This window comes from Mirounga leonina, unplaced genomic scaffold (genome assembly GCF_011800145.1).
Source record: "Mirounga leonina isolate KUSES-001 unplaced genomic scaffold, KU_Mleo_1.0 Mir_129, whole genome shotgun sequence".
Classification (NCBI taxonomy): domain Eukaryota; kingdom Metazoa; phylum Chordata; class Mammalia; order Carnivora; family Phocidae; genus Mirounga; species Mirounga leonina.
The window spans coordinates 46,851,568-46,914,170 of NW_023270323.1; the positions used below are offsets into that span (position 1 = coordinate 46,851,568).

The following is a 62,603-nucleotide window of genomic DNA, read 5'->3' on the forward strand; positions in this document are numbered from 1 at the left end:
TAATTTTTTAAAAATAATTAAAAAAAAAGGAAAGTTCTGACCAAGATGACATTTGAATAAAGATCTGAAGGATGTAAAGGAATGAGTTAAATGGATATCTAGGTAAACATTCTAAGTAGAAGGGAAACAAGGAGTACTTGAGTGCGTGAGAGTGTACTTGGCACATTCAAGGAAGAGCAAGGAAACCAGTGTGGCTGGAACAAGGTGAACAAGGGGAAAAGTAGTAGGTGATGAGGACCAAAAGGTGAGGGATCCATTAGGTGCTGGTAGGTTACTGCAGGGGCTTTGAGAGTGGAAACACTGAAGGGCTTTGAGCAGAGGAGACATGTATGATTTAAAAGGATCACTGTGATTGCTGCATTGAAAACAGACATAAGGAAAGGGGCTGGGCAAAAGCAGAAGAAAGAGAAAAGTGAAGAACTACTATAACAAACTAGGTGAGAAGTGAAGATGGTTTGGCCCATGGTGGTAATTAAGGCAGGTGAGGAGACATAGGCTGATTCTGGATATATTTTGAAGATATAACTGACACCCATTTATTGACAGGTTGGTTTGGGGACATTCTGATAATTTCATGCTTCTGACATACAGGATTAGCATATATGATGTAATGTGTTTTCTAAGAATCAAAAGGCAGAAATATATGTATTCTCAACATTGGTAATATAAACTCTCTTACACTAATAGAGAGCTTTAGCATTAACACTACCTGATACATATATTACCAATCATCCTTACTCTGCTGAAGTCATTTAAAAAATATTTTCAGTGGGGGTACCTGGCTGGCTCAGTCGGTAGAGCATGTGACTCTTGATTTCAGGGTTGTTAAGTTCAAGGCCTGCTTTGGGTGTAGAGATTACTTAAAAATAAGATCTTTAACAAAAAAAACTTCAGTGTTTATTATGCACAGGACATGGTAATTTGATATCACCAAAAACGTAAATAGCACTAGAGTTCACAAAGCACTTTAACACATTATTAAACTCACAACCACTTAAAGAGAAACAGGTATTACCTGTTTTACAGATATGGAAACTGAGCCCTAGAAACATAAATAACTTGCCTCAGGTCACCTCCTGGCAGAGCCAGCCTTGAACATGGCCACAGATCCTTTACTCACAGATTAAAGTGCTGTATCACAGATACACTCTAAAGTGGCATTCTACCATCTCAGGTTTCACTTTTCTTAGTTATAAAATACTTTCTACATATGTATCTTAAACACTAAGCCCATATATGGTGGACAGAATTTTGTTCCCTCCTCACCCCCTAAAAATTCTTATATTGCAGTCCTAACCTACCCAATGTGACTATATTAGAATATAGGGCTTTTAGGAGGTAATTAAGGTTAAATTATAAGGGCAAGCCTTAAGCCAATAGGAATGGTGGGCTTGTAAGAGAAAGAGATCTTTCTCCTCCAGGTATACATATCTGAACATACAGTGAGATGGTAGCTATTTACAAGCCAAGAGAAAAGGCCTCAGAATGAAATCTACCTTGCTAGCACCTTGACCTTGGACTTTCCAGCCTCCAGAACTCTTGAGAAAATAAATTTTGTTGTTTAAGTTACTCAGCCTATGGTATTTTGCTGTGGCAGCCCGAGTAGACTAATACACCATTATTATGGAAGAGAAAGGTGGATTAATCTCTTAACACTTAATGTGGCCAATTTAACATATACACGGAACCCCAAAGAAATATTCAATTCCAACTTCATTTTCAGGCCATGAATAATCCAAACCACACAAAGTCCACAAGCCGGTGGAGATTAGAGTCATTCTTTTATGCTCCATTCAGCTGGCCCCTAAGCACCATTCACAGCCATGGAGTCTTACTCGTAGCCTCTGGGGGAGCAACATGTGCTAAGGCCAAGTTCACCAGAGAATCTCTTACAATCTCCTTCATACCTTCAACACCTGTGTTGTCCAATAAATTAGCCACTAGTTATATGTGGAGAATAAGTATTTGATATATGGCTAGTGTGAATTGAGATGTGCTATAAGAATAAAGTATATACCGGATTTCAAAAACTTAGTATGAAAAAATATATATAAAATATATTAATAACTGTTGAATAGTATTTTGGATACAGTGGGTTAAATATTATAAAAATTAATTTCACATTTCTTTTTACTGTTTTTAATGTGCTCCTAGAAAATTTAAAATTACATATGTGGCTTGCATTTGTGCTTTGCATTCTATTTCTGTTGCTTCTCCATACACACACACACACACACACACACAGTTTATTAGTCCTTTTGATACACTTACACTTTCCTCAGAATCTCAGCTCCAGCTCTTCTTGGGTCTTGCCTCCAAAGGATGTTACCTGTCTTTCCTGCTCCAACTAGTTCTACTATTGTTGTGGGCAGATTTCAGAACTTGAATATGCATGAGGCAGAAGGGAGAAGACCTTATGGGAGTCTAAACCCCCCCATCCCTGGATAAAATATTGAATGCAATTAGATCTTTCCTCATTGCACTGATACTTTTTCTCCACTATTTTAGGTAACTTTTTTTTTTTAAGATTTTATTTATTTATTTGAGAGAGAGAGAGAGAGAGAGCGCAAGAGGGGGTAGGGTTAGAGGGAGAAGCAGACTCCCTGCCGAGCAGGGAGCCCGATGTGGGACTTGATCCCGGGACTCTGGGATCATGACCTGAGCCGAAGGCAGTCGCTTAACCAACTGAGCCACCCAGGCACCCTAGGTAACATTATTTTTAAAAGACCCTTCTAATAATGCAGCCTTTAGAATACAACATTCCAGGAAATGGAAGGGAGTGGCAGGGAAGATAACTCTATCCTATCATACATACATTAATGATTTTGATCCTATACTACTCCCTATTTTTCAAAAGAGAAAAGCTGTCAAGAGTGATTAAATGCATTACCCAAGGTCACAGATCTGCATAAAGTAGATTTCTACCGAAATTTGAGCTCTAACCAGATTCTGTGCTCTTACCATTATATCACAATATCATGTAATCTCCAAAATTCAAACTTTTGACAATTCAAAATTTTATAGAACTTGGGTTAGGGAGAAAATAAGAGGTGGCACTGATACAAACTAAACACTACCTGGAAAATAATTAGTTATTTTCTGTTTGGGATATAGATAAGTGGGAAATTATGTTAGCTACTCAAGCAATTCAATAAAGCACTCCACAGAATTGTTCTAAATTACAGATGATGATGATGATGACAGTCAAAATGTTGTACACCCTTAGATATGAAGCACTGTACTAAACACTCTGTGCTTGAGCTCATTTTATCATCTCACAGTGTATGGGGTCCTAGTAACCCCATTTTATAGGAGAAACTGATCACAGGGCTAAGAATTGACTGAAACCAAGCCTGTCAGATTTCAGACCCTAGAGCTGGGCCATGCTCTACTGCCTTCCAATAATAATGGTTTTATCTCCACTACTTCTAGGTGTCTCACTTGGGATAAAAGAATGAAGTCACTCCCAAATTCTGGCAAATTCCCTAAAGAGGAAAGAATTGTAATTCTGGGCCTCATTCTCTGCATATTACAGATAAATTTAGTTTTGAGCATTTCTTAGACTATTTTTGCATCCTTCTTATGCACTCATTTGGGATAGTTTAGAAATAGCATGTTTTAGAGAGGACTTTTAATCATTTACTGATTTTGAAGATGTACTTCTGAAGAGAGCTCTCACAATTCCAGAAGCCGATCTGATGTTTGCCAAGTAATAGCATTTTTGCTTTCTGTCCCTTGCATGAACCTTTATATCCCTGGAAATATCCAACTGCCAACATAAGGCTTTGTATTTTAAGGCAGGGGCAGGGAGTCTCTTAACATGTCCAGTTTCTTCTTTGCCCAGAAAGGTGTTGACTTAAAACATGATAACACAAGTTTTAACTAAACACTGACTCATCAAGCAGGATCTTCAAAGAAGTTCTTTAAATTCCAGGAGTCCCGGAATCCCCTAAGGTAAAATGAGAAACATAATATAAAACGTAGCTATTTGTTTGTACAAACCATTACAGTGTACGAATATGTTCACTTCAAACAATCCTCAAAATAACTGTCTATTGGCCGCATTCTACAAATGAGGAAACTGAGGCCCAAGGAAACCAAGAGAATGTCTAAAGATTATAACCACCATTTGTGGACTTTCTGACATTACACTTGATTGATGTTACACGTATTTGCAACTCCTTGATCATACTTTAACATACAGCTGGTATGCCAGTTTGAATCCATCAACCAAAAAGAAAACTGAGAGATCCTGAATAAAGAGCTCAGAGAATATGGCAAAACATTTATTTACTTTTCCCATGGAGTCTCTTATCAACCTGTATCAGAGTCTACTTCAGATAGACAGTAGTCCCTTTTCTAAGGCTCCTTGCCTCTCCACCATCACCTTCCCTTCTCCCCAGTCTTTTCCTGCCCCTTGCATCCCATTAGGTTCCCATGTCTATCTTGGACCAGCAATAAAGGATCATTTAAGTTCCACCTATCTTGAAGGGGAGGCTTTGGATCCTTCCGATTCTTCAGAATGAAACCCTACCAAAAGACCTTTCTTTTGTTGGTGCTGACCAGCTCTCAAATCTCAAAACCTAACTTTGGACTGATTTGTTTCTAGTAGTATGGCCAACACCCCAAATAATCTTTCCACTAAAATCAACCTAAAAAATCTGGTTAAATGGTAAAATAAATGCACCCCACCACACACACACACCTTAAAAAAAAAAAAAAAAAAAACCACAAGATGATAAAATGTAAAAAATTTTCAGAATAAGTGAATACACAGGTAATCTATCTAGTACCTCTCAAACATGGAGTAAGAGGTGGGAAGCCAGTACCAGACAAGAAGGCAGGGGATAAAGAAGGCCACCCAAGGAGGGGATTCTAACAAGAGACATCAGCATAACAAAAAATTGCATTTGAAGTTTAAAGAGGCAGCTAGGAAAGTTGCCTTTTTCTACCCTTGGAGCCAGGTAGAGGGAAGAAAACTCTGCATAACCACAAGCCAATATCTGTAACATTTGTGTCTCCAATTTATACTTTCTATATAGGAAAAAAAAAAATCTAGCTGAGAATTTAAGTGGTCCCAGCTTGGTAGTGCCCCGAAGCCCCTAGCAGAAACATACTAAAATTTTTAACACAAAACTTTAGGTATGGGGGCGCCTGGGTGGCTCAGTCGTTAAGCATCTGCCTTTGGCTCAGGTCATGATCCCAGGGTCCTGGGATCGAGCCCGGCATCGGGCTCCCTGCTCTGCGGGAAGCCTGCTTCTCCCTCTCCCACTCCCCCTGCTTGTGTTCCCTCTCTCGCTATCTCTCTGTCAGGTGAATGAATAAAATCTTAAAAAAAAAAAAAAAAAAAAAAATACTTTAGGTATGGATGTTCAAATTTCTAAAGTTTAATGGAAAAAAAGAAACAGTAGTAAGTGTATACAAATTCCAAAACGGGAGGTAGGTAAAATAGGATGAAAAAAAATCCAATTAAAGAAAAATCAAGAAAGGAGGAAAAAGAAACACAAAAGGCAGGACAAAGAGCACAATATACTGACAATAAGCCCAAATATATCAGTAATGACAGTAAGTTTAAGTGGACTAAACTATCCAGTTAAAAAACAAAGTTACCAAATTATTGTTTAAAAAAAATCTAGCTATGTGTTATTGTCAGAGTTAGGTTGCAGAAGCAGAGCTGCTGTTATGGGATAAGGGATTTATATTAAAAGTAGACAATACCAATGTGAGAGGAGATCTGGAACAGGGAGATGGAGAGTCAAAGATACTAACTAGTGCTCCTAAGCACTATTAGTGTTGGAAATTATCGGGGAAAACTGAGAAAGCACATGCCACCCAGCTGTGAAGTGGGAACGCAACAGGAATTTGTGGAAAGTTCTGTGAGAAGCCACCGCCCCTGTGCAGCTACCACCTCTGTGGGTCTGGAGCCAAGCACCAGGGGGCCAAGCTGGGGCAGCATTCAGAAGAAGAGCTGGATGAAGTACAAAGAGCAAGAACACGCCAGACCCTGCTGGGCACCTGTTGAGCTATTCATCACCCCGTCTACAGAATAAAGGCCACACCTTCATTTCAGCCTGTCAGTTCCCACACAAATTCATCTTTGGGCTCACTCTAACCCAGGAAAGGGAATTCTGGGAAAATGTAGTTCTCAGCTTGACCAAGCTGATCATAGAATAATCCAGAGCAGCTGTTCATAAAAGACACACGTAGGGGTGCCTGGGTGGCTCAATCTGGTTAAGCATCCGACTCTTAAATTTCAGCTCGGGTCTGGATCTCAGGGTTGTGAGATGGAGCACCGCGTCAGGCTCGGCGCTGGGCATGGAGCCTGCTTAAGATTCTCTTTCTCCCTCTCCCTCTGCCTCTTCTCCCCTTCTCTCCCTCTCTAAAAAAAAAAAAAAAAAAAAAAAGACACACCTGAAACATAAAGAATGGAAAGACACGTCAGGCAAAAAACTTAAGCAAATGAAACCTGTGTATACCTATATTAAAATCAACAGTAAAATTTAAAGCAAAAATTATTTTCAAGAGTTAGAGGGTCATTATAGAAAGTGTTCAACTAAAAAATAAACTTCTCAAAATTGCATACATCTAATAATATAGCCTTAATACATAAAGCAATTGAGATTACAAGAGAAACTGACAAATGTTATCACAGTGACAGACTTTGACATACCTTTCTGAGATTTAATGGTAACAGCAGACAAGGAATAAGAAAGAGTATACAAGATGTGAGTAACACTAGTAAGCGTAAAGGAAAAACTGAGAATGCTCAGAGAGAAGGTGCAGGAAGGTATTACTTTAGATTGAAGATCGAGGTTTCACAGGGCAAATGCAACAGAATGGGGCAAGTGTTGAGGACACTGCCAAAAGAAAGGTTCATGAGATGTCTGGAGGTAGAGAAAAATGGAAATAAAGACAAGGTTAAGTTCAGAAAAAAGGAAGCAATAGAGCATTTGTGGAATGACGCTTCATTGATAGGTGATAGGTCTTCCGAGTGCTGGGGGCTTTTCACTTTAGCTCAGCTCTAGGCCTCAGGGAGAAGTTCTTTCTCCTGGGTTTGTCTTTCTGTACTTCAGAGAAGTGGGAAAATGTACTAAGCCTTAGGGGCCTGAGACTCTCCCCCAACTTGAGAGGTGCCCATTCTCCTTTCCCTTCCCTCCTATCTCTGGTCAAAATTGAAAATTGTTGGCAAGGGAGTTACAAGATTGGAGTCTTGCAGGGCTCGAGCTTCAGTATTTTCTCCACCAGAAGGGATGTGGGTCAGGGACAGGGTCAGTAACAATGATGGAGTATGGGGCAAAGAGATGGGGAAGGAGCTCAGCAAAAGGAATGAGTTCTTGAGGTTAATGTAATCCAGCCCTATTTCCCACAGCAGGAGATCAAGGAAGGTCTGGGACAGAGCTCTTCACCATTAAAGTGTATACTGGCCCAGGGAGACCAGAGCTGGTAGCCTCTTGCTGAATTGGGTCCACAGTGAGACTGGGAGTGTCAAAATGTTTTAATTTGAATTTCAATGCCCATGTACCCTCCTGCTCAGTTCAGTCTTCCCATGGCTCGCAGCAGTCCGTCATTGACTCCATCTATTGTTAGAACTCCTATGGATGTTGGCATGTGTGGCATTATCCTTTCAGTTTATTTTCCTTGGGTAATAGTAAATAGTTGAAAACTTGGGATCTTGGATATGTGTTTCTTTTTAAGAGCCTTGATCAACATTCAGGAAAAGAAAAACCTCAAAAGATTCTATGTGACTTAGCACCAAGATTTACAACCAGATTTACTAGTGGCTAATTACAACCCAAACTTGCTTTGTATTTTCAAAGGACTTTTTGTATATTCCATCTATGGCGATACTAAAATGTGAAAATACAGGGGATGGGTTAAATCAATAAGATTATACAAAACGACACTAAAATACTTAACCAGTGGTAAGTTCTACTGATGTCTGAGAGTGATAACATTATTTCAAAGGAAAAATTCGAGTATTTGGTATAAATGGTTATGTAATACTTTTTTTTCTTGGCATGGTAATTAGGAGATCCATGTATAGGATAATCATTATAACAACCAAAAAAAAAAAAATGTTCATTTACTAGAGAAGTTATCTCCTCTTATCCTTGCTCAAAACTCTGAAGACATGTGAGGTGTCTAAAATGACCTTCTGGGCGCCTGGGTGGCTCAGTTGGTTAAAATGACCTTCTGAGGTGGGGCAAAAAGCAAATGCTTGAAAGCATCTCCTAAGTATTGAATGATTTATTCTACAAATTCTGAAAAAGAATTGTATGAATACCCAAATTATGATGGTATCACAAAGAACAGCCATGGGCCGCTGTTTCCTAAGACTATCACTGAGACTATAAAAATGTGCATTCAGTGAGCATGGTCTGAATGAGGGTTTTACTCTGATTTCCTTCACAAATTATCAGTCAGGAATTCCCATGCGCTTGTCTGGAATTCTGGTTTCTCAGTCTTAAAATAGAGACAAAAAGTCTACTTGTCTCATAAATATAATAAAAAAATTCATTAGCTCACTTAGGCATCTTGAAATAGTGATTATTAACCAATGATAACGGTCTAAAAACTTCATAACATTAAAAGGTTGAAATCATGAATAAGAATCCCATGACCGGGCGCCTGGGTGGCTCAGTCGTTAAGCGTCTGCCTTTGGCTCAGGTCGTGATCCCAGGGTCCTGGGATCGAGCCCCGCATTGGGCTCCCTGCTCTGTGGGAAGCCTGCTTCTCCCTCTCCCACTCCGCCTGCTTGTGTTCCCTCTCTCGCTGTGTCTCTCTGTCAAATAAATAAATAAAATCTTTAAAAAAAAAAAAAAAAGAATCCCATGACCTTAATTAGTGTTTAATGTAAAAACCAACTGGAAATAAAAATCAGGAGTCAAGCTATGTTTCCCCCCATGATTTTTATTACATGCAAACTGAGCCATTAGAATTTTTCAGAAAATTTGCCAGTAGGGGGCAGTGTGCTTGTAATTAAAATAAGATTCTAATGTTTTAAAATTTGAGAATCTGATAACTCCCAGTATACAGACAATAGACTAAGAATGATTTTACAAACCTGCTTCAAAGTTATTTGGGCATTAATGTCAAAGCGTTAAAAAATACTGATGTTATTGAAAGCTGTTAGTGCTATATAAATATCTTAAGTATAGCTGCCACAAAACCATTTTAGAGCAACTATAATGAACATAAAAACCCAAATAGTAATAAGCCTTACAGATCCTTTGACTTTATAATATTAAAAGGCAAAAACAAACCAACCCTCTGGTAGATTCATTTAAATAGGGTAAATGTTTACTCACTTCAAAAAAATATTTTACTCCCAGCAATATGCCCATATAAAAGTATAAAATAGTTTTCTAAAAGCTGTTCCATTTTTTTTTAAGTTTTTTTTTTTTTTTTAAGTAATCGCTACAGCCAACGTGGGACTTGAACTTACAACCCCAAGATCAAGAGTCGCATGCTCTACCAACTGAGCCAGCCAGGCACCCCTCTTCCAGTATTTTTAAAGAAATGTTCTTCAGCTTTTTTTAAAATTGAGGACTGTCCTTGGGAAAGAGAAACATGAAGTTCATATATAAAATATTAATTCAAAATAAGCCCAATAAGACTATAAGCCCCAAAAGGAAATTTAGCTTTTTAGATATAGGAATAAAAAGGGTATTTCTAAACACTTCATAAGATGAAACATATGCTTTGGATATTACTACAATGAACTGTAAAACATGAATCTGATAGTTAACTGCATCAAGGACCATTATTTCAGATCAGACAAACCTGCATATACAACTCTATCTTTTAGGAGTTAAAAAAATACATCCATTTTATTCTGGATCACTGCAAGTTTCAATTCTTTGTCCTGAGAGTTTTTGGTTATTTAAGTCAAATGGCCTGTTACTCTTGAACTCTTGGTCATAATGGTTGCAGAGGTCCAAGTTGTGAAGAATTCAACCAAAAAAGTACCATAAACTACTTACTACATTGTACAGCATTTTGCTTAGTATAGGTTAAAATTGCCACAGAAAATATCTGCCAATTCTAACCAACTAGAAGGAAAATATATTCCTCTATGTTACTCTGTGTTGATTTAGTACTTTGACTATAGTGTATACTGTAAGTAATTTGAGGGTTATAAATAACTTATCCACTAGGCTATAAATCTCACTAAAAAAAAGTACAGAAGAAAGCACTCAAACAGCTTAGAGATCCACTATAACTTTTTTTTTCCAGTTCCACCTTAGGCCACAAAATTACACCATTTCTATTATTTGTGATGGGCTGAGGACAATAGAAGTGTTCAAATTCACCTTATTCTAACAATAAGGCAATGAAGCACAATGGAAAGCTGAATTCTAACTGTAAATGTTTTTTTGCAACATAGTATTTTCAAATCTGCTTAAATCCAGAGAGATTTTTATTACACAACTCGATTTTTACATCAATAAAATCTTAGGTATATAACAATACAGATGAAGGAACAAGAATTTAATTTGTATTGAAATAAATTAATTAGATATACAAAGCACACAGAGTGAAAAAGGGTCACAATAAATTAAAGTGGAGACATCATTTTGTTCAGTCACCAAAGAAAGCCCTTGACACTTTCAATTTCACACCATCAAATTTATCATTCTTGCTGATTTAAGCAGAACGCAAAACAAATATGGATCCCAGGGCTTACTTTCACAGGTACCAGCATAGATAATTTACTACAGTGATCCAATTTGGAAATCAGTAGGGACCAGTAAATCGCTGCATAAAAGAAAGAGCAATGAGGTCCTTTTTCCTTAATGTCAGCAGGCTATGATTATTATGTTTATTAGATTTTCTTGAAAGGACTCACATTTTCTCAAATATTCAGGAGAAATATATTTCCCCTCTGAGCCCTACATTAGCATTTATGTTCGTTGGTCTTGAATATAGGAGAATGATGAATTTTTCAATTTATTTTATAAATTTATACAGTCTGGATAGTATTGGCCTGAAGAGTATAACTCCCCAACCTGTACAATATTAGATATTAAAAATGGATTCGAGAAGTTACTAAGAAACGCTGACATAAACTATATATACAAATTTTTTAGTTCAATATATCCCATTATATGGAGCACCAGAACTAATGCATTTATAAATCAAGCAGTTTTTTATGACTCTTTCTAATCTTTGTGACCCTTTTAACATTTGTTCCAATATAGACACATCACAAATGTTACCTGGCCAAGACTTTGACCGTTTGGTCTCAACTTACATATATATATGTAAGCAAAAATTCATGTCAAAAGCAATTGTTCTGCTTTATAGGTACAAAAGAAAATCTGGAATTCAACTGTCATGAACCAAGGAAAAAAATTAGTTTAAAAGGACTGAGCATATCAAAAAGTTAGCTTTAAGAACACTATGAAGGAAAATGTGAAATGACTCTTGAGACTTTCCTTCTCCTTTAATAGGAGTTAATTTTTAGATTCCAGCAAAAGTATCTATCAATTTTTTATCACTTTCCTAAGAAACAGAATCTGCTTTAGATTTTAACAATACTGTACTTTATCTCATCACATCAACTCAAACTCAGAAAAAACAGGTTCCTTCTAAGAACCCACCTGAATACCACCTTAGAAGGTACACATGTCCTAGAATAATTACTACCAGGAATCCTTCCAAACTTTCAGCAGTTCCTTTCTTAACCTTAATACCAGATCCAGTTAACACCTTTCCACTCTGAATATTAGAAGAGGGCTGCTCATTAAAACAAACCCTGGAAAAGACTCCTGGATTTATAAACATATACCTTTGGCACACTACCTATTAAACTACATTATCATACAGCCTCTGCAGAATTCTCCTAATCCTAGAGAAATTCCAACGAGGTATAAAAGAGAAACTAGTTGTCTCTGCAACTCAAACTGAATTTACAAGTCTAGGTTATTATTCTTGATACAATAACCAAAACTCTCAGTATGCTTTTATATTACCATGAAAAGTCTAAATTTTAAGAGGTTAAACTGGCCTTACCTTGTGTACCTACAGAATGACCATGAAAAAATTTTAAGTACCATTTTTCTACACAGCTGAAAATTAAGGAGAAAGAACAATTTCATAATTGATGTATATTTAGGTGATTTAGGCACTCTTTATAAAGAAAAAAACAACACAGGGCCCATGATCTGAATAATGCCGCACCTAACTGTGGCCTATATTACCATTTGACTAGAAAGTAAACATTAATAGGGTACTCTTCCAGCTTTTCAACATTTCAATATTTTACTATGATTTCAATATAACTGAATACATGTAATGTAGTTTCAATATTACTATGTACTCATAGTAAATGCTTACTAAATATTTGTTGAATTTTGAGTAATTACATATTAAAAAAGGCGAAATCAGATCCTTTTATGGCTGACTCTGCACTTTTGGTGGCATTTAACCTTCCAACAGGGCCTGTGACCTGAGGAAAGAGTGCCACCTACTGATCATATCCCGTAACCATCTGTGGTTACTTTCTCCCTTGAGGCAGAGTCAGATCAAAATTGGTCTAAATTTGGGTGGTAGCTTTGAGGCTAGCAGATCCTTGGGGGATTTGGGTGGACATGAGTGGGGGAAGGTTTCGGAATAACTATTTTAATCAAAATAAACTCCTTAGGATTAGATAAGAGTCTTTAACCACAATCCCTCAAAACTAATTTCATTCACTCTGATCTCAAACTTTTAAAAAAACGAAGTCCCTCGGTTCCACTTATCTGACTACATATACACTCATTTTCCTTTCCACAGAGAATAATATTCATGTCCTAAACTTACAAACCTAATCAGAATTTTTGATCTTGATTTTTAGGAAGAAAAGGTATTCTGACAGCTTTACAAATCATAGTTATAAAACAGACCTCTTAAGTCTTCCATAAAAACTTCTCATTTAATACCAGCATGCCTTGATTTTTCCTGTAAGGGAAGTTCCTAAATACCTAAATTTAATTATTCACTTACTTCCAGGAGCATCTACCTTGGTAAATTTTATTCCAAGAAAATTTAAATACAAATTCTTATTTAAGAAATTTCAGTTTTGGACTGATATTAAATAGAGTTTAAATTCATGAAGAATCAAGTATACAAAAGGAATACAGAATTCTTGTTATAATAAAAGTAGGTTTTATGTTAGGCTTCCTTCCACCTGTCCAAGAGGGTTTAATATCTAAAAGTACTAGAAGAAGAATAGCACTACACCACTTCTAAAGAATTAAATATTCTGGGTGTTAACTTTTTTAAACCTGGAAGTAAAATTAAGTTCAGCTATGCTATAGTTTCTCCTACTTCATTCATTCCATATACTGCTACAGTATTTCCTTAATTTTAATTTGATAGATGTACATATTAAACTATAATTCCAGATGCCAAATCAGCTGGTTGTACATATACATATCATGGAATTCTTAGCTACAAGCTCATGCAAACTAAACATCTAGTAATGCTCAAATTGTAAAATTTACTTTTCATGAGTGGAGGAGTATTTTATTTAAAAATCAAGCCTTCCATTAAAGAACAGTCCAACATGAGCATATCAGAAACATAATCCTGTTATGTGATAAAAAGCCTCAACTTTTAAAGCACAGGGTATTCTACATTGTTGTTTTAATATTAAAATTCTTTTTGTCAAAACCAACATGAAATTATTTCCTCTAGGAAAATCTTTTTGACCAATGGTAATTTCCAAACTAAAGAGTAAACCTCAAAAGAGAGATATACTCATAGGTCATTAAAAGACAACCAGTAAAAACAGCTCAGAAAAAAATTAATTAACAGAAAAAATGGTGAAATTTGAGTAAATTCTATACTTTAATTAATAGTATTGTTCCAAAGTTAATTTCTTAGTTTTGATAAATGCTGTATAGTTATATAAGATGTTAATATAAGGGGAAGCTGAGTAAAAGGTATACAAGAACCCTCTGTGCTGTTTTTGCAACTCTTCTATAAATCTAAAATTATCTCAAGATTTTAAAAAATTGTAGAAAACAAAAAAACTAGTAACTGAAAAATAAATACTTCAGCTGCCAAAATTTCTTGATATAATTCAAGACTTAATTTTTAAAGACATCATTAGGAATCAATATACTGTTTACTTAACATTATAGTCACTTTATTGCTCTAGAAAATTAGTTCTTAAAACCATCAGATTACATATATAGTGATAATGAGGCTAACCACACACCCACCCACCCACCCCAATCAACTGTATTGCATGAGGCTGCTTTTCTAACTTAGTAGATAAATATTACAAAAATACAAAAACAGTTGGCTACAGTTGAGCTATCAAGTAGATATCACATTTCCAGAGATGGGAAAGTTGAACAAAAAGAAAACTGATGTTACTGACAAGTTACTAATGAATGTATCTGAGAAATCCAATTACATGCAGACAAAAGACAACTGGTTACAAAAACCATTACATTACTGTGTACTAAAATTTTTGCAGTGTTTTAAACATTCCCAATCATGCAACAGTAATAAAGATCAGAATGAATTTTATAAAGAAGTTGATGGCAGCTCAACAAACAGGATTTAACATATTATACAACTCAAATCACAGCTGCATAATACACCCAAGACTCCCAAATTTACCTACACGTTACAAAATTAAAATGCACACTATTCCCCCCACAATTCCTCTTCCAGCCCCATTCCCAATCAATTATCTTACCTATAAACCTTTCCATTTAAACTTTTAAATCAGATTTGATGGGTAAGTATGTATCTACAGGATAATCTTCCTTATTTCAGAACAGACACCAAGCACAGGCATATGCTCAGTCTTCAGTTACATTCCTTTCAAAAGACATCTGAACTGCTGCAACTGTCTATGAAAATTCAAGCCTAAGAAACCGAGAAAATTGGTAGTCAAGAATCTAAGTAATTCTATAAGGTATAATACTACTAGTCATCTATGTGTCCACATTTGTTAAAGGGTTTCCTACTTAAGGAAGGTTACTTAATGGGTCTCTGAAAGAAAACTGTATTAACTACTAAGGCTTTCTGATGTAAAACAGTTGTGACCCCATATATTGACCCAATTGGCTAACACGCTTACAGTTCAGTCTTTTTAAAAAATATTCAAAGCCACATTAAAAATTTTGGAAGATCATAGCATAAGATGCAAGGTGCATGCAGAATTCCTCTTATAATGGTATATCCAAAATATATCCTAACAAAGCAGCAGAAAATCAATTTAATAACAATTTGAAATTAAATACAGTGGTAAATGTTTCTTTTAAAATCATCAACCGAAATTACTGAATGGCAAAAGAATACGGACTCAAAACATAATGAATTCATGTATGTTAATATTACCATAATGAAATCATGCCAGATATAAATTGAGGGTACCAATTAGGTTGAAAGAAATTTTACAGCTACTTTTACAAGAGAAATAAATGTACTTCATGATAAAGGCACAGCAGCATTTAAAAAAATTTTTGATACATTAATCACAAGATAGAAACATCCTTAACCATTAACAACACAGCACAGTAAAATTTTCTTGGGAAAAGGCTTGATTTAACATGCCAGGAAAATGGTAATTTTTCCATTGAGATGCATTTACGTAAATTGGATTGAGGTCAGTTTTACACCTGGAATTAACAACCCCTAGCAGAAGTACCAACTGCTAAAAATGCTTATTTCTACTATATATAACTTAGCTGGATATTAAACTACGCAACTGTTGGTGCCAGTCTGCTTATAAAAGCAATACTCTGGAGACAAAGTCTTCTCACAAACAGTGGGCAAGCAGGTTTCATTATTACATGTTCAACAACAATCCTCAGTTCATTAAACAAGGTCCTGCAAGATAAAACAGTTTTCATTCAGACACAAAAGGAAAAAGAATACAAAGCAAATGCTGATGAAGGAATTTCCCAGTCACTAAAGAATTTAAAGTAAAAGGAATACCAAGAATGTACTGTAGGAAACGCACAAAATAAAATTCTCAAAATCAACATTTGTGTGGTGTTTTTTTGGGGGGTGGGAAGTTAGTTCATTTAACAAAAGCATCTAGTAAATGGTTATCTCCAAGGGCTGAGATAAGGGGTGATTTATATCTTTATAGTAGAGTCACATCATTTTCACATTTAACTTTGGTAAATTCAACTAGTTCTAAAAAAGAGAACAAGAGAGCCAAAATTATATACTATGGGCAATCCCACCTACTATTCTCAGAGCTTTCCTCATCTATAAAATAGGAATATGTACTTCATGGAGTCAGTCATAGAGTAATTTAAGTAAGAAAGCATAGAAGATACTCAATAAATGCCATTTTCCAGTTGGATTAGCCCACTGATCAAACCAGCTCTTGTCTACCTTTAGACTAAAGTCCAACTCCTTAACATCTAATGCCTTCCAGAATCTGGTCTTAATCTAATTTTCTGCTTCATCTCCTCTCCCACTCTCTGCCATGACTCCTATATTCCAGTTATGTTGCACTTTTGTACCCAAAACAGGTTGTCGACTTTTACTGTGCTTGCTGTCTCCAAAGGACTCTTTATTACATACTGTACACATCACACATACATTGTATAGGCTAGCAGACACAAAATCATGTGTATTGGTTGACCTGTAATTTACAAGATATCTGAAATATCACCAAAAATAATTTTGATCATTCACTTTTGAGTTTTCACACTTTATGTGCTGACTCATCCTGCATAAAGACAATTCCTGTTCTACCTTTCTGTATCCTGTGCTGGGCTTCCTTTATCTTAGTCTTCCCCAAACCCTAAGCTCCTACCTGGTAAATCTTCCAAATTTATCCCCTTTTTATTTTACACAGAATTAGTTCAGGCTCTGGACTACCCTCACAGTCTCCAAAATGGTCCTCTCTTCCTCTTGCTGAGCCTGTAATGCATCTTCTGGAGTATTTCTAAATCAGATCTCATCACGTTCTCAAACCCTCCATATTATGAATTTCAAATGCTCTTCCTATCTTGAAATGAATTCCAAACGCTTTCATGATCTAGTCCCTGTCTTACCTTCCAGGCACAAATCTTCATTACTTCCCTATATACTTAACTCCAGCAACATGCATTTTCAGGCACCCATGTGCCAGAACTCAGACTTCAAAAGACTTGGCTTCTACTACCACCTCCTCAGTGAATTCTCAGCTGCCTCCCTCAGTTTCCTGTGCTTTCACAGAACTGTCACCATCACAGACTTACACAGCTGTCTAATTCACTCAGCCCTAAGTCTCTAGAAAGCAAGTACTGCAATCCTACACAAACGTTTTATCACCAACACACAATCACTGTCTTCTGAATAAATGACTCTAATGAATAAAACTAGACAGCACCTTGAAAATACTCTAGTCTAACCCCTCAGGTTACAGATGAGGCCTAAAGAGGTCAATGGCTTGCCTAAAGTCACAGGGCTAGGTCTTTCATCCCTGGCCATACCCCTGGCATAATCTAGACCAAGTTGCAGAGTCGCTTTGGAGCAGTGCTGACAATATACGGTCAGTGATGACTGAAGTGTCTCTCTGCACTGTCTAATAGGGTGACCCTCAGCCACACATGGCTTCTGAGTGCGTGAAACTGGTTAATGTGACTCAGGAACTGAGTTTTAAAGTCTATGAATTTTAATTAACTTTTTATTTCAATGGTCAAATGTGGGGCACATGGGTGGCTCAATCAGTTAAGCATCTGACTCTTGATCTCAGCTCAGGTCTTGATCTCAGAGTCGTGAGTTCAAGCTCCACGTTGGGCTCCACATTGGGCATGGAGCCTACTTAAAAAAAAAAAAAAGGTCAAATGTAGCTGGTGGTTGCCATGTGGTTGCCATGCCACAGCACAGCTCTGACTGATCTACACTAGACATCTACAAAGGACTGATACAACTAACTTGAGGGATATCATGATGAGTGAAAATGGTACAAACTGGCAAAATCCCTAACAAAGTGTAGCATAGAAAATGTAGTTTTATAGGCCACTTATCAATATTTATAAGCTCAAATATTTCCCATTACCTTTCCACTGTTCTGATTTGTTTTGTGTGCTTACGTGAGATCTTTGAAAATGCTTATTCGCACATATTTGTGTTACCCGGATCCACTGCTATCCTTCCCTTTTTCATCCCACTGAACACTTCTAAATTTCTGTCTGCTAATCTGATTTAAAGGCATGTGAGAAAAATGGGAGTAGAGATAAAAAGGGTATAAAGAAGCAGAGAAAAACAAATCTGATGAAAAATGGATAATAGGGCAGGGCACCAGAAGATAGTCTAAAATGAATACATGAACCAGAAAAAAAAAAAAAAGAGGCAAAAACTGATGGAATCAAGTAAAACTGAAGATTTATTTCTGACTAGGGACTCATTAAGAACCTATGTCTGAAGTAAGCTCTACTTTAGGAAGTACTGTAAGAAAGACATTGTCTAACAGAACATAAAAGCCCCTCTAAGGACAATCAGAGTCACAGAAAAAGGAAAATAAACTATGTATTAAAACATAACAGAATCTAAGCACTTTTAAAACATTACTTCATTTCACCCCAAGGAGGGTATTTTCTCCTCTACCAATGAAGAAATTAAAATTTAAATAACTTGCTTAAAGTTACACACCTGGCAAATGATGGACCAACATTCATTTTCAGTTCTTTTTACTTTGCTCGTGAAATTAAGGATCACGCTAAAACACTCACTGGATTTCTGACTGAATTATACTGTACGATGAATTTATTTTAAATTTATAAACAAACTATGTTAACATTAGTATTCTCAGTAACATATCCAAGAAGCTATTAAAAACAGCTATTCATTTCAGTTTTACTCTAGCTTCTGAGATCCACATGCATAACTTACTGTATCACTGAAGCCTCCATTCCTGAACATTATAGTAACTCCTTAAAATATTTCTGCTTCCTCATTTTTCCACTCCAAACTATTCTGCACAAGGCTATCAGAAGAATATGATCATGTCCAAACCACCATTCTCATACATCTAAAAGATAAATTCTAAACTTCTTATCCTGAAATTCAAGAAATTTTATGATTTGGCTCCAATATACCTTTTTAATCTTAGCTGCAACCACTTACCATTCAGAATCCCTGGTATAGTCAAACAGGTCTATTCAATGCCCCTTAAACACAGCTTACTCCTTCTTGCCTCTGAAGATAGTTCCTACTATCTTCCTGTCTAAAATGCTTTTACCTATTCTGTCTATTCAAAGGCTTTAATCTTTCTTGAACAAAATAAAATCTCTACTTTGTGAAACTTTCATGGGCTCTTTTTATTTTCCGGCTCAATGATCTCTCCTTCCTGTGGACTACAGTATTGATAATGATAAGGCAAACATAACAATGCATCATATATTGGTTTGTGAACACTGTATCCTCAACTATTGTTTCCTTATTATTTGACATATGGCTTTGTTTCTTCAATTAGGAAAGTGCCTTGAGTTTGGGACTAATGTCTTAGACATCTTCAATACTATTTTGAGTACTATTTTAGTAGAGATAAAGGTAAATCTGGTCTCAGCTTCTAAAAAGAAATACAACCACCTCCTCATCAACCCTACTAAGGCCTGGAACTTAAGTTTACAAAAATATCACTTGCTTCTAAATTCTAACATAAAAGCTAAACAACTCTTAAAAGTTATAAATGCTGTATTTCACAATACTCTCAACAAATAAAACATTTAAACTAATCACCAGCTTACCGACAATATGGATTTCTTCGAGAGGAATATCGAAGAGTAAGAAATCTATAGTATATAAAAGGCTGGAGCAAACTTCCTTGCCCACTGAAATAAACAAATACAAGGGTAAGAAATATACATTATCAATTCATATGTATACTCTCAAAACTTAAAGCAATTTAATTGGAGAATGTGTGTCTTGATTCATTAAATGGTCACGGTAGGGGCGCCTAGGTGCGTCAGTTAAGCGTCCGATTCTTGATTTCGGCTCAGGTCATGATCTCAGGATCGTGAGACTGAGCCCCATGTCCAGCTCAGTGCTGGGCATAGAGCCTGCTTAAGATTCTCTATCTCCCTCTCCCTCTGCCCCTCCCCACCTGCTTGGTGCACATGTGTGAGCTCGCTCGCTCTCTAAAAATAAATAAAATAAAAAACAGTCATGGTAATACCTATCATGTCTAAATCAAAGTTATTCTTTTTTCTTTAAGATTTATTTATTTACATTAGAGAGAGCAAGGGTGCAAGCAGGGGAAGGGGCAGAGAAAGGCAGAGAGAGAGAAGCAGACTCCCCATTGAGCACAGACCACAACATGGGGCTTTGATCTCATCACTCCAAGATCATAAACTGAGCAGAAATCAAGAGTTGGACACTTAACCAACTGAGCCACCCAGGCACCTCTAAATCGAAGTTATTCCAAAAAAGGAAATAAAAGAGTGGCACCTGGCTAGCTCAGTTGGTAGAGCATGCGACTCTTGATCTTGGGGTTGTAAGTTCAAGTCCCAAGCTTACTTAAAAAAAAATGAAATAAAAGAATTTATATGATTGCTAAGGAGTAAAATGTTATTGCTTAAATTTTTATAAAGACAGATTCATGTATATATTACTTTAAAAAAAAATTTTTTTAAAGATTTTATTTATTTATTTATTAGAGAGCGAGCGAGAGAGAAACAGCATGAGAGAGGAGAGGGTCAGAGGGAGAAGCAGGCTCCCCACTGAGCCGGGAGCCCGATGTGGGACTCGATCCCAGGACCCTGGGATCATGACCTGAGCCGAAGGCAGTCGCTTAACCAACTGAGCAACCCAGGCGCCCACTTTTAAAAAATTTAAAAGCTATTAAATGAACCAGAAAATGTATATGGGTGCCTGGGCGGCTCAGTTGGTTAAGCCTCTGACTTCAGCTCAGGTCATGATCTCAGGGTCCTGGGCGTGGTCCCAGGTCACACTCCCTGCTCAGCAGGGAGTCTGCTTGTCCCTCTCCCTCTCCCTCTGCCCCCCACCCCCACTCTGTCTCTCAAATAAATAAAATCTTTCAAAAGAAAAAAAGAAAATGTATAAATGCTTCCATAATTACCACTAATAACTGATCATCAAATTTTGAAACTTTATAACATAGTAAATGAAAAGTGGTTCATCTTATATAAACAAACAAAAAAAACAGTAAAATCACACAGGCTCCCTAGTAAATTTGCATAGCTGATTCTACTATTTTGCTTGGTTAAAAAGCACATTTATAATACCCAAGAGCCATTTACATATTTATGCAATTCTAAGTCAAGAATTCTTTCCTAGGAAAGATTATCTGGGTTAAGACATTCACTACCAATCACCACAAATTAAATGCATCACTATTTGGATAGTGAGGTAGCAAGGCTAAGTATATTATCTTTACTTGACAGAGTTAATATGCAACTACCTAAAACCCTGATTATGAAAACCAGAGAGCAACTCTGAAGAATGCAGAGTATAAAATTATACATATTATGATAACTGTATTTTAAAACTTTTTGAAGAAATACATTAGAGATGCCAATGTGGTTTTTAAAGTTAATTTTTACCTTTTCTTCTAAATTGTGATTACTTTCATAATAAAAATTTGTGATTACAAACTAATCACTAAACTAAATGTTACATCCACTTTCCCCAATAACTCCTGTGACAAATCTTGAACTCTTCAAATTGAAAAATACACATACTACAGAAAATACAGAAAGGCATATTCAATGAAAAACAAATTTTCCATCATCCAAGTTAGCTCCTTCCTCAGAGTTACAGCTCAGTCTCTAATATATCCTTCCAGAAATTCACATGCACAAGTGTATATAATGACTAACACTAATACAGTGCTCACTTTACAATTCACTGAATCCACTTAAAACAATTCTAAGAGGGAAGGGGCATTATCACTCCCATTTCAAAGATGAAGAAACTGACGCAGAAAAAACATCTCTATGCCCTTAAATACACAAACACACCCCAAAATATAAAAGGGAACACCCTACACAGTTCTTAATAAATTTTTAAATTTATTATATCTTGAAGATTATCTGCACCATAAATTTACCTCATTCTTTTTACAGCTTCAAGCAATTCATCTTATGTATTACTATTATGTAACAAGCTCTACTAATGAATAAAGCTACAAAGATCTCATCCTTTTATCTTTTTTTACACTCATGTTCATGTACATATAAGATAAACTCACAGACTTTACCTTCATTTTTAAATACAAAGCTTGATGCATCACTCAGAAAAATGTAACTTAATGAAGCCTTCTAATATTAGATTGTGCTTCTATCATGGAGGGAACATCTAAGGAATAATGATTTTAAATTATTTTTAATTTTATAGTCTGTGTTATATGCAAGTGACATGTTAAAGCATCAACAGCTTTTCCTACTAGGGACTGAATAAAACCTTATAATCTTACCATAGTCTTTTAGAATAACAAAGTGATTTCTCTATTTAAATACTTCTAGTAAATTCTCATCTCTTTTACAATAATCTTGAAAATTAACATCAGTTTGTTTTAAGGTTTAAGTTTTTTAAATGTGAAAAATCAATGCTCAAAAGGTTAAGTTAATGATCACATCAACTAGAATCCAGGTCCCTAACATCCAATAAGAAGTCTTTCCATTGTGCCATTCCCAGACTTTATTTAGATTATATTATCTAACTTATGATCCTCTGACCTGAGCAACATGCAGTGGTCCTGGAGTTTCCGGAGAAAAACATTACTTAAAAGAATGGAACGAAGGCATTTATGAGGAAATCTATAAAACTGTTACTAGCTTACAGACTGCTGAAGAGGCAGACATGCAAAAATCTCACTAATTATTAAGCAATGCACACTAAAATGAAATATGTCATAAACAAAGATAAGTTTTTACAAGTTAATGAGATTATGGAAAACAGCTAATACTGACATCTTAAAGGACAATTTGGCATCATCTATTAAATATAAAATGCACTTAGCTTACATTCAGCAAAATCAATTCTTGTTTAGAGAAAACGCAGGCACAAAAGTATAAGCAGAAAGGTAAAAAGAGGGGTGGCCTGGCTGGCTCAGTTGGAGGAGCATGAAACTCTTGATCTCAGGGTCCTGAGTTTGAGCTCCACATTGGGAGGAGAGATTACTTAAAATAAATAAAAAATTTTTTAAAAAAAGGGTAAGAAGATGTTTACTCCATCAATATTTGGAAAAGCAAAACTTTGGAAACAAATGTTTCCCCATCACCAGGGCAACAGGTAGTAAAATGCAGCATATGAATATGACCAAACACTACATGGCCATTAAATGGAACAAACCAGAATTGTATCTATCAACATAAATAGGTCATGAAAACATACTGTAGGAGTGAAAAAAAGCAAGATGCAGATAACTGATGCATTATGGCACTTCCGATGCAAAATAAAAAACTAAAAAAACAAACAAAAAACCCCACACCCATAATTTGTATTTTCTATGTATCTGTATATGTATTTTTAAAGTACTACATGCACATACACATAGGAGAAGGAGAGGACAGAATTGCAACAGTTTAGAGTCAAATGATATTTTAGCTTTTATCTGTAATGTCCTCTTATTGGAAAAACTAAAAAAGCAATAATCTAGGCAGAAATGTAGTTTTATTTTTTTCCTGCTAATCTGAATTATTTATATTTTCCAATTTAGCTCTGAAACTAGTAATTTTTTTTTCTACAACAAAGAAGATAAACACATTAATAGAGACAGAGAAGAACTTTTGACTTGGTAACCAAAGCTTATGCTCCTCCCCTTTCCTTCCTTTTTTTTTGGTTAAGTTTTAATTTTAATCACCCAGTGCTCATCACAAGTGCACTCCTTCATCCCCATCATCTATTTCACCCATTCTCCCACCCATCTCCCCAGAAATGTAGTTTTAAAACGTAAATGCAAGAATCTTGATGGGGAGGGTCAATACTAGCCTGATGTTCTAATTTTTAACAGAACAGCTTTCTTTATTCATGCATTACTTCTATAATTAAGATAAAAACAAGGGGCGCCTGGGTGGCTTAGTCAGTCAAGCATCTGCCTTTGGCTAGGTCATGATCCCAGGGTCCTGAGATGGAGCCCCAAGTCAGGCTCCCTGCTCAGCAAGGAGCCTGCTTCTCCCTCTGCTCCCAGCTCATGCTCTTCTCCCCTCTAGTGCTCTCTCTCTCGCTATCTCTGTCTCTCTCAAATAAATAAATCTTAAAAAAAAAAAAAAAAAGATACAAACAAAACATGGAGACGATAGTAGGCAGCTATTAATATCAGACCATAATATTTTTGAAAAATTTCTAAAAGAAAAATCATCTAAATAGTGGCAGATAAACTAGGCTTCCCAAGATTCTTTCATAGGCAGCAGTTCTAAAATTAATTTTCAAAATGTTAAATGGTATATCACAAGGAATGATAAATAAGACAAGTTCCTAAGGTTTACCATAACATCTCAGTTCTCTACGATAAAATGAAAAATGGTTGCTAAGATCAATCTAGCTCTGCACACCAGTATCTAACAGATTTAAGCAGGATAAAATGAGTTAATGTATTTAATATATTCACTTAGTCATCTGCCTCTCAAAACAAATATATTTTTATTCTTACCTAAAAAGCATAAAAACTGTAGCAGGCATCAAGAATATTTCATTACAAGCAATGAATTTCAGAATATTCTGTTGATTAGCGCTTAATTTATCCAAGATAGATCTCAGGAGAGGTAAACTATTTGAACCCTTTGCCTAAAACATAAGAAAACAAATATTAGAAATAATGAAGCATTTTTGATTACTCAATTATTTTCTTTCTTTAGATAAACAGCATATCCAACAGGTAATGCAACTAAAAGACAATTATTTTGGAAACAGTAATATAAAAGTTTACAAAATAATGTAAAATTTAGTGTATTTTCCTGCTTTGTTGTATTTTGTGTATTTGAAAAATAAAGACAGCTTGAGTAAGTCATTTTCATGCTTTATTTTTTGTTAAAAAAAAGACTAGATTATTTCACCAAAAAATGGTGATTACTTCTATCTAACCATAACAAAATCAGACTACCTAGTAATACAGTTAAGGTATTTGTTAATCCTTAGCTAAATAAATTACAGAGTCCAATCACTGCTGTGACCAAAGAACTGTAGGGATAAAAGAAACAGGCCAATGCAAGGCAAATATTTGGATATTTTAATTCAAATGTCAGTGCATATGCAGTCAATCCACCTGGCACACTTAAGTGAGGCTTCCTGTTCCAACCCAGGAATAAGAAAATATTTTCGCAAAGTAGCAGCTCTGAACACTAATGTAAAAGAAATTCAGTACACTCTACTTACCCAGTATGTTAAAATTAAACAATGACAGAACAAGAGATCTCTGACAACTTACCAAACCTAAATGACTTTTTTTTAAAAAAACAAAGAGATCTATTTCAAACTTCAGAAATTCTCTGGAACTGTGGGGTATTCTGCAATACAATCCAACACAATCCTTCACAAAATGTATTTTGTGAAACTTAAAAAATTTCAAATTTAAAACTTTTAAATCACTAATAATTTACAACAAGTTTGCAGGGATTGAAGGAAATTTTTGTGACAAATACAAAAATGTCTCAGAACTAAATTCATGCCAACAATCTGCAATCCAGAAGTCAAAAAAACAGCACAGCTCTACTTACATCAAGGACCTTTTTCGTGTATGTGGCGGCATGAAGCAAAGAGAATAACAAGACTGGGAAAATACTCACTGGAGAAAACAATTAAGGAAAATATTTAACATTTATCAAGTACTTTGCAAAACAGGCTATGTATTATGCCCAATATATATCTGAACCAGCATCTGCTAAAAGGACTTCAGTGATGGCTTTTGTTTTACTTTTAATCAAATAAAGTTTTTTTTTTCTACCTGTAAATAACTTCATTTTCTAAAGCTCACAATTTTATTAATAGTGAAAAGTTTTTTTCTTTTCTATTAGATAATAAAATATTGTAAACATTTGCTAAATTCAATTGAAATCTAGGCCACCTCAAAATATTACAATTTTTAATCCCACAATGGCCATCCTGGCCAGAATAATTTGGCCTTCAAATATAAAGTCTTTGGTCCTGCTTTCCTCATCATAACTGCTTAGGAAAGAGTCTGGGGTAATGGTTTAAAAGGTATTTCTTCGGTGGTGCCCCAGCTGGCTCAGTCAGTAGAGCATGGGACTCCATCTCGGGGTGGTACTTGATCTTGAAGCGATAAGGTCAAGCCCCACACAGGGTGTAGAGTTTATGTAAAAAAAATAAAAATAAAAAACTTTTAAAAAGTACTTCCCCAATTTTCCTCAACTAAAGATCTTTCATTATTTCTTTCCTACAAGATCCCCATTATTTCAAGATACTGTACCTATCAAGCTTGTACAGTTCATGTGTTCTCAACCTGTACAAATAAAAAGTGTATATATATTTGGGTTTGTGTAGTACAGTTAATTGAGAGTCTCATCAGTTTAATTACAGACACCTATTGGAGTTCAACTGTTTGGCTTTATGTCATGGATAAATATGCAATTTTCATTCAGCTTTTTGAAAAATAAAAATTGCTCAAAAGACCCTATTTACCCCAATTTCTGCCAGGCTGATAACAAGAACAACAACAAAACTTGTCAAATATTTTCATAAAATGATATAGACTTTAGGGCGCCTGGGTGGCTCAGCTGGTTAAGCAACTGCCTTCGGCTCAGGTCATGATCCCAGGGTCCTGGGATCGAGTCCCGCATCGGGCTCCCTGCTCAGCAGGGAGTCTGCTTCTCCCTCTGACCCTCCCCCCTCTCATGCTCTCTCTCTATCTCATTCTCTCTCAAATAAATAAGTAAAATCTTAAAAAAAAAAAAAAATGATATAGACTTTAGTCCATTATGAATGGCAAAAATATGTGTCCTAAAAGTATTTGCAGTTTCTGGGGTGCCTGGCTGGCTCAGTCAGTAGAGCATGTGACCTGATCTCAAGGTTGTGAGTGCAAGCCTGATGTTGGGTGTAAAGTTTACTTAAAAAAAAAAAATCAAAAAAATGTTTAAATTACCCTCATTTAAAAAAAAAGTATTTGCAGTTTCTAAGAAATGAACCATTGTATTTTTCTACACTACCTGAAAGCTTTGGTGTGATGGGAAATGGTGATTACTGTAACACAAGGAGTTCCAAATTCATAACCACCATAACTCATTAGGATCCAAAAATGCCTAATTCCAACTGGCAAGCAAGACAGTGACCTATACCCAAGGATTAGAAAAATCCTACCTCTCTAATATAGTTCTCCAAATTGATATCCTGACCAATCTTTCCCTGACACTCATAAGAATTAAGTAAATTGCCAATTTCCTCAGTAGAAACCATGTATAGTTTCATATTTTTTAATCCATCATAGATCCCTTTGGAACTGATGAAAGCTATAAGCCTCTCCTCTCCAAGGCCACTGTAAAATTCTGTTGCTTCTTAAACAGTTAAATTTAAACTTTGACACATATCCTAACTTGAAGCCTGATTCAGGAGAAGCAATGCAGGTAATGAAAACAGAACCCTGAAAGGACAATCAAGATATCTGGGTTCCAATCATGGATCTGACACTAACTTCATCTCCTAGGCTAAGTTTCATCAAAGCTACAGATTTCTCTCCCTCTCCCCTGCTCATTTCCCTCTCCCTCTCAAATAAATAAATCTTTAAAAAAAAAAAAGGGGGGGGGGTGCCTGGGTGGCTCAGTCAGTTAAGCATCCAACTCTTGATTTCGGCTCAGGTCACGATCTTGGGTCATGGGATGGAGCCCTGAGTCTGTCTCTGTGCTCAGCGGGGCCTCCACGCTCCTCCAGCAGGGATTCTGTTGGGAGATTCTCCCTCTCCCCGCCCCCCCACCTCCTGTGCGCGCATGCTTGCTCTCTCTCTCAAATATTTTTTAAAAAGCTGCAGATTTCTTATGAGTTTTTTTACAGCTAACATTCTGTAGTTCACAAATCCTTGATAAGAGATTCATAATCTTAGCTTTCAATGTCACCTTTAAACTACTCAGAAAATATAAAGGGTGTAAGTACCTATCATTGTCAGAGCAAGGACAGCATCATCTTTTTAAACCCAAAGATCAGAACACAACTTGGTAATGACTTTGGGCTCACCTTTATTTACTAACCTAATAACCAACTACTTTAAGAATCAGATTAGTATTTCTTGCCAGTTACTAGTTTAGGCTATTCCTATTGCTCACTACTCCCCAACCTCCACCCCTAATGTAGAATTTAAGGAACATGAAATCCTTAATCTTCAACATACCCATAGAGAGGGGCTAGCAAACAACCAATTGCATAGAAAAGGCAGACAGGTTGTCTTAACTGGTCATGAGCCTCATTTGGCATCAACTCAGGATTCACTCAACAAACTTTGTGATCACCTACTGTGTGGACTGGCTTTGTCCAGGTACAGAAAGAAATATTTCAAAACTATACTTAAGGAGCGCCTGGGTGGCTCGGTTGGTTAAGCGACTGCCTTCGGCTCAGGTCATGATCCTGGAGTCCCTGGATCGAGTCCCGCATCGGGCTCCCTGCTCAGCAGGGAGTCTGCTTCTCCCTCTGACCCTCCCCCCTCTCATGTGTTCTCTCTCATTCTCTCTCAAATAAATAAATAAAATCTTAAAAAAAAAAAAAAAACTATACTTAAGTGTTACTCATACATTAACTGTAAATTAGGTAGACCTTTTAAGTCAGATAGACCTTGGGGTGCCTGAGTGGCTCAGTCGTTAAGCATCTGCCTTTGGCTCAGGTCATGATCCCAGGGTCCTGGGATCAAGCCCCGCATCGGGCTCCCTGCTGTGCAGTAAGCCTGCTACTCCTTCTCCCACTCCCCCGGCTTGTATTCTCTCTCTCTCTCTCTGTCAAATAAATTTAAAAAAAAAAAAAATCTTTTTTTTTTTAAATGTTTTTTTATTTATTCATGAGAGTCAGAGAGGCAGAGGCAGAGGGAGAAGCAGGCTCCCCGCCTAGCAGGGAGCCCAATGCGAGACTCGATCCCAGGACCCCGGGATCATGACCTGAGCCGAAGGCAGACGCTTAACCATCTGAGCCACCCAGGCGCCCAAAATAAATCTTAAAAAAAAAAAAAAAGATAGACCTTGTTAGCATTACTATGTACTTGCCAATGTGATGTCCAGGCAAGTTATCTGAAACTCTCTGAGCCTCAGTGGCCTTATCAATATGATGCTCCGGGCACCTGGGGTAGGCTCAGTTGGTTAAGTCTCTGCCTTCGGCTCAGGTCATGATCTCAGGGTCCTGGGATCAAGGAGCCCCATGTTAGACTACCTGCTCAGGGGGAAGTCTGCTTCTCCCTCTCCCTCTGCCCCCCCAATGGTGCTCTAATAAATAAATAAAATCTTAAAAAAATATGATGCTATGATTTTTTTCAGTATTGCAAGGATTAAATATGCCAAGTTTGTATGCACTGACAAAATAGGTACTCAAAAAAGTTCAGTTACCTATTCTCTTTTCCTTAAGACTTTTTAAAAATCTATTTAAAATTTGATACTTCACAAACATAGAAAGTGTTATCTAAATAGGTAATATTTAGCCCTAGAGACATATTTTACTGTGTTTTCCATTAGGTATAGTTATGTAGATACATGTACTGTTTATGATTATTATCAGAATGTATCAGAAACATTTAAGAACTCTTAGGAGCAGCACTTAAAGCACAAAATACTTTCTGGAGGACAGAGGGACGACAGTGGGGACAGAACTATTAAAATGATTGCGAGGTGACTGTTACTGTATATGGTCTGTGTTCCTTTCTGGTCTATGTTACTTTTAGGCTCTCTCTTTGCTTAGAGGACCCCTTTCAATATTTCTTGTAGGGCTGCTTTCGTGTTTGCAAATTCCTTTAGTTTTTGTTTGTCCTGGAAGCTTTTTATCTCTCCTTCTATTTTCAATGACAGCCTAGCTGGATATAGTAATCTTGACTGCATATTTTTCTCATTTAGTGCTCTAAAAAAAAAAAAAAATGATTGTGAAACTCCAGTCACTCTTTGGCCTCACAATGCACATTAGCACATCAAAGTCCTGTAGTAAAGAAACCTACTTAAAACTATTTAATCCAGTGCTTCCCAAACACACTAAACTACAGCTCTCCCCCCCAACTCTCCCCAGCCTTTTGAGAAAACCTATTATCATCCAACACACGTTTGAAATGTGTAAATATACAATTCCAAATGAGTTATTTCATTCTCCTTAGCTCCAAAGATTATCCATGTGTCCTTATTTTCTACTCTATCCACAGTAAATACTAAATTTTTATTGCATTTATTAATTATCCAATCTTCTGCTTAAATAAGTTATTTCTTGATGAATTTCCATTTGTTTCTAGCTCACGAGGAGTTGAAAGAGCTGAGGATTTCTCTTTTTTTTAAAGCAAGACATATGGACAACTGCCCAAAGATGTGAATTAAATGAAAAACAAGTGTAAATACTAAAATAAGTCCTCCATAGTCCTGTGCTTGGAATCTGAAGTTTAAAATATCCATCACTAATAGAGAAGTTTACAAGAGGCAAGAACAAAGATACAAAATTTAAAATTCCCACGCCACGTCAGCTCTTCAAATTTAGATTTCACACTTTAGAGTCAGAAATTCTTACACTAAATGCAGCTTCATTCAAATTAAGTGTCAACAAACCTTAACCAACCCAGGTTCACGGAAACCCGCATTGCTGAACCCTTCCTATTGCGAAAAATAATCCAAAGAGACCTCCTATACACTCGGTAGGGCACGCCTTTGTCAAAAAGGCACGGAAAGGATACTTGTGACAGGGTAGGAATTGACAAAGATGAGTGAGTAGAGCAGGTAGTGGCAGCTGTCTTCTAGTAAAGCCTGGGCCAGGAATGCTCTGCTTAACTGGAAATGTGGTAATCTTTGGTGCAGCCTCAGAGCACTGGTAAGAGCATTTGCCAGTAAAGCACGCTGGTAAAAGCTGGCAGCTTCATGCAACCTGCAAATTACCAGAGGAGAGGTTATCATGGGACATAACTACCGTGTCTCTTCCTCCTTTGTGGATTGCATCAGAATTGCACAACACCTAAATCTCTCACTTGTCAATAGAAAAAAATTACTTGAACCTATTATACATTCTTAGAAGCATCACCTCATATATATACCCAACTGAATTTTATAAAGCAGCCTTCCTCCTTTTAAGTTAAAAAATCAAAAATGAAAAAAATATGAACTCCTCTCATCCCTACACATCCATTTTCTTTCTGATTTTCAACGTGATGTCAGCTTTCACAAAGCGCATGACTTCCTCCAGTTGGTACTATTACTGAGTTATTAGCACCTAAAGCAGGAGACCTGTGTTTTATCTGTCCCAGAACCTCTTGCAATTTAACAAGTCTTGCACATAAAAGGTAGTACAGAAAAACCAACCAAACAACTGAATATCAAAGGCAGAAAATCTGTGTAATACATACCCAAGAACAGGCAGGACAAACAAAGCAGAGCAGTAAACTGTGAACAAACGAGAAAGCCACATTGCCGTGTCCAGTTTATTGGTCATCATGAATTGCTAAATTTAGAAAGAAAAATACTGTAGTAAACTAAGCCGGCAAATTATCTTTCCAAGGATGAAGATCACATAGTCTTATTCCTACTCAAAATGTTTTAACAACCCTGTAGCAATTATTTGAGATCATTAAATGAAAACTCCTAAGGCAACTGTTTCACCTATATGCTCAGCAACATCTCCGAACACCTTATAGTTTTAACGTAGAAAGCAGCGGAAGTACTTAAATAGAAAAATACCAGTTGATATTTAAAAAAATAAAGACTAATTAAGAATGAAACCTTTGAACAGAAATTTAACTACAATTGTCTGTATTCCTTCAACACTTGTAATACTGGCTTCATCTATTTTAAAAGAACGTTAAATAAGAACTAATTGCTCTCAAGAGAACCATAATGCCTATTCTTAGAAATCTCAAATTCAAATAGGTAGGTTTCAGATCTGAGTAAAAAGGCATTATACAAAGCCAGTTTGCATTAAATAAACCTTACAAAGGAGAAATGTAAAACCATGGTAATAGTCACTCACTACCTAACTCATTATAATTTGCTTACATACACACAAGGGCCTGACATACTCTAAGTGTTCAAAATATGGCTGTGAAATGTTAAATAGCACCTGCCTCTCCAATTTTATGACTTTCTTCATCCCCTTGGAAGCTGCCCCATTCGTCTTACCCTATTTCACTGGCCCTAAATTAAACTCCCATATCCCACTTTATTCTCCATGTTTTCTCATTCTATCTTTGCCCTTGCTGCGTTTGCCAAAGATGGATCCATTATCACTAATAGAATCACTTAAAATCTGTTTTCTCATTCAAAATGTATCTTGTCTTCAAATCCTAAAGTGGCTTTTACATTTTCTGACAGAATCTATGTTATTAATTTTTACATCAAAGTCTAATACAAACATACACGGATATATAAACTTCTATAAAGAAGTTTCACAAAACAGTATCTTCCCTATGTATAACGGATTTTTGTATTTTGTATTCTATTTAATGTTTAGAAATAGTGTTTTCACTAAATGGATTTCAAAACTCACTAATGAATCTTAATGTGGAGTCTAAAACACTACAAGCAATCTAAATTATCTTTTGAAAGATATAAAAACCGGGAGCCTGAGTGGCTCAGTCGGTTAAGCGTCTGCCTTCTGCTCAGGTCATGATCCCAGGATCCTGGGATTGGGTCCCACATAGGGCTCCCTGCTCAGTGAGGAGTCTGCTTGTTCCTCTCCGTCTTCCTCTGCCCCTCCCCCCTGCTCATGCTCTGTCCCTGTCTCTCAAATAAATAAATAAATCTTTAATTAAGGAAAAAAAAAAAAAGAGGGCGCCTGGGTGGCTCAGTTGTTAAGCGTCTGCCTTCGGGGTCCTGGGATCGAGCCCTGCATCGGGCTCCCTGCTCACCGGGAGGCCTGCTTCTCCCTCTCCCACTCCCCCTGCTTGTGTTCCCTCTCTCGCTGTGTCTCTCTGTCAAATAAATAAATAAAATCTTTAAAAAAATAATAAAAAAAAGAAAGATATGAAAACCTTTTCGGAAAAAATGCAAGTACATTTTAAAATCCAAAGATGTTTCACTGCATGTCTTTTTAACAATATGCGGGTAATTTCAGAAACATGCCTGGTTTATTGTAACCAAACCTACTATACTGTGACTCCTCTAAATTTAAATGATCACCCATAGTCAAGTGGAAGAATGAATCTGGCTTACTGTACTCAGGCTCTCCACAAATACTCAGACTTTACACCATAGTCTGAAATTTTAGAACATGTTCTTTAAAATTTAAGCTTAGGTGCACTGGCTCATTCAGCGGAGCAGCAACTCTTGATCTTGGGGTTGTGTATTCAAGTCCTACACTGGGTATAAAGATTGCTTAAAAATAAAATCTTTCTGGGGTGCCTGGGTGGCGCAGTGGGTTAAGCCTCCAACTCTTAGTTTCGGCTCCGGTCACGATCTCAGGGTGGTGAGGTCAAGCCTCGAGTTGGGCTCTGATTTCAGCAGTGTCTGCTTAAGTTTCTCTCCCTGTCCCCCTCCCCACTGTGCACGTGCTCTCCCTCTCTGAAATAAAAAAATCTTTAAAAAATAAATAAAATATTTTTAAAAATAAAATACAATGAAATCTATTTGGTTAGCGTGTTTATTTTGTAATAAACCACTGATCTATTCATTTCATTTTGTACACTTTTATGTATCTGCATTTTAGTACACAGTAAAAAAGGTTTAAAAAAGTGTATTGGTTTACACTTTAAGAGTCAACAACCCAGCCATGTTATAAATAGTTTGGGCAAAAAACATCAATGAAACTTTGGGTGAAAACCTACTGAGGTGAAAAACTATTCACACAGTCTCAAAGCATCAGGCCACAGAATACTTTTTAATTACAAAAGAAAAACGGTATCTTTACAATGGAGAGTCTGCTGGATACCACCTGAACCAAATAATCAAACTTCTCTCCAGTGATGACATAAATTAACATAAAATGTTTCCTGAAACATATAACGCACTGAAAATGACAGAATATCACTTATGTAATATTCCTGCCAAAATGTTTAACTTGATTCTAGTCATGAGGGGGAAAAAACAGGCAACTTCAATTTGAGAAGCAAAACAAGTCTGAATTCTTGACAGTCAAAAATGGCACCAGAAAGGCAAAGGGAACTATTCTAGACTAAAGAGACTAAAGGCCAGTAAAAGCAATGCATGCTTTGGATTAAATCCTGGATAAGGAGAAAGCAGCTTTAACAGACAACGGAGGAAATCTGAATATGGATTCTAAATCAGGTAATAACATGCCTCAATGTTAAATTTTTCAAATTTAATTGCAAAAATTGCAGCAATGACTGCAATGTGGTATTAGCCATCATTGTGTATGCAAATAACTCTCCAAGGGTTCAACAAAATAAAAAAGAAAACTGTGTCTATAAACGGAAATGTTGTAAAATGTTTAAAGGGGAAAAAGTGACATGCTCAATTCACATATTCATAGTGTTTAAGATTACAGAGCAATAATACTTTGGGTACAAATAACTAGTAAGCAGATCTGCATGTTAAGAATAAAATATTTACAGAAGCCTAGTTATCTCTCTTCGTAAAGAAGTAAAGACAAAATGATGAAAAGGAAAAAAAAAAAAGACTGCTCTTCCCCCACTGCGTAATTTCCATATAATGGCATAAAACGGGCAGAGACGTTCTCTGCTAGCATGCGTGTGCGGAATGAGGCCTGTGTCACGGCACCCCCTCAGCTGGCATCTTCAACCTTGGAACCTAAGACAATTAGAAACGCGGGGGGGCGGGGCGGCTAAAAGGCCCGATTTCCTTGGCATACAGCTGAGAGCCACCTGCTCCAGCCCGGCCCACAGTGGCTTAAGAAACAAAACTTGTAGCCTCCTCGACATCTCTGCTCAAGACCTCTCCTCTCTACGCTACCCCGACCTCAATCACTAATCCCAGTCCCTTTAAGCACTGAGGTGGAACGTCTCCGAACAGACTTGGCGACACTTTCCGCTCCTTCCTAACTCTAGTAAATCAAGCCAGAAGACGCTGCTCGCTCACTTACCACTGCGCCCGCCCCTTGGGGGCCGTTCGGGGCCGTATCCGCCATTGGGAGACCCAAACACGCGTCTGGGACGCTGCAATCGGGAAGGAAAGAAAGGGAATGTCAGCACGGGGCCACGATTCCGGTAACCGGTTTCCTTGCCCTGTGCCACAAGCCCGCCGCGCCCTACGGGCACTCCGAAACTCAACAGAAAGTCTCGCCCGCTCCAGAGCAGCAAACTGCCTTCAGAGCACCCGAAGTGGTCGGGAAATACCTGTAGGACACCACCAAGTGCGAAGCCGGGTTTCTAGAAAAACCAGAGAAAGGCGGAGCTTCGGGGCAAGACCCAACAGGGCCGATCTAACGCCGCCGCCGGGTGCACGTTATTGCCAAACCCGGAAGTGCTCCTTTCACTTCCGTGGGGAAGAGGCGGTGACGAAGAGGGGAAACGATAGCCGTGCCTTGAGGCATGACGGGAAGTGTAGTTTTTCTTGTTTCAGTTTCACCTGTCCTGCACTCTGGATGTGTAAGCTAAGAAGAGAGGCTGGCGAAGCAATGTTTTCCTCTTCTCCAGCTTCCAGATGGTCCTCCCTGTCAATGTCCAAGCCACAAAATGTCTACTCGTTAAGCCTCAGAAATATTTTCTTGCTGTTTTTCTCCAGGGGCTCCCTAAGCCCTGTGGTTCTACTTACAAAATTAAGTCTTCTGGATGGCTCAGTTGATTAAGCGTCTGCCTTGGGATCAGCTTATGATCCCAGGGTCCTGGGATGGAGCTCCATGGGGGGCTCCCTGATCAGCAGGCAGCTTGCTTCTCCCTCTGCCTCTACCCCTTCTGCTGCTCATGCTCTTGCACTCTCTCTCTCAAATAAATAAATAAAATCTTTTTTAAAAAAATTAATTCTTCCAACAAGCACTTAATGAGACCAGCTATGTGACAGGCCCCCAGGTTTGGCATGTAGGATAAAAAGAATGACTATGGCACAGATTGTGGGAAAGAAAGACAAGTAAACCAATACCACAGCACAGCACTTACGTGATATGGACAGAGGCCAAGCTAATCACAGAGAGCACAGAGGAGGGGACCTAAATCAGAAAGGGTCTGGGAAGATTTCCTCGAAAAGGTAATTCTGGCCCTAAATTTTGAAGGACAAGGAGAAGTTGGCTAAACAGAGGAGGGAATTCCAGATACAGCAACAGAAATTTCGTGAAGCAATAGGACAGAGTAAAGGAACTAGCTGAGTATGACCAGAATGAAGGGATGCGTGTGTTGGGAGTAGGGGTGGGACTGGGAGAAGTGGGTTGAAAAGATTTGAGAAAGAGAGGCAGGGAGACATGTTAAGGAGGAGATCTGAACTTGACCTTGAGATCCAGGCAATCATGATACTATTGTAAGCAGAAATGTGACATCATGAGATTTAGAACAATCACTCTGGCAATAGGATGGAGGATGATCAGAGGAACAAACTAAAACTCGGGGGATTAAGTGGGATGTTTTACATACATACAGAAGAAATATCCAACATCCATGGGCAGTCCGGGTGCTGGTCAGTTGTAGCTGACAAGTCAAATGGTGCCCTCTTGAAGCCATGTAATCTTCGATTTTTCTAAGGTCACTGCCCAAGTTCAGGTTCTCATGATCTACAGCCTGGATTACCTAAAATGCCACCTCCACTGCACTCCTCACATATCATTTACTCCATATTTTTATAGCACTTAGCATTCTTTAACATTTCTTACAATTATTTGTGTACCTATCAACAGTGTGTGTGTGTGTGTGTGTGTGTGTGTGTGTGTGTCCAAGCTTGGGCGCCATAACAAAATACCATAGGCTGGGTGGCTTAAACAACAGAAGTTTATTTCTCACAGTTCTGGAGGCTGGAAAGTCCAAGACCAAGTTGCTGGCAGGTAGGTCTCATTCTGAGGCCTCTTCTCTTCACTTGTACGTGGCTGCCATTTCATTGTGTGCTCACATGGCCTTTCCCTGCTAGGGAGAGGGAAGGGAGAGAGATCTCGCTTCCCTTTTTATAAGGCCACCTAGTTTTATTAGTAGGGCCACACCCTTATACCTCATTTACACTTAATTACCTCCTAAAGATGTTATCACCAAGGGGGGCCTGGGTGGTTCAGTTGTTAAGCGTCTGCCTTTGGTTCAGGTCTTGATCCCAGGATCCTGGGATCAAGCCCTGCGTCAGGCTCCCTGCTCAGCGGGAAGCCTGCTTCTCCCTCTCCTACTCCCCTGCTTATATTCTCTCTCTGTCAAATAAATAAATAAAATCTTTTTAAAAAATAAAAAATAAAGATGTTATCTCCAAAAATAGTCATATTGGGAGTTAGGGCTTCAACATATGAATTTTAGAAGGACACAATTCAGTCCGTAGCAATATATATGTATATGTATAACTGGTTTATTTTTTAATTTAAATTCAATTAGTCAACATATCATTAGTTTCAGATGTAGAGTTCAGTAATTCATCAGTTGCCTATAACACCTAGTGCTTGTCACATCATGGGCTCTCCTAAATGCCAGTCACCCAGTTACACCAACCCCCCACCCACCTCCCCGTGTATTACTGACTTATAAGAATCCTCTATGGAGTGCCTGGCTGGGTCAGTCCGTAGAGCATGTGACTCTCAGTCTCAGGGTTGTGAGTTCAAGCCTGAAGCCTACTTAAAAAAAAATGCTCTTATTACAAAAATATTAACCTATAAAATGTCATCTATTTAAATTCCATGTAACCAATTGACTCTCACAAAACACTTTTGTTTTTACTGAGTGTTTATAACCAAAGCAACATATTGTTGCTATTGATAAACCAGCATAATTCAATGAATGTTCCTTGATATTTTTGTTAAGCAATAAAATGAATGTAAAACAACTAAGACATATATTGAAACTTCACTCTTTCAACAATGATGTGAGCAACTTCTTTGCTGAATTGAATAGTTTTTGAATACTGGATGAATATTTACTCAATTTTTAAGAAGATTTTATTTATTTACTTGAAAGAGAGAGAGAGAGCACAAGCAGAGGGGAGGGACAGAGAGAGGGGGGCAGAGGGAGAGGAAGAAGACTCCCCACTGAGCAAGGAGACTGATGCTGGGCTCAATCCCAGGACCCTGAGATCATGACCTGAGCCAAAAGCAGATGCTTAACAGACTGAGCCACCCAGGCGCTCTTACTCAATTTTTTAATGCTATTCACAATGTTAACAGCTACAGACATAGCACACTTTTAAGTTTAATCTGCATCAACATTCTCTCCATAACTTTTAAGTCTAGACAATTGACAAAATAATAAATTGAGACTTGATTTGTAATGCTTGCTGGTGTTGCCATGTTGTAAATACCCCCACCACGACCTATTTCAAGCTATCAACATAATGTCACTGAATGTGGAAATGGGAAGAGATGTGTATAACACACCATTATATAATATTTCCATCATGCAGATACAATAGACATAAACAACCTCAAGGGCATAGAAACTGATAAAATGCAGTAAAAAATAATTAAGAATCAATGAGTTTTAAATGTTTATTATATATTTTTTTAAGTAATCTCTATGCCCATCATGGAGTGTGAACTCACAACCCCGAGATAGAGTCTTATGCTCTACCAACTGAGTCCAGCAACGTGCCTCTCTTATCTATTTTTAATATAACTTGTTGTAAATGTATACACTTTAACTTTTAATAATGGCTGTGCATAACAACCAGCTCACAAAATTCTGAAAAATTTAACCATCAGCTCTTGCAAGCCAATATGAGTGGCCTCCAGCCTACCACTATGTGCCTACTCAAATGCCTACTCAATCTCACTGCTCAGTGACATTATCACCAATCTCCCAATTTTCCCATCAGAAAAAATCGCCCATTGAAACCCCTGGATATATTCTTATTACTTTAGAGAATTTTTTTAATCTTTTCTTATAATCCAATGACTTTACATTCTCAAAGTTCTTAAGTGTCAAGGAAGCAAACATGAGAAACTTAACAATGGGAATAGAAGAAGGTGGAGGACTTGGTTGATAGCTTTTTTTTTTTTTTTAAGATTTTATTTTTAAGTAATCTCTACACCCTAAATGGGTAACAGGGAAAAAGTTGCCCTGGGGCCTATAAGGGGAGTCAGGACAAGGGGCCTCACAACTGTATCCAGAAATTCTTATTCAACATTTTACATTTTAAGCAGCAAGTAAGTGAAACTGAGGGATTAACATACATCCCAAAGCACAGTACAGTGTTCCCAGGAGAGCCCCAAGCTCACAAACGCCTCTGTTACTCTTGGTGAATAACTGTCGGTTCTGATGATGTTGAGGAATAAAGGAAAACTATGGCCGGTTTACTGGATTGCAAAAGGATTTGTTACCCAGTTAGAGTCATTCTTTCTCAACATCTTACTTGATATTTCAAACTGTCCCTTTATTTGATGCCCTAGAAAATTTGACAACTACTAAGATTTAGAAAGTTGCAAGAGATGCCTTTCAGAACGTGGAAAGAACCAGTGTGACAAGTTCTCAAGAAGATAACTTTTAGGAAAACAAATACGTGGAAGTTTTGCTTTGGTTCATTCCATTGAAATATGGAATGCCAGGGGCACCTGGGTGGCTCAGTTGTTAAGCATCTGCCTTTGGCTTAGGTCATGATCCCAGGATCCTGGGATGGAGCCCCACATCGGGCTCCCTGCTCAGCGGGGAGCCTGCTTCTCCTTCTCCCACTCCCCCTGCTTGTGTTCCCTCTCTTGCTGTGTCTCTCTCTGCAAATAAATAAATTAAAAAAAAAAGAAATATGGAATGCCAATACATCTTTCAGATAATTTTTTGTGCTTCCAGGTATACATGTATCAAAAAAGTTAATTTTTTGCCATATTTGCTTCAGATTTTTTCTTTTTTATCAAACAGTATATACAGCTGAAACCCATCCCCATTCCATTATTCTAACTATCCAGAGCTACCTTTTCACTGAAGTTACTGTATTCTTTCTGTTTATGTTTTTATACTTTTATTACATAAATTTGTATTACCTCTGTACATGCATACTAAACAATATACAGTATAGTTTAGTATCCTTTTACATTTTAAGTAGATGGTACCATACCGGGGTGCCTGGGTGACTTGGTTGGTTAAGTGTCTGACTTCTGCTCGGTCATGATCTCGGGGTCCTGGAATGGACCCCAGTGTTGGGCTCTGTGCTCAGGAGGGAGTCTGCTTCTCCTTTGCCCTCTGCCCCTCCCCCCAATTTGTGCTATCTCTCAAATGAATAAAATCTTAAAAAAAAATAAATGGTACCACACTTCATGCATGTTTTTGGAATCTACTTTTTTTCAGTCAACATTGTGTTTAAGATGTAACCATGTTGCTATACTTAGGTTTAGTTCATCTATTCTAGCTATCCTCTGGTATCCAATTTATGAATTACCAAAATGAATTTATTTGGCATCTTAATGGACATTTCTTTTACTTTTAAAATCAATTCTGAAATGGACAGCTTTACATGAGAGTTTATATAGAATAAGTGTTTAGAAGTGGAATATAGGGCTCCTGACGGGTTCAGTTGGTGGAGCATACACCCCGATCTCGGGGGTGGGGTGTGGGGGGGCTGGAGCTGTGAGTTTGAGTTCCACTTTGGGTATAGTGCTTACTCAAAAAAAAAAAAAAACCAATAATAGTAAAAATAAATAAAAATAGAAGTGGAATTGGTAAGTCAAGATGTCTTCAACTTTGTATATTAAAATAACTGCAGATTTACTCCTAGTGGTTGTATTTAGATTCCGAGAATATCCCTAATCCCTGCCATCATTTGTTATTTTTAGTTACTGCCAATCTTATGTATATGAAAATGGTATATCATTTTTGTTCTATTGTGCATGTTCCTTAGTAGCAGTGAAGTTAAGCATCCTTTCACACCTTTATTGGCCATTCAGGTTTTCTATTCTGTTGCCTCTTTTTCTATTGGATTGTTTTGTCTCTTATACTGTCTATTATTATTGGTTTGCCGGAATTTTTTTAAAAGTATGCTTAAATGGGGGCGCCTGGGTGGCTCAGTCGTTAAGCATCTGCCTTTGGCTCAGGTCATGATCCCAGGGTCCTGGGATCAAGCCCCGCATCGGGCTCCCTGCTCCACGGGAAGCCCACTTCTCCCTCTCCCACTCCCCCTGCTTGTGTTCCCTCTCTGGCTGCCTTTCTCTCTGTCAAATAAATAGAAAACCTTTAAAAAAAAAAAAGTATGTTTAAATGTTAAAATTATGTTTTGATACTAGTCCTTTGTTATGAGTTGAAATTTTTTCCTTTGCTTTTGAAAGCTAAACAAAAACAGTCAGTGAATATATGGGGGAAGGATGGAGGAAGAATCTGTCCCACAACATTAGACCCCAAGCTTAGCTAGATGCTGCCAGGCCATGGCTCCATGGAGCTATTAAATTAAGATAAATGAAAAGGGCACAAACCAAGTTGCTTTCTGAATGGTTCATGGTTTGCTTGCCTGATTTATGAAGGATGATACTCCCCATTAAAACTCTTTTTAGTAGGTTGACTTCATTTTGCTGACTGACCCAACTTAATCATATTATTCTAATAATTGGGTTCCTTTGATTTTATTCTTTTTGCTTCTTCTGCATTCTCAGATGTGCTGAGGACTAAAAGAACCACAGATGTCACCCTACAATGGAGGTTCTAGAAATGCTACAAAAAAAAAAAATCATTTATTTTGAGTGGATGAAAATAAGAAGATAACAACTTATCAGATTGTACTATAATTATTCTTACAAATGGAGCTTACTTTTAGTAACTGGTAGATTTTCTTCTGCTGCTGTTTCTTCTGAGAGCAGAAGCATCACAAAGACTATATTTTTTCCATTTCTGTGTCATTCCCTTGGGCTTCAAATATAACTATAGATCCTTTTTTTTTTAAGATTTTCTTAAAAGATTTTATTTATTTATTTGACAGAGAGAGACACAGCCAGAGAGGGAACACAAGCAGGGGGAGTGGGAGAGGGAGAAGCAGGCTTCCCGGCGGAGCAGGGAGCCCGATGCGGGGCTCTATCCCAGGACCCTGGGACCATGACCTGAGTTGAAGGCAGACACTTAACGACTGAATCACCCAGGCACCCCTATTTTTAAGATTTTATTTATTTGTCAAAGAGAGAGAAAGTACAAGCAGGGGGAGTGGGAGGCAGAGGGAAAAGCAGGTTCCCCACTGAGCAAGGAGCCCAAAACAGGACTCAATCCCAGGACACTGGGATCATAACCTGAGCTGAAGGCAGACACTTAACTGGCTAAGCCACCCAGGTATCCCATAACTATAGATACTGATGTGGATTCCAGGACAGTGTTTCAGGCAACTTGGGGACAGTATAATATATATTGAAGTCATAGCGGAAGAAGCTGAAACCACTTTGCAAAGATATTTGATTCTCTAAGAGCTTTCAGTGGTTAGTGCTAACTATTGAATGCAGGGACATCTATCATTTTTCTTCTGTAGGAAGTATCATGAATCATTTTATGTTATGTACAGATGTTATTTAACCCCCTTGCTTTTCTTTAACGATTGGAATTTTTCCCCCTGGTGTACTTTTTTAAAAAAGATTTATTTATTTGAGAGAGAGAGAGTGCACGTGTGCACAAGGGTGGGATGCAAAAGAGGAGGAAGACAGAGAATCTTAAGCAGACTCCCTGCTGAGCAGGGAGCCCAACATGTGGCTCAATCCCATGAGCCTGAAATCATGATCTGAGATGAAATCAAGAGTCAGATGTTCAACCAACTGAGCCACCCAGGTGCCCCTCCCCTGGTGTATTTCTTTACTTTCTTCCTTCATCAGTGTGTTTGGCAGTGTTAAATCAAGGAGGCCATTAGACTGAGGTGGTGCTCATACCTTATCAGTGTATTCCAAAACCTAAGTGAGCAATCCAGATCCTAAGCCTGTAGAGGCCTCAAGGTTAAGAATACAAAATCTAAGGATAATCAGTCACAAAGAGCCAACTAGACTTTCCAAATAGGCTTATTTCTTTCTTTCTTTTTTTTTTTTTTCCAAGAGTTTTTTTTTTTTTTTTAAGATTTTATTTATTTATTTGACAGAGAGAGACAGCAAGAGAGGGAACACAAGCAGGGGGAGTGGGAGAGGGAGAAGCAGGCTCCCCGCCGAGCAGGGAGCCCGATGTGGGGCTCGATCCCAGGACCCTGGGATCACGACCTGAGCTGAAGGCAGACGCTTAACGACTGAGCCACCCAGGTGCCCTATTTATTTATTTCCAAATAAAAAAGTTTAAGCTATGGCCAATCAAATAATTTCCTCACTTGGCTTCTGCCTTTTCTCTTCTATAGAAGCCTTTCTCCTAGCTCCTGTCAGTGGACTATCACTTTTGGTTTGGCATTGCCTGATTCAAATCGATTTTTGCTCAAATAAGCTCTTAAAATTTTTAATATGCCTTCATTTTATCTTTAACAATAGTGAAATAACTTACCAAATGCACATGGTTGTCTTAGTAAGCACTCTCTTGACTGTAAGTAACCAGAAATCAATCCCAAACAGACTTATGGGGGAAAAGGGGTAAAATAATTTACTACTTCAAAAGACCAGAGGGACTATAATGATCCAAGCTTGATTCTCAATGGGTTAGATCTGGTCCCATAATTTTTTTATTTATTCAATTATTTTAAAAAAATTTTTAAAAGATTTTTATGTATTTGAGAAAGAGAGAACAAGCAGAGGGCGGGCTGGGGGGGTGGGGAGAGGGGGCGGGGGAAGGGGCAGAGGAAGAGGGAGAAGCAGATGCAGGGCTCAATCCCAGGACTCCAGGATTATGACCTGAGCTGAAGGCAAACACTTAACCGACTCAGCCACCAGGAGCCCGATTTTTTGATTTTTTAAATTTATTTTTAAGTAAGCTCTATGCAACCCCGGAGTTCAAGAGTCACATGCTCTACTGACTGAGCCAGCCAGGTCACTACCCACCCCACCACACACACACACACACTTTTTTTTTTTTAAAGAGTGCACTTGAATGTGAAGAGTTTTTTATTTTATTTTATTTTATTTTAATTTTTAAAGTAAGCTCTACCCCTAACATGGGGCTTGAAGTCAAGACCCTGAGATCAAGAGTCACATGTTCTACTAACTGAGTCAGCCAGGTGCCCCTGGTCTCATAAATTCTTAACATATCATTAAGAGAGATGGGCCAGGCTTAGGTCATTCACCCACTCTTGTCTGAATAGAGTAGTAAGAGGAATATGTGTGGGTCAACCTCATCTGAAACTCTAAGCCTGTTGCTATGAAAAGAACGAAGTATAGATGCCAGGAAACAAAAACAATATAATCCCACTTGAATCATCATTTTTTATCTGATGCTTTTTATATTTTTGCTTCCCCCCCACCATGTCTATCAATTTTGACTTGATAAGAGTTTCCTTAGGGTGAACATCAATTCCTGTTATCCAGCTTATTTTAATTGAAGGCAGAAAATTCTGCTGTAACACAACCCCAAAGCTGAAGCAGTTGGCTACTAAAAGGCCATTATTCCTTTGGCTAGAAATTGGCTGATGGAGCAAGAATTGATTCCAGAGTTATTGATGATTTGGCTCTCCCCAGTTTCCAAGGGGGATTCTACTGAACCATCAAGTCATCAATTTGCTCATTTCTGCTTCCATCAGTGATTAAATATCCTGAGGTTGGACAGGGCATCTTTGCAATTGTTAAGTGCTGAGTCATTCATCTCATTAGGAACACATTCCTACTTTTATTTGCTGCCCAAAAAGTAAGCTCCATAAGCTCTGCAGATACAGCATGAGTATTAGGTCTTTTTTTTTTTTTTTTAAGATTTTATTTATTTATTCATGACAGACAGAGAGAGAGAGAGAGAGAGGCAGAGGGAGAAGCAGGCTCCCTGCTGAGCAGGGAGCCCGATGCGGGACTCAGTCCCGGGACCCTGGGATCATGACCTGAGCCGAAGGCAGACGCTTAACCATCTGAGCCACCCAGGCGCCCATGAGTATTAGGTCTTAACTATGTATGTGCATTATGTAAGTGTGTGTGCCTTTGTTTTTGACTGAGCTATTTTTAAACTCTGTAAGTTGTAGATATCTGATAGCAATGCAACTAATTTCTTTTCTATTATCTTAGTTTTCTATAGCTGTTCTTAAAAATCACAAGTCTGCTTCTCCCTCTGACCCTCCTCCCTCTCATGCTCTCTGTCTCTCATTGTCTCTCTTGCAAATAAATAAAATCTTAAAAAAAAAAATTTTTTAAAATAAAAATAAAAAAAAATCACCACAAATTTGGCACATTAAAACCACACAACTTTACTGTCTTATAGTTCTGGAAGCCAGGAGTCCCACAGCAGTTGTGCTGGGCTAAGATCAAGGTATCTGCAGGGCTCCATTCCGTTCTAGACGCTGTAGGGAAAATTATATTTCCTTGCCTTTTCTAGCTTTTAGAGGCCCCTCCCCCATTCCTGAGCTCTTGGGCCCTTTTTCTATCTTCAAAGCCAGCAACGTTGCATCTTTCTGACCACCCTTCCACAGTTGCACCTCCCTCTGACTCTCCTGCTTACCCTCTTCCACTTTTAAAGACCCTTGTGTTTACATTGAACCCATCTGAATGGCCCAAAATAATCTCTATAATAAAGTCAACTGATTAACAATCTTAATTCCATCTGTACCTCCTTAATTCCCCTTCGCCATCTAACATATTCCCAGGTTCTGAGGATTAGCCTGGACTATTTTGGAGGTTAGGGAAGGAGACATTATTCTGCCTTCCACCATCTATAGACATGCAAATTAATCCTGCCAGATAGAGGTTGAATTGACTTCTCTACCACCCATTCCTACAGCAAAATCCAGTTTTGCTTCCATTTCAACATTCCTTTACTCCATATAAAGTTGTAGTTTGTTCCAGTTCTCTTATTATTTAATGAGCTACGTAAAGTCTTTGACATGTGTTTATTTTATACATCCTGTAAAATAATTTCTTAGCTTATAAATATTACATATTTATATGTCATAATTTTACCTTATTTTGAAAATTTATCAGAAGCTTAGGTACTAGAGATTGAATATGATATATATATGTATATATATATATATATACACACACACATATATATATACTAGAGATATATTCTAGGGCTTCAGAAAATGAAGATATCCCCCACTCTCTTCCATCCTCTTACAGATTTTAACATGAGCAGGAGATAGACCTGGCTGGGACTCTAACAGCTACTGGTTGAAAGTCAGAGATCAGGTTACTTCCTTCTGACATTAGAAACTCAAGACCACAATGAGATACAACCTCACACTAGTCAGAATGGCTAAAATTAACAAGTCAGGAAATGACATGTTGGCAAGAATGCAGAGAAAGGGGAACCCTCCTACACTGTTGGTGGGAATGCAAGCTGGTGCAGCCACTCTGGAAAACAGTATGGAGGTTCCTCAAAAAGTTAAAAATAGAGCTACCTTACAACCCAGCAATTGCACTACTGGGTATTTACCCCAAAGATACAAATGTAGTGATCCGAAGAGGAATGTGCACCCCAATGTTTATAGCGGCAATGTCCACAGTAGCCAAACTATGGAAAGAGCCTAGATGTCCATTGACAGATGAATAGATAAAGAAGATGTGGTATATATATACAATGGAATATTATGCAGCCATCAAAAATATGAAATCTTGCCATTTGCAACAACGTAAATGGAACTAGAGGGTATTATGCTAAGCTAAATAAGTCACTCAGAGAAAGACAATTATCATATGATCTCACTGATATGTGGAATTTGAGAAACAAGGCAGAGGATCATAGGGGAAGGGAGGGAAAAATGGAACAAGATGAAACCAGAGAGGGAGACAAACCATAAGAGACCCTTAATCTCAGGAAACAAACTGAGGGTTGCTGGAGTGGAGGGGGGTGGGAGGGATGGGGTGGCTGGGTGATGGACATTGGGGAGGATATGTGCTATGGTTTGCTCTGTGAATTGTGTAAGACTGATAAGTCACAAACCTGTACCCTGAAACAAATAATACATTATATATTAATAAAAATTAAAAAAAGAAAAGAAACTCAAGTTTGAATCCCAGGCAATTCAAGAGAATTGTCTAAGATCATCTGTTCATTACCCTAACTGTGAACTTCCACAAATGAACTCCAATCATTGACCCGCAAATAGTGTTTTTGTAAGACTGAAGTGAAAATTTTAAGCATTTCTGCTTAAAAGTGTAAAGTATCCAGCTAATCTTCACAAGGAAGTTGGAGTTTTCTGTTCTGATGCCTCAACCACCCTAGCTTTGTTTCCTTTCACTTGAAGCTCTCAACTAGCTTGGACAGAATAGCTTCCTATAAACTTTACCCTACCTATTGAATTCAGTAGATCAAAATTTCTGGTAATCTAGAAGAAACAAAGAAATAGAAGATAATGGACTTGCAGCTTCCTTATTACCAATCCAAATCCTTTTCATTTGCTATTTTATCACAGAAGAGCTGACCAATAGCTCAATAGATCAAGATTGTGTTATCCAGGGTGCCTGGGTGTCTCAGTTGGTTAAGCAACTGCCTTCGGCTCAGGTCATGATCCTGGAGTCCCTGGATCGAGTCCCTGGATCGAGTCCCGCATCAGGCTCCCTGCTCGGCGGGGAGTCTGCTTCTCCCTCTGACCCTCCCCCTCTCATGTGCTCTCTCTCTCTCTCATTCTCTCTCTCTCAAATAAATAAAATCTTTTAAAAAAAAAAGATTGTGTTATCCAGCTATGCTTTAATTGTAACAAAGTTTCAGTAAAATAAAAACGTGAATAATAATAAAATAAATAACATAGGATTTGATAGGGATTGCATTGAATGTATAGATTGCTTTGGGTAGTATAGACATTTTAACAGTATTTGTTCTTCTAATCCTTGAGCATGAAGTTTTTCCATTTCTTCGTGTCATCTTCAATTTCTTTCATCAGTGTTTTTTAATTTTCAGAGCACAGATCTCTTACCTCTTTGGTTAGGTTTATTCCTAGGTATGTTATGGGTTTTGGTGCAATTGTAAAAGATTTTATTTATTTATTTGAGAGTGAGAGCACAAGCAGGGGGAGCAGCAGAGGGAGAGAAGCAGACTCCCCTGACCATAGAGGAAAAGCTCTTAGTTTTTCCCTGTTGAGGATGATATTAGCTGTGGGGTTTTTTTTCATATAGTGGGATTTGTAAGCTTGTTGGAAGCCTGAAAGAGTCAGTTTTGAGTGCTATATTTATCCTTTTTTTTTTAAAGATTAATTTTATTTATTATTTGAGAAAGAGAGCATGCAAGTGAGAGAAGGGGGAGGGGCAGGGGGAGAAGAAGAGAGAGAGAGAAGCAGACTCCTCCATGACTGTGGAGCCCCTCTTGGGGCTCAATCCCACAACCCCAAGATCAGGACCCGAGCCAAAATCAAGAGTCGGACACTTAACCAGCTGAGCCACCCAGGCACCCCTGTATATATCCTTTTGATCAAAGTCCAAAAGAATAATTTTATGTTTATTTCTCTATGATCTACATATTTTCTCTCCATTAGTAAAGAAAATTATTTGTATTTTATTTTATTTTTTAAAGATTTCTTTTATTCTTTTTTTTTTTTAATTCTGGTTAGTTGACATACAGTTCAATATTGGTTTCAAGAGTAGAGTTCAGTGGTTCATTATTTACGTATAACACCCAGTGCTCATCATATAACAAGTGCCCTCCTTAATAACCCTCACCCACCTATCCCATGCCCCACCCACCTCCCTCCATCAACTGTTTGTTCCCCATAGTTAAGAGTCTCTCGTGATTTGTTTCCCTCTCTTTCTCTTTTTCCCCTCCCATATCTTCATCCATTTTGTTTCTTAAATTCCACATATGAGTGAAATCATATGGTATTTGTCTTTTCTCTGATTAATTTATTTCACTTAGCATAATACACTCTAGCTCCATCCACATCGTTGCAAATGTAAAGATCTTCGGTTGGTGTTTTTAAAAGGTTTTATTTATTTATTTGAGAGTGAGAGCACAAGCAGGGGGAGCAGCAGAGGGAGAGAAGCAGACTCCCCTCTGAGCAGGGAGCCTGATGCCAGGATCATGACCTGAGCCGAACGCAGATGCCTAACCGACTGAGCCACCCAGGCATCCCAACAAATGTAAAGATTTTTTAATATTTTTATCTCTATACTCAACGTGGAGCTTGAACTCACAACCTTGAGATCAAGAGTCACAGGCTCTACCAGCTAAGCCAGCCCAGTGCCCCTATATTTATTTGTGTATGATCTACATGTTTTCTCTCCATTAGTGAAGAAAATTATTTATATTTTAAACTATAGGTTTCCTATGCTTTAATATTTTTCATTATGAGAATAATATATGTTTGCGGTGCCTGGGTGGCTCAGTTGGTTAAGTGTCTACATTCGACTCAGGTCATGATCTCGGGGTCCTGGGATGGAGCTCCCTGCTCAGCGGGGAGTCTGCTTCTCCCTCTGTCCCTCCCTCTGCTCATGCTTTCTCTCTCTCAGATAAATAAATAAAATCTTTTTTTAAAAAAAGAAAATAATATATGTTTATATTAGAAAATTAGGAAAAAACATTTTAAAAATAAGAGGAAAAATTATTCACAATACAACCATCCAGACAACCACTGGCTTTTATTAATGCCTAAGTGTTTGTTGGACTTTTTTCTTATACTGTAATAATCTTTCATATATAAAATTTTTTATATTGTTCATCTCACTTAATATAATAAGCAATTCCTATGTCATTGTTACATGATTTTTTATTGGCTACATAATTTTTCACCAGGTAAGTATTCCACAGTTTAAGTAATATTTGCATTTTTGTTCTTTATGGCTATAATAGAGATTTGCCTTTTATTGTGGCTGCAAAGATATTTATCCAAGTTTTTATTACTGCTTCTTGTTAGTTAAACAATTTATATGAGTTTATGAAGAACAAAATTCAGTAGTTATATTAACAATTTCAAAACATAAAATTCAGATTCTTTATCCTTAAATTTCTCCAGTAGAAGCTTTAAAATACCCCGTAAAACTCAAGACAGATCACTAAAAGATTTGTCCATGAGTCCACCTAGTTTTTTTTTTTTTTTTTAAAGATTTTATTTATTTGACAGAGAGAGAGACAGCAAGAGCAGGAACACAAGCAGGGGGAGTGGGAGAGGGAGAAGCAGGCTTCCTGCCGAGCAGGGAGCCCGATGTGGGACTCGATCCCAGGACCCTGGGATCATGACCTGAGCCGAAGGCAGACGCTTAACGACTGAGCCACCCAGGCGCCCGAGTCCACCTAGTTTTAAAGACAATTAGAAATTCTTTCCACTATAATCATTGTTATCCATATTGTATAATAATAAACATATATGGACCACAAGCTTAGTAAGAACAGCTTGTAAAAGTAGGCAACAAACATATAATATAAAAATAAAATAGAAGCCAGTTTTTTTTTTTAAGATTTTATTTATTTATTTGACAGAGAGACAGCGAGAGCAGGAACACAAGCAGGGGGAGTGGGAGAGCAAGAAGCAGGCTTCCTGCCGAGCAGGGAGCCCGATGTGGGACTCGATCCCAGGACCCTGGGATCATGACCTGAGCCGAAGGCAGACGCTTAATGACTGAGCCACCCAGGCGCCCGAAGCCAGTTTTAAGCACTATTCTCTTTAGTTCTATTCAATGCTGGTTTTTCAATATTCATTCATTTATCCATTAAATATTGAAGGAGCCCTAACTAGATAACAGACATTAGAAAGAGGATAGGTAATAAGAAAGACTTTATTAGCTTTCATTTTAGGGCTGGCTGGATCATCTTCAAACTCTTTAGCATGGTCTAGATAATGTTCTCTGGGATCTGGCTGCTAATGTTGAAGAATCAGAACCCCATACTGAGTTACTTGAAAGGTACAGCCCCTCTCTTGGTACTCACGTCTTCAGTGGTAGCTGGTTAATGTGAACGTGAAAACTTCTAGGCTTGTTATTAAAGGAGGGAATGTTTGGGGTCGCTCAGAGAAAGGATGTCCTGTGGAGAGGGCGGTCTTCACAGCAGTTCGCTCTAGGAGGCAGCCATTCTGCAGCAACCCAGTAAGGAGAAAGCCTGGGATTTGAAAAAAAGAAACAACTGAACTCTCTTTTCCTACCTACTTCTGATCTTCTCCCTGATCTGATCTCCCAGGATTGGTCAAATACAAATTGAAACTAGAAAGCAAGGAAATTTATTGATAGAGCCCATGTAGGCCAGACTCCCAGGGCCAGGAACAGGGCAGAGAAAAGTAGTGGATCTGGAGGGACACACAGAAGATGTTCAGCACAAATACTCTAAAATGAGTAGTATTATTGTGCCCATTTTGCAGGTGTGGAAACTGAGGTACAAAGAGGTTAATTAATGTGCTCATGGATAATGGGGGGGAAAACTGGCATTTAATAAAGTGCTTATGTTTAATTACTCTCCATATTGCCATTTTTTCTCCATGATATCTCCCAAATAGTGCCACACACAGTAAAGGTACTCAGTAGATACTTTTTGAAAGGAAGGAAAAGGAAAAATGAAGAGAAAACTATTTAGGAAGAATTTGTTAGCTCTCTAGAAGAATGTCTTGGGTTAGCAAAACCAACTGATGTACCTCTGGCAAATTTTCATGAACCTGATAAATCCTTGTTTTTAAGAATTTCTCAAATGTGGGGTGCCTGGGTGGCTCAGTCAGTTAAGCGTCTGCCTTCAGCTCGGGTTGTGATCCCAGGGTCCAGGGATCGAGTCCCAGATCTGGTTCCTTGCTCAGCAGGGAGTCTGCTTCTCCTTCTCCCTCTGCCCTCCCCCGCCCCGGCTCGTGCGCACACGTGTACTCTCTCTCTCTCAAATAAATAAATAAAATCTTAAAAAAAAAAAAAAAAGAATTGCTCAAATGTACTCGGCCTAAAATGGTAACTCGACTTACCATTTCATTCTGTAAAAAAATATCAAATCACTATGATGTACATCTGAAACTAATAGACTATTGTATGTTAATTATATTTCAATTAAAAAATAAAAAATACTCTGTCTTTCACCTCAGGGTGCTGGGATCAAGCCCCATGTTGGGCATGGAGCCTACTTAAAAAAATTTTTGTTTTTAAGTATGAATACACAGAATGGTGGAGACATAGGGCCTTGGATCTAGCCTCTCGGATTCACACCCCTCAACTGGGAGATGGGTACATCTCCCAGTTCAGCTTTCCACAGGGCTCCACAGCTTTTCAGTCTTTTCTTTAGCAGGATTGATTGAAAAGAAAATATGACCAGTAACTTAGAAAATTTCCTTTCAGCTTCACATGACATTATATGCAATTAAATTTTTAGAATTACTGTCAAATCTGAGAAAAACTCAATCGAATTTCACCCATGCATGAACTATAAGAATATATAAGTGCTCCTCAACTAAGAGTTCCTACGGGGTGAATATATAATCCTTGCACTGACAAGACTCATGGTAGTAGGATATTATGGGTTTTATGTTATCTTTGTTAATGGCAACACTGCATGTCCAAGAAACAAGAAATATAAATTTAAATACTTTTCCAAAATATTCATATGATTTACTCCTCTTCATTAAGTAGTTTATGAAGCAATCCATGGTGGCACTTTTTTTTTTTAAGATTTTATTTATTTATTTGAGAAAGAGAGAGCACATGAGCAGGTGGGAGGGGCAGAGGGAGAGAGAGAAGCAGATTCCCCGCAGATCAGGGAGCTTGATGCAGGGCTCGATCCCAGGGTCCTGGGATCATGACCTGAGCCTAAGGCAGATGCTTAACCAACTGAGCCACCCAGGCGACCCCCAAATATTCATTAATTTTTAATAGCAAAGTACTTGTTATTAGAAATTGGATTATGTTCCCCACCCAAAAGAAGATATGTTGAAGTCCTAACTCCCAGTATTTCAGAATGTGACCTTATTTAGAAAGAGGGTCAGTGCTACATATGTAATCAGTTAAGTAAGGTCATACTGAGTGGGGGGACCCCTAATCCAATATGACTGCTGGCCTCATTGGAAGATGACCATGTGAAAACACAAGTACAGGAAGAATGCCATGTGAAGACAGAAGGTTGGAATAATGCATCTTTAAGCCAAGCAACACCAAAGATCTGCCAAACCATTAAAAGCTAGTAAGAGGCAAAGAAGGATTCTCCTACAGCTTTTTGAGGGAGCATGGCCCAGTCTGGATATCAGACTACTGGCTTCCAGAACAATGAGACAGTACATTTATGCTGTTTGAAGTCACCTCGTTTGTAATACTTGGTTATGGCCTGCCTACAAAATGAATACAATTGTCTGTCTTCTGAAATTGGGTTGTAACAGATTAATTAGAGGCACTTTATATTCCTATTTTAAGTTTGTATTTATCCTTTTTTTCTTTTTTCTTTTTCAGATATGGTGAGAAAACAAGAGGTGATCAGAATTTACACTTCTTTTTAAAATTCAGAACTGGCAAATTCTATCACAGCAAGCATAGCAAAGATGAAGGTCAATATGTTGTTTTATTTAATCCAAGAAAATAAAGAGAATATTCCCTGCATTGTGTGGGTTATTGCCAGAGCAGTTGTTGGGGAAACAGTTATACGTACATTAAAAATGACATTTACAGGATCAACTATCAAATTATTTGCAGAAAACATTTCAAATGAAATATTCATTTCCAACTCCAATATCAAAGAATGTTATTAATATTCTTTGCAATATTAATTATGCAAAGTAGGTGGAGGATAGCAGACTCACAAATAAATTGTCAATTTATTTATTTATTTATTTTTAAGATTTTATTTGTTTACTTGACAGAGAGAGAGAGAGAGAGAACACAATCAGGGGGAGCAGCATGCAGAGGGAAAGGGAGAAGCAGGCTCCCCAGCAGGGCAGGGAAGCCCGATGCAGGGCTCGATCCCAGGACCCTAGGATCATGACCTGAGCCAAAGGCAGACCCTTATATTTATTTAAAATCTTAAAATCTTTAAAAAAATAAAAAAATAAAATAAAATAAAATTTTAAAAAATCAATTAGAAATACTGGAAGCAGGGAGTCCTAAAGGGAGAAGTGATGTGCAAGATAAGGAAGACCTAACTGAGGTATGACTTGCTGGTTAGCACTCATTTACCTGAAAATGGAAGGGAATGGACACTAGAGAGTCACATGCTTCATCTCTAAAAATATTCCTTGACAAGAAGAGTATGCTTCAAAGATATGGTCAATATAATAAATGATATGTAATACACACATATCCTCCCTCTTTTTCATAAATTTCTTTTTTTTAAAGATTTTATTTAAAAGACTTTTTTTAAGATTTTATTTCTTCATTTGTCAGAGAGAGAGCGCGCACAAGTAAGCAGAGCGGCAGGCAGAGGGAGAGGGAGAAGCAGGCTCCCCGCCAAGCAGAGAGCCCGATACGGGCTCCATCCGAGGACCCTGGGGTCATGACCTGTGCAGAAGGCAGACGCTTAACCGACTGAGCCACCCAGGCGTCCCTGGAGACTTTAGCTCTCTTTATGACATGGCAGAGCAAAACGAGCTGTTCTTCCTAATGCTCCCCTCCCTTGACCCTCCAAGCCGCTAAACACAACTCATGACTTCAATGAGACTGAGAGTGGCCAGTCCCATGCCTCCTCATGCTATGCCCACTGCCCAGATGGCCCTCCGTCCCTTAGTCATCCGCATGACCCACACTGCCTGACTCCAGGGCCACCTCCTCCATGAAGCCTAGAGATTACTTTGCCAAGGAGATTCCTTTACCCCTCATTGCTTCATGGATCTGCTACTCTCTTAGCTCTCAGTGCTTCCACAGTACTCTTACCTTCGGTGGCGCTTGCACACCTCGCAGTTAGTGGTTTGTAAATGCACTCAACAGTCCGTGGAAGTTCCAGAACCTTTTTCAGGAGGAGTTAGTGCAGGGGTCAAAGTGGGGGCTTGGTGGCTGGAACTGTGTCTGCTTCACATGTTCCACGAGACTGAGACATTGTCAATTTCATTAGGAAGACGGGGATTTTGTTGGTGTTCAATGTGCCCCATTTCCTTAGCAATCACCTCTCAACCCTGCTGCCTTTTTCCTTGTGTGGAGGTTCAGGGCTCAGGCTTTGCAGCCAGCCTTCTGTCCCTTCCCAGTTGTGTGACCTTCCTAGTTGCGCAGTGTTTGGCCAGTGACTTCTCACATACTCCACAGGTGTGGAGACTGTGTTAACACTCAAGAGCCTTCCAGAGGCCGAGGCTTTCTAGGTTCTCCTTTGCATTCACCTCTGCCCAGAGCCTTGCTCAGAGGAGAGGTTGGTCAAGTCTGTTGAAGTGAGAATCTGGAGGGATCTGGGAGGATGCTGGGGAGGCACAGTGGCACAGTGCGGTAAAATCCTGTCACAGCAATAAAAATCCTGAGGCAGACCTCAAGGGAAGAAACGTTGGGAGGTGGAAATCAGATCAACTGTTTGTGATAATGCCAAATAAGTGATCCTGGAAGGAAAAAAAAAAAAAAAAAACTGTCCACTTAGTCCATAAAACTTACTTGATCATTTTGATATGATGCTTAATTTTGCTGCCAAGAAATCCATGCCCACGCATGTATTCCTTTCCAAAAATAACTTCATCACGTGCATTTTTCATGTGCACAGGGATCACTGAGGATCTTGCTCAAATGCAGAATGTAATTCTGTAGGTCTGGCTGGGACACAAGATTCTGTAAGCTCCCAGGGGATACCAATGCTGCAGGTCCGTGCACCACACTTTCAGTAAAAGGGACACGAAACACAGCTGAAGAGGGGGAAAAAAATGCATATATCTTTTTCCTTGACCATTGCTAAGTAAACAGATGTCCAGGCCTAGGAAAACCCATTCTAACTTGAACTGTTTCAAGATACGCGTGGCTGTGATAGAGTTTTTCCACGATGTATCTGCTTAGCCTTCCCCCCCGCCCCAGTTGACAGTGGAGTGGGTATTTATGACTATATTACCATGTGGAAAGAAAATACAAATTATCTGTCTAAACCTTCAAATTAATAACAAGACCAGTAAAAGCACTCCAACAAGTGGGGATGATCTCTGCAGGTTCAGATTAGGTGAATATCCAAAGTGGATTAAAAAGGATTAAATTCTATTTCTTTAAGAGTCTACCTTAAGGGGTGCCTGGGTGGCTCAGTTGGTTAAGCAACTGCCTTCGGCTCAGGTCATGATCCTGGAGTCCCGGGATCGAGTCCTGCATCGGGCTCCCTGCTCAGCAGGGGGTCTGCTTCTCCCTCAGACCCTCCCCCCTCTCATGTGCTCTCTTTCTCATTCTCTCTCTCTCAAATAAATAAATAAAATCTTTAAAAAAAAAAAAAGAGTCTACCTTAAGAACCATCTGGTATGGTTCAAATGCTGGCTCCTGGGATCCACCTCAGATATAATGACTCATGATCTTCATGGGGGAGCCTGAGCATCTGAAGCTCATTCAGGCAATTGTTACTCACATTAAAATTCAAGGAGCACTAATGTAGGGCCTTTGAGGTCACCGATAAGACTTTGTATCATTTGATGATCTCACAAGACATTGAATTGATAATGGTGTGAGTGATGGTAGCCCCAATCCTTATCTTGCCCTAAAATATTCTGTGATTTTTGACTTTGGTTTCTTGCCTAAGGAATCAGTACTGAAGTTTCTGGAAATGTCATTAGACTCCACTGACAATCTGGTCCTATTCCAGGTGTTTTTTGTTGATATTCAGTAAATACTACTAGGGCGTATATAATATAGCCAGGTCAATGGTACTTCCACAGTTTGTACAATTTCTAGTGGAGTACCATGTACTTTCTTCCTCTTTATAGGAAATACGGAGTCAACTGGATGAAGTAAATTTCCACCAAAACCTATAGTGGTTTACTTGGAACTATTTCCTCCCCCAAATCCACGGAAAAATAAGAGCATCTAACAGAGAAGGGAAAATAAATTCATGATATCACTAGAATGAATACCATCCTTGGCTAAACAACTGTGGAGGGAGAACAATAGCCATTTGGGGGTCTTTTTCAGGCTGAATAAGGTTGTAGTCTCTCCAGCACCCATACCAGTGAGCTACAATTGTATCTGTAATTGTGTGGTATCTTAAAAGCGTTTTCTGTGTAGTTTTTATCAGAGAGCAGCAGAAGTTTACCAGAACCAAAAATACTTTTCTTCACATTGTTTAGAGGACTTTCATGCTTTTCATCCATTCTTTAGAAAATGAAAAGCTAATGCCATGTAATCACAATTTCCTGGGATTCTGAAAAACCATTAAAGAGGCACATTGATACCCTCTGAATGGAAACCCTGTAGCACGTTTTGGATTGGCTCTGTTGTGGGGGTTCTTGACACTCATATGCCCAAATCAGAGTTTTCAAAGGTTTCTTTTGTGTCCAAAACACCCAGACAGTCTGATTTCAACCATTAAGTGCTTCTGGGTGAATGCAGATGGTAAGTTGTTTTTTTTTTTTTTTTCCTTTTGGGGAAAAAAAGGAGAGTTAATTAAAACCTATATTAATTATCTCAATCCTTCAAGCTTGACAGTTTTTAGAATTTCATTTTTTATGTGTGTAAAGTGTAATGTTTTAACACTGGAGTGTTTCCTCTTTCTAGATTTACTAAAAACCAACCAAATACCATTTGAAATGAGCTTTATTAGGAACAGGGAGAAGCAGGAAGTTTTCTGGCTGCTTAAAGAGTTAGTTTAAAGACAAAGTAACATGTCTGCATTACTAGATATAATAGACTGGATTTTTAAACCATGTTATTCTTCTTAGGCCACTGAGGTAGCCTCCTCCTCCTTTCTTCAAAAATATCTTTGAAGTTTATGATTATATACAGAGTCCTGAAGCAGTTTTCAAGAGCCTCATTGATTCCCAGGAAAATGGTCGTATAGAAACAAAATTGGTTTGTGGGGTACCCCCAGATCAGTGCACAGCCACCATCCCTTAGGAATGCTTATTGCATCCTGGGTGGTGCACAGGGAAACCCACGCTGTTGGACATGAAGTGATAAAATACTGTGGCCTCAGCAAAGTCAAGAGTCCACATTTCTGTGTAACGGGAGATGTTTTCGGCTCTCGGAATAGCAAGTGGCCCTTGCTTCCAAAAGGGAGATCAAACCCCTTGGAAGATCAAGGTCACGGAGCAGTCAATGGGAGAGAGAGCTGTAGGCCCAGTGGCCATGCTCTTCACGGGTAAGCAAGTCTATAAGAGCCCGAAACCAGAAGCAAATATTTCAACAGGAATAATGTGGCTCACCCGGAAAAGGAGTGTTTCAGGATTGAGCATGCTCCACAGCCACCCTTTGCAGGGGGAGGTGTGAACCCACAGGATACTTGTTGTACAGATCTCATTCTGGAGTTCAGTGATTTTCTTTCTTTTTTTTGAGAGTTAGAGAAACTTTTTTTTTTTTTTTAAAGATTTTATTTATTTATTTGAGAGAGAGAGAGAGCACAAATGGGGAGAGGGAGAGGGAGAAGCACACTCCCACTGAGCACGGAGCCCGACTTGGGGCTGGATCCCAGGACCCTGAGATCATGACCTGAGCTGAAGGCAGACTTGTAACTGACTGAGCCACCCAGGCACCCCTGGAGTTCAGTGATTTTCAATAAAATCCTTTTGTGATCCTCACAAAGTCTGTTGTCCAAGATCCCCTTTAAGGTGTTACATATAAAAATGTAGATCTGGTTCATCTGGCTTGAACAAGAGAACGTGCCTTGAAAGGATGAAACCTCCCTTGCCAAATTGGACAGGGTCTGGTTTGGTCTGGATGTGCTACATGTGATTCCAGTATGTGTGAAGGAGCTAGCATGTTATCCTGAACTGAAGAGTCAAATAACCAGATCTGGTTGATGTAGGATCCACCATGATTGTGTGAAAAAGAAATGAAGGACAAATAAACCGAGAGCTGAGATTTTTGAAAGAACACTTTGAATAATCTAGGTTCATTGATAAAAATTTTTCATTGGTAAGTTATCGCAGCCCCCAGTATGTGCAATGTTTTGATAGGTGTCACAGTGGTGAAGGCAGCAGAAAGTGCAGGAAGGGAAAAGGAGATGGGTCTGCCACAGGCTAATTTTAATTGCCTACCGTGTCTGCATTGACAGCACAGTATGATGAGCGACCACGCTCAGAAGAGAGATCCTGTGGCATCTTGCACTGTGCTGAGACTCGTAGGCAAGGGTTAAGAACATGCTCTCTGGAGCCCGATTACCAGGGTTTAAATTCCAGCTCTGTCGCTTCCTAGCTACGTGGCAGCTCTGTTTCTTCACTTGCACAAGAGGAATAGTAACCGTACCTATCTCATAGAGAAGAAGCTTATCTAAAGCACTCAGTGTAAGTTATCTAAGTATTAGCTATTATCATCCAACATTGCTGAAATTGTCACTTAGCAGTCCATGAACTCCACTCCATGCTGTGTGCCAAGTTTTTGCAAATGATTCATCTATGAAATTCATTATCAGTGATTGTGAGGTAACACACCAATTAGAATTCACACTTCCCCCGTCACTCCAGAAAAACGAAAAATTACCATACAAAGATTAAGATCCCTTCCTTGTACTTGAGGATGTTGCAAGTCTATCTAGAAGAATCTTAGAGTTCAATAAAATTATTGAATTTGACATATTAGGGATTTAATTCTTACTGTTTATGTGAGTCTAATTCATATTAACTGAAGGAAAATAATTCAGATTTATCTGAAGTAACAAAAGCACCAGTTTTCAAATGAGCTGACGGTTCTTGTCCACCAGGGGGCAGTCCATTCATTAAAACCAAGGACAGAAATAATAAATAAAATCCGTAATTAAAAAAAGAATCACATTTTAAATTAGTTTCGGTTTCAATAAATTTTACCAGGGTTACAACCACATAACAAAACTATTCCTTGTTCCTACTTTCTGGTAAATGGATGATCAAGAGACAGGAGAAAGCAAAAGGCAGTACTAATCCATAATTCGGTCTCAAAACCAGGCAAACCCATGATGGGTCAAGCGGACCCTAGCAAGTGAAATGGACCACGGCCGAATTCACTGTACAGAACGGGGTTTAAATGCAAGAGAACTAGTGATAATTAGTGGGACAATTAAGGCTTTAAGTACCTAGTACCTACCTATTCACCAAAGAGTGTTCTATGTCTCCTGCCTCCTCTAAAATGTGGTGAGAAAAATAGCAGCTGTAAAAGCAGAACAACTCTGAGCTTCTCAGTTAAGAAATACATCCCTAAATTCAGGATTACTGCTTCACATTTTGGCGAAGACTTTGCATTCAAATAAATGGTTCTATTTCATATGCTCAGAATTGACATGTAGGGCTGGAATAGATACAGACCACTACCAGAATATAGAAACCCTACTTAATGACAGAATGAAATTAAACATTATAAACTTGGAAACTTCTCTGGATTTTGGTGAAGTTAATGCTGCAAGTCCGTGGATCACACTTTGTATAACAAGGAACTAAGGGGACAGTTGGGTTCGAGCATGCTATGCTTTGCAATTTACAAGGGACTAATCAGGTATAATGGAATGATCAATGATCTCAGTGTTAAAAGGGGCAAATACAAATTCTAGTGTCTCTACTTTTCGGTTATGCAGCCTTGGGTATTACATAGGTAAGAGAGTTTTGGAAAACTATGAATGGCTAATAATTTAAGGTATAAGGAAGAAATAAAGTCAAATCAGATGTAGAAGTCTCTCTACCATGGGGAACATAATTGTATCAGATATTCACAAAGCTTTCCCAATTACAAAGCACCATCTTTTCAGCACGTCATCTCCCCATAAGACTTTCTTCGGATGGGATTTTGCAAGAGGTAATGAGATAGTTCACACAAAGCCCTTGGAGCATCTGAGCCAGCCCACAATGAATGTCACCTGTTATTATTATACTTCAGTCCTCCAACAATCCCATACAGTAGAGATCACCATCTTCATATTGACAGATTTTGAACATCTGAGGTCCAAGAGAAGTCAAGTGACGTATCCAAGGTCACAAAGGCTGAAATGTCAGAACCTGGAATTGAGCTCATGCATGTTTTCTCTTTTTTCAGTGCATGCTCCTAGACACTATTCACAATAAACATGAATGATACCATAAAGAGGGTTTGGAGTCTTTTTTTTTTTCCCTTGAAGAATATAACAAAGTGAGAGCCTCAGTCAGATACCTCACTATTAGCTTTCCCATCCTTCTGGTCCTGGCCTTGTGGTTTCCTGTACCCCAAGTGCTCTGTCCATGCATCAGTTTAGAGCAGAGGTTTTTTTTTTTTTCTTCTAGCTTTATTGAGATATAATTGACATATAGCATTGTGTAAGTTTAAGGTGTGAGCAGAGGTTTTTAATTTTATTTTCCTTTATCTTTTTTAAAGTAGGCTCCACACCCAGTGTGAGAATTGAACTCACAACCCCAAGATCGAGTCTCACAGTCCACCGACTGAGCCAGCCAGGCACCCCAGTGAGCAGAGGATTTTAACCTTTGCTGAACCTAAGAATGCTCTGGTGAGTTGTAAAAGGTACTGAGGCTCAGGTTGGAAACCAGTCAAATTAAATCAGAATGTTGCATAAGAGATTTCTTCCTCTTCTACTCTATCCACAGTGAGAATGTATGAAGCTGGAACTCAGAGCCAGTTCCCCCAACTCCAGGTGCTGCCATATCTAAACACTACCAGTCTCAAGAAGCGAGGCCACAGTTACAAGTGGGCACCGATGACAAAAATAAAGACTTTATGGGGCGCCTGGGTGGCTCAGTTGGCTAAGCATCTGCCTTCGGCTCAGGTCATGATCCCAGGGTCCTGGGATTGAGTCCCACCTTGGGCTCTCTGTTTAGTGGGGAGCCTGCTTCTCCCTCTGCTGCTCCCCCTTCTTGTGCTCTCTCTGTGCCAAATAAATAAATAAAATCTTTGAAAAAAAACTAAAGACTTTAAAGTAAAAGATGGAGGATGGTCCAAGAGGTGGATTGCCGGGAAAATATAGAGTTTAGGAGGCAAGTTACTTGAGGAATCAAACCAGGGAGAATCAATACGTGGGCACATACTGGCTCCCTTTTCCAGACATGGGGGATTTATTCCACCGTGAAGCACCCCCTTGATGAAATGCCAAAAAAGAAGGGGCCCACCGAGCACTGCCTGACTACACTGTGTCTCTGAAGAAGGAAATGAATCTGTGTGGCAGGCAGCTCTCAGATAAAATCTCCTTGATGATAATTACCGTTGGACAGAGATACGTGCCTCTGAGGCTGAGAATGGCATGGTAAATTTTTTTGTACTTAATAAGGGTGTAATATAGAACAAAGAATAAATCTAAATTAGAATGTCTCATAGAATCCATTAACTAAAACATTTTGCTAGTCAAGCTAATGGATATCCTCTTAGCTCTAAATTCACCTACAAGAAAATGATTTGTCACTGATGTCAGGGAATCCTGAGAAGTGAAGATCAGATTCTCTAGATCATCATAAAATATGGAGGTCCCTTTTCATGATCCTCCAGTGACAATTTACCAAGCCCTCTCCTTCTCCCTCAGGCCCAAAGGCAACAAGACTGCACCTATGGGCAGTGGGATCAGAACCCCTGCCTAGAGATGGGGGCTGGAAGCCCAGGTCAGAACTGCTAAG

At 38.3% G+C, this 62,603-nt stretch overlaps 1 protein-coding gene across 2 annotated transcripts; it reads right to left on the bottom strand.

Annotated features, from left to right (window-relative positions):
* Window positions 1–10,402: 10,402 nt before the first annotated feature.
* TMEM33 (transmembrane protein 33) lies at window positions 10,403–35,417 on the bottom strand. 2 transcript variants are annotated; one of them, XM_035005068.1, is made up of 9 exons: window positions 35,318–35,417; window positions 35,065–35,137; window positions 31,418–31,512; window positions 30,755–30,942; window positions 25,626–25,693; window positions 24,563–24,696; window positions 19,698–19,781; window positions 15,714–15,834; window positions 10,403–14,868 (listed from the first exon to the last, which is right to left on the bottom strand). In XM_035005068.1, exons 2-9 carry the CDS (start codon window positions 35,107–35,109, stop codon window positions 14,863–14,865), a joined length of 741 nt encoding a protein of 246 aa, XP_034860959.1. In that variant the 5' UTR covers window positions 35,110–35,137; window positions 35,318–35,417; the 3' UTR covers window positions 10,403–14,862. The 2 variants fall into 2 exon arrangements, with proteins under 2 accessions (XP_034860959.1, XP_034860958.1); XM_035005067.1 differs by having other exon boundaries at window positions 10,403–15,834; window positions 35,318–35,415.
* Between the last annotated feature and the right edge of the window lie 27,186 nt (window positions 35,418–62,603).

What these genes read in the sequence shown, in the direction of transcription:
- TMEM33 (XM_035005067.1), bottom strand. Translation starts at nt 35,109, where the DNA reads ATGGCGGATACGGCCCCGAACGGCCCCCAAGGGGCGGGCGCAGTG. An exon ending in CCCAAGGGGCGGGCGCAGTG is followed by an intron (nt 31,513 to 35,064) that starts GTAAGTGAGCGA and finishes TTCTAAATTTAG; the next exon opens with CAATTCATGATGACCAATAA. An exon ending in CGAAGAAATCCATATTGTCG is followed by an intron (nt 15,835 to 19,697) that starts GTAAGCTGGTGA and finishes TTTATCTTGCAG; the next exon opens with GACCTTGTTTAATGAACTGA.